Raw genomic sequence first — 65,877 nt, forward strand, 5'->3', positions numbered from 1 at the left:
TGTCCACTGTCAATCCTTTAAGTATCACTCACCAGTCTATTCTAGCTAATTCACGTCTCATACCATCGAAGTTACCTTTCCTTAAGTTCAGGACCCTAGGCTCTGAATTAACTGTCACTTTCCATCTTAATAAAGAAGTCTACCAAATTATGGTCACTCTTTCCCAAGGGGCCTCGCATAACAAGATTGCTAATTAGTCCTTTCTCATTACACATCATCCAGTCGAGGATGGCCAGCTCTCTAGTTGGTTCCTTGACATATTGGCCTTGAAAACCATCCCTAATACACTCCTGTCTCTGTAACCTCCAGTTGGAGGAGGTTACAGAGATAGGGAGGGGTGTATGGGCTGGAGGAGGTTACAGAGATAGGGAGGGGTGTAGGGGCTGAAGGTAATTACAGAGATAGGGAGGGGTATAGGGCTGGAGGAGGTTACAGAGATAGGGAGGGGTGTCGGGGCTGGAGGAGGGTACAGAGATAGGGAGGGCTGTAGGGGCTGGAGGAGGTTACAGAGATAGGGAGGGGTTTCGGGGCTGGAGGATGTTACAGAGATAGGGAGGGGTGTAGGGGCTGGGGAGGTTACAGAGATAGGGAGGGGTGTAGGGGCTGGAGGAGGGTACAGAGAGAGGGAGGCGTGTAGGGGCTGGAGGAGGTCACAGAGATAAAGAGGGGTGTAGGGGCTGGAGGAGGTTACAGAGATAAAGAGGGGTGTAGAGGCAGGAGGAGGTTACAGAGATAGGGAGGGGTGTAGGGACTGGAGGAGGTTCCAGAAATAGGGAGGGGTGTTGGGGCTGGAGGAGTTTAAAGAGATAGGGAGGGGCGAGGGCCATGGAGGGATTTATCGGTGCAGCAGAGCAGGTCTCCAGTGGTCCTGGTTAACCTTTGCCACTGGACCAAGACCTGGCTCTGTCAAGCCCGTGTGGTGGCTGGTGTACAACGGCCACCACACGTTAAAACAATCCACACACAGGCCTCTCCCACCATTCAGGATGTAGTTCGGGATCCGGAATATTAGGTCCTTCACTGAAACACCTGTCATCCTCGATACGGGGATCCGCCTAAGATCATTCCATGATACAAAGAAATTCTGCGACTGATTTCTCCCTTTCCTCTGTTTCTTCGTTTCCCACAATACAACAGTGACCACACTCCAAAAATATTTCATCGGCTGTAAAGCGCTTTGTGACGTCCGGTGGTCGTGAAAGGCGCTATATAAATGCAAGTCTTTCTTTCTTCCTTCCTAACTTCTCCCTTTCCCATCTTCTATCGTCCTGCCCCTGCATTTCTTTCACCCCTTTCCCCTCCTCTCCCTACCACTGACTTTTCCCAATCCGGTTCCCGCTTTAATGGGGCCTGGACTGAATTACAGTTGCACAACCATAATTTGCGCAGATGGACAGCTCCGCTTTAAGGGCGATTCCAGACAGCGACCGCAGCGGTCAGAAGCGCGATGACGCAATGACGCTGGGGCGGGGATGGAATGGGAGCAGGAGCAGCCCAGTGATTGGTTGCCGGGAACTGTCCCATCACCCAACCGAGTGGGCGGATTCCCACACCGCCGGGTGGCGCTGGCCATTGGCTGAGACGGCTGCCCATCATGCAGAGGACCTGCTGCCATTGGCTGAGGCAATGGATACTGTGTAAAGCGCCCCTTGCAGGGCCAGGGAGGGTATTACAGGGTCCCATCAAACGCAACAACAACTTATATTTATATAGCACCTTTACCGTAGGCTCCCAGGGCAGGTCCAGCACGGGTTAGATACAAAAAGTCAGAAAGACGTGCCTTTATATAGCGCCTTTCACGGCCACCGGACGCCTCAATCACTTTACGGCCAATGACGTGCTTTTGGGGTGTGGTCACTGTTGTATTCTGGGTAACACGGCAGCCAATTTGTGCACAGCAAGATCCCACACACAGCAATGTGATAATGACCAATTAATCTGTTTTTGTTATGTTGATTGAGGGATTAATATTGGCCCCAGGACACCGGGGAGAACTCCCCCTGCTCTTCTTCCAAATAGTGTCCTGGGATTTTTTACATCCTCCTGAGAGAGCAGACGGGGCCTCGGTTTAACGTCTCCGACAGCACCTCCAACAGTGCAGCACTCCCTCAGTACCGCCCCTCCAACAGTGCGGCGCTCCCTCAGTACTGCCCCTCCGACAGTGCGGTGCTCCCTCAGTACTGCCCCTCCGACAGTGCGGTGCTCCCTCAGTACCGACCCTCCGACATTGCAGCGCTCCCTCAGTACTGCCCCTCTGACAGTGTGGCGCTCCCTCAATACTGCCCCTCCGACAGTGCAGCACTCCCTCAGTACTGCCCCTCCGACAGTGCGGCACCCCCTAGGTACTGCCCCTCTGACAGTCCGGCGCTGTGAGTTATTGTATTACTCCCAGAACTTGAATAAATGCTGCTTCCTGGTGGTGAGTTACTGAATTACGCCCAGGACATGGAGCATTGCTGCCTCCTGGTGGTGAGTTATTGTATTATACCCAGTACTTGGATGAATGCTGCCTCCTGGTGGTGAGTTATTGCATTACATCGAGGCTCTTTGGCGGAGCTCTCCAATTAGCCCCACTACCCCCACCCCTGCTCTTTCACCATTTCCCTGCAATTATTTCCTGTTCAAGTATTTTCCAATTGTATTCTGAAACTTGCTGCTGAATCTGCTTCCACCAGCCTTTCAGGCAGCCCATTCCCAATCACAACAAATTGCTGCGTATTTTTTCCCCTCATCTCACCTCGGGTAACTTTGTCACCAGGAGGCAGCCTCACTCCATGTCCTGGGTGTAATTCAGTAACTCACCACCAGGAGGCAGCCTCGCTCCATGTCCTGGGTGTAATTCAGTAACTCACCACCAGGAGGCAGCCTCGCTCCATATCCAGGGTGTAAATCAGTAACTCACCACCAGGAGGCAGCCTCGCTCCATATCCAGGGTGTAAATCAGTAACTCACCACCAGGAGGCAGCCTCGCTCCATGTCCTGGGTGTAATTCAGTAACTCACCACCAGGAGGCAGCCTCGGTCCATGTCCTGGGTGTAATTCAGTAACTCACCACCAGGAGGCAGCCTCGCTCCATGTCCCGGTGTAATTCAGTAACTCACCAGCAGGAGGCAGCCTCGCTCCATGTCCTGGGTGTAATTCAATAACTCACCACCAGGAGGCAGCCTCGCTCCATATCCCGGTGTAATTCAGTAACTCACCACCAGGAGGCAGCCTCGCTCCATATCCTGGGTGTAATTCAGTAACTCACCAGCAGGAGGCAGCCTCGCTCCATGTCCTGGGTGTAATTTAATAACTCACCACCAGGAGGCAGCCTCGCTCCAGGTCCTGGGTGTAATTCAGTAACTCACCACCAGGAGGCAGCCTCGCTCCATGTCCTGGGTGTAATTTAGTAACTCACCACCAGGAGGCAGCCTTGCTCCATGTCCTGAATGTAATTAAGTAACTCACCACCAGGAGGCAGCCTCGCTCCATATCCAGGCTGTAAATCAGTAACTCACCACCAGGAGGCAGCCTCGCTCCATGTCCTGAATGTAATTCAGTAACTCACCACCAGGAGGCAGCCTCGCTCCATGTCCTGGGTGTAATTAAATAACTCACCACCAGGAGGCAGCCTCGCTCCATGTCCTGGGTGTAATTCAATAACTCACCACCAGGAGGCAGCCTCGCTCCATATCCTGGGTGTAATTCAATAACTCACCACCAGGAGGCAGCCTCGCTCCATGTCCTGGGTGTAATTCAATAACTCACCACCAGGAGGCAGCCTCGCTTCATATCCTGGGTGTAATTAATCAATGCCTCGATTTCAAAATTCTCCTCCGTGTTTACAAATCCCACTATGGACCCTCACCCCTCCCTATCTCTGTAATTTCCTCCAGCCCCTACACCCCTCCCTATCTCTGTAATCTCCTCCAGCTCCTACAACCCTCCCTATCTCTGTAATCTCCTCCAGCTCCTACACCCCTCCCTATCTCTGTAATCTCCTCCAGCTCCTACAATCCTCCCTATCTCTGTAATCTCCTCCAGCCCCTACACCCCTCCCTATCTCTGTAATCTCCTCCAGCCCCTACACCCCTCCCTATCTCTGTAATCTCCTCCAGCCCCTACACCCCTCCCTATCTCTGTAATCTCCTCCAGCCCCTACACACCTCCCTATCTCTGTAATCTCCTCCAGCCCCTACACCCCTCCCTATCCCTGTAACCCCCTCCAGCCCCTACACCCCTTCCTATCTCTGTCACCTCCTCCAGACCCTACACTCCTCCCTATCTCTGTAACCTCCTCTAGCCCCTACACCCCTCCCTATCTCTGTAACCTCCTCCAGACCCTACACCCCTCCCTATCTCTGTAACCTCCTCTAGCCCCTACATCCCTCCCTATCTCTGTAACCTCCTCCAGACCCTACACCCCTCCCTATCTCTGTAATCTCCTCCAGCCCCTACACCCCTCCCTATCTCTGTAACCTCCTCCAGCCCCTACACCCCTCCCTATCTCTGTAACCTGCTCCAGCCCCACAACCCCCTCGACAATTCTGACCCATTGAGCATCCCTGATTATAATGTTGTTTGATAATCACCCCGTGTGAAACGGCTTGGGACGTACTATTCGGCTAAAGGCGCGATATAACTGCAAGTGGATGCTGCTGTTGAATGGCCTGCTTCTGTGCGCGATCATTCTAGGAGAAATTAGGGACAGGCGACCAAAAGCTGGGTCAATGAGGTGGGTTTTAAGGAGCGTCTTGAAGGAGGAGAGAGAGGTAGAGAGGTGGAGAGGTTTAGGGAGGGAGTTCCAGAGCTTGGGGCCCAGGCAACAGAAGGCACGGCCACCGATGGTGGAGCGATTATAATCAGGGATGGTCAGGGGGGCAGAATTAGAGGAGTGCAGACATCTCGGGGGGTTGTGGGGCTGGAGGAGGTTACAGAGATAGGGAGGGGTGTAGGGGCTGAAGGAGGTTACAGAGATAGGGAGGGGTGTAGGGCTGGAGGAGGTTACAGAGATAGGGAGGGGTGTAAGGCTGGAGGAGGTTACAGAGATAGGGAGGGGTGTAGGGGCTGGACGAGGTTACAGAGATAGGGAGGGGTGTAAGGGCTGGAGGTGGTTACAGAGATAGGGAGGGGTGTGGGGCTGGAGGAGGTTACAGAGATAGGGAGGGGTGTAGGGCTGGAGGAGGTTACAGGGATAGGGAGGGGTGTAGGGGCTGGAGGAGGTTAGAGATAGGGAGGGGTGTAGAGGCTGGAGGGGATTACAGAGATAGGGAGGGGTGTAGGGGCTGGAGGAGGTTAGAGATAGGGAGAGGTTGTGGGACTGGAGGAGGTTACAGAGATAGGGAGGGGTGAGGGCCATGGAGGGATTTGTAAACAAGGATGAGAATTTTGAAATCGAGGCGTTGATTAACCAGGAGCCAATGTAGGTCAGCGAGCACAGGGGGTGATGGGTGAACGGGACTCGGTGTGAGTTAGGACACGGGGCAGTGAGCACAGGGGGTGATGGGTGAACGGGACTCGGTGTGAGTTAGGACACGGGGCAGTGAGCACAGGGGGTGATGGGTGAGCGGGACTGGGTGCGAGTTAGGACACGGGGCAGTGAGCACAGGGGGTGATGGGTGAGCGGGACTCGGTGTGAGTTAGGACACGGGGCAGCGAGCACAGGGGCTGATGGGTGAGTGGGACTGGGTGTGAGTTAGGACATGGGGGCAGCGAGCACAGGGGGTGATGGGTGAGTGGGACTGGGTGTGAGTTAGGACACGGGGCAGTGAGCACAGGGGGTGATGGGTGAGCGGGACTGGGTGCGAGTTAGGGCACGGGGCAGTGAGCACAGGGGGTGATGGGTGAGCGGGACTCGGTGTGAGTTAGGACACGGGGCAGCGAGCACAGGGGGTGATGGGTGAGTGGGACTGGGTGTGAGTTAGGACATGGGGGCAGCGAGCACAGGGGGTGATGGGTGAGTGGGACTGGGTGTGAGTTAGGACACGGGGCATTGAGCACAGGGGGTGATGGGTGAGCGGGACTGGGTGTGAGTTAGGACACGGGGCATTGAGCACAGGGGGTGATGGGTGAACGGGACTCGGTGTGAGTTAGGACACGGGGCAGCGAGCACAGGGGGTGATGGGTGAGCGGGACTCAGTGCGAGTTAGAAACATAGAAACATAGAAAATAGGTGCAGGAGTAGGCCATTCGGCCCTTCGAGCCTGCACCACTATTTAATAAGATCATGGCTGAACATTCCCTCAGTACCCCTTCCCTGCTTTCTCTCCATACCCCTTGATCCCTTTAGCCGTAAGGGCCACATCTAACTCCCTCTTGAATATATCCAATGAACTGGCCTCAACAACTCTCTACGGTAGGGAATTCCACAGGTTAACAACTCTCTGAGTGAAGAAGTTTCTCCTCATCTCAGTCCTAAATGGCTTACCCCTTATCCTTAGACTGTGTCCTCTGGTTCTGGACTTCCCCAATGTTATATATGTGGACTTGTATTTACTCTGTATAGCCACCAGAGGGATCATCCCCCAGAGTCCCAAGGGATCCCATAATCCCTTGGGAGCACAGGTATTTAAGAAGGCTTCACAGGTTGGAGAGGCACTCTGGTGACCTGCAATAGAAGACTAAGGTCACACTTTACTTTGAGCTCACAGTATTCAGTCTGATTCTTTTTCCATACACAACAACTGGAGATGAGACACAGATAGCGAACCCAAAGATGCAGAGAACAGTGGGCATCCTGGAGAAATTTTCGGAGATGATTGGGAAACTTTTGCGGAGCGACTTGACCAATACTTCCCGGCCAACGAGCGAGATGGGGAAGAGAACGCTGTAAAACGTAGAGCGATCCTCCTCACTGTCTGTGGGGCACCAACATATGGCCTCAGGAAGAATCTGCTCACTCCAGCGAAACCCACGGAGAAATCATACGACGATTTGTGCACACTGGTCCAAGAGCACTTGAACCCGAAGGAAAGTGTTCTACACCTACAAAAGATCTGAAGGCCAGGAAGTGGCGAGTTATGTCGCAGAGCTAAGACACCTTGCAGGACATTGCGAATTTGAAGGACATTTGGAGCACGTGCTCAGAGATTTTTTCGTACTTGGCATTGGCCACGAAACCATACTTCGCAAACTTTAGACTGTAGAGACCCCAACCTTGAGTAAGGCCATAGCGATAGCCCAGGCGCTCATTGCCACCAGTGACAATACGAAGCAAATCTCTCAGCACACAAGTGTTGCTACAAGTACTGTGAACAAAGTGATGCTGTTTTCGAATCATAACGTACAGGGCAGGTCACACGTACCTGCAGCTACACGTCCGCAGATGTCTCAGAGTCCACCATCAAGGGCGATGAATGCAAGGCCATTAACACCTTGTTGGCGCTGCAGGGGCGATCATTTCCATTCACGCCGATTCAAAGGATACGTTTGCAAGGGCTGTGGAACAATGGGACATCTCCAATGAGTGTGCAGGCGAGCTGCTAAGCCTGTTAAACCTGAAAACCACCATGTTGCAGAGGAGGATCACGACGAACCAGAGCCTCAGACCGAGGAGGCAGAGGTACATGGGGTGCACACGTTCACCACGAATTATCCCCCGATAATGCTGAATGTTGAACTAAATGGACTCCCGGTGTCAGTGAAGCTGGACACGGGCGTGAGCCAGTCCATCATGGGCAAACAGACTTGCGAAAGGTTGTGGTGCAACAAGGCCTCAAGGCCAGTCTTAACTCCAGTTCGCACGAAACTAAGAACATACACAAAAGAACTGATTCCTGTAATCGGCAGTACTACCGTAAAGGTCTCCTACGATGGAGCGGTGCACAAGCTACCACTCTGGGTGGTACCGGGCGATGGTCCCACGCTGCTCGGCAGGAGCTGGCTGGGAAAGATACGCTGGAACTGCGACGACGTCCGAGCGCTATTGCCCGCTGACAACACTTTGTGTGCCCAGGTCTCAAACAAATTTCCTTCGCTGTTCGAACCAGGCATCGGAAAATTCCAAGGAGCAAAAGTGCAGATCCACCTAATTCCGGGGACGCAATCCATCCATCACAAGGCGAGAGCAGTACTGTACATGATGAGAGAAAGGGTAGAGATCGAGCTAGACTGGCTGCAAAGAGAGGGCATCATTTCACCGATCGAGTTCAGCAAGTGGGCCAGTTCTATCCTCCCAGTCCTCAAGGGAGACGGCACCGTCAGAATCTGTGGCGATTACAAAGTAATTATCAATCGTTTCTCCCTGCAGGACCAATACCCACTACCAAAGGCTGATGACCTCTTTGCAACGCTGGCGGGAGGAAAGACGTTCACGAAGCTGGATCTGACTTCAGCCTACATGACGCAGGAACTGGAGGAATCATCGAAGGCCCTCACCTGCATCAACACGCACAAAGGTCTTTTTGTTTATAACAGGTGCCCGTTTGGAATCCGATCAGCGGTGGCGATATTCCAGAGAAACATGGAAAGTTTACTGAAGTCGGTCCCGCACACCGTGGTCTTCCAGGACGACATCTTGGTCACAGGTCGGAACACAGTCGAGCATCTGCAGAACCTGGAGGAGGTTCTTAGTCGACTCAACCGCTTGGGGCTCAGGTTAAAACGCTCGAAGTGCGTTTTCCTGGTGCCTGAAGTGGAGTTCCTGGGAAGGAGGATTGCGGCGGACGGTATCAGACCCACCAACGGGAAGACGGAGGCAATCGAGAACGCACCGAGGCCACAGAACGTGACGGAGCTGCGGTCGTTCCTGGGACTCCTGAACTACTTTGGTAACTTCTTACCGGGTCTCAGCACACTGCTAGAACTACTACATGTCTTACTACGAAAAGGGGATGAATGGGTTTGGGGCAAAAGCCTTTGTAAAAGCGAGAAAATTGTTATGCTCAAACAAATTGCTTGTGTTGTATGATCCATGTAAGCGTTTGGTACTAGCATGTGATGCGTCGTCATATGGCGTCGGGTGTGTATTGCAACAAGCTAATGATTTCGGGAAACTGCAACCGGTTGCTTATGCATCGAGGAGTCTGTCTAAGGCTGAGAGAACCTACAGCATGATTGAGAAAGAAGAGTTAGCGTGTGTCTATGGGGTAAAGAAAATGCATCAATACCTGTTTGGGTTAGAATTCGAATTGGAAACTGACCATAAGCCACTTATATCCCTGTTTTCTAAGAGTAAAGGGATAAATACCAACGCATCGGCCCGCATCCAGAGATGGGAGCTCACGTTGTCCACATACAACTACGCCATCCGTCACAGGCCAGGCAAGGAAACTATGCTGATGCTCTCAGTAGGCTGCCATTGCCCACCATGGGGGTGGAAATGGCGCAGCCCGCAGATCTAACCATGGTTATGGAATCATTTGAGAATGAGCAATCATCCGTCACTGCCCGGCAGATCAAAACCTGGACAAGCCAGGACCCCTTATTATCTCTAGTCAAAAGCTGTGTGCTTCACGGGAGCTGGCCCAGTGTCCTGGTGGAAATGCAGGAAGAGATAAAGCCGTTCCAGCGGCGCAAAGATGAAATGTCTGTACAGACAGACTGCCTTCTGTGGGGCAATCGAGTAGTGGTCCCCAAGAAGGGCAGAGACACCTTCATCAATGACCTCCATAGTACCCACCCAGACATCGTAATGATGAAAGCGATAGCCAGATCCCACATGTGGTGGCCCGATATCGATGCGGACTTAGAGTCCTGCGTTCACAGATGTAATACATGCTCGCAGCTAAGCAATGTACCTAGGGAGGCGCCGCTAAGTTTATGGTCTTGGCCCTCCAAACAACGTGTACCCTAAACCGTGGTCTAGGGTACACGTCGACTATGCAGGCCTGTTCTTGGGTAAAATGTTCCTTGTGGTTGTAGACGCGTACTCCAAGTGGATTGAATGTGGGCTAGCACGTCCGCTGCCACTACTGAAAGCCTGCGGACCATGTTTGCCACGCACGGCTTACCCGATGTTTTGGTGAGCGACAACGGGCCATGTTTTACCAGTGTTGAGTTCAAAGAATTCATGACCCGTAACGGGATCAAACATGTCACATCTGCCCCGTTTAAAGCAGCGTCCAATGGTCAGGCAGAGAGAGCAGTGCAAACCATCAAGCAAGGCTTGAAGAGGGTAACTGAAGGCTCACTGCAGACTCGCCTATCCTGAGTCCTGCTTAGCTACCGCACGAGATCCCACTCACTCACTGGGATCCCACCTGCTGAACTGCTCATGTAAAGGGCACAAAAGACAAGGCTCTCGTTAGTTCACCCTGATCTACATGAACAGGTAGAGAGCAGGCGGCTTCAACAAAGTGCATACCATGATAGCGCAAATGTGTCACGCGAGATTGAAATCAATGATCCTGTATTTGTATTAAATTATGGACAAGGTCCCAAGTGGCTTCCCAGCACTGTCGTGGCCAAAGAGGGGAGCAGGGTGTTTCGGGTCAAACTTTCAAATGGACTCATTCACCGGAAACACTTGGACCAAATCAAACTCAGATTCACGGACTACCCTGAGCAACCCACCTAGGACCTGACCTTTTTTGATCCCCCAACATACACACCAGTGGCAACCGACACCACGGTTGACCACGCAGCAGAACCCATCACCCACAGCAGCCCAGCAGGGCCCAACACACCAGGCAGCCCAGCAAGGCCAGCTGCACAGCAGCCCAGCGAGGGCCCAACAAATGATTCAACAATACCAGCTTTCACACCGAGACGATCAACCAGGGCAAGGAGGGCCCCAGATCAACACACATTGTAAATAGTTACACTATTGACTTTGGGGGGGGAGTGTCGTTATATATGTAAACTTGCATTTACTCAGTACAGCCACCAGAGGGCTCATCCCCTGGAGTCCCAAGGGATCCCATAATCCCTTGGGAGCACAGGTATTTAAGGAGGCCTCACAGGGTGGAGAGGCTCTCTGGTGACCTGCAATAAAAGAGAACGGTCACACTTTACTTTGAGCTCACAGTGTTCAGTCTGACTCTTTCTCCACACACAACACTCATCATCGGGAGCATTCTTCCTGCATCTAACCTGTCTAGTCCCGTCAGAATCTTATATGTTTCTATGAGATCCCCTCTCATCCTTCTAAACTCCAGTGTATAAAGGCCCAGTTGATCCAGTCTCTCCTCATATGTCAGTCCTGCCATCCCGGGAATCAGTCTGGTGAACCTTCGCTGCACTCCCTCAATAGCAAGAACGTTCTTCCTCAGATTAGGAGGCCAAAACTGAACACAATATTCCAGGTGAGGCCTCACCAAGGCCCTGTACAACTGCAGTAAGACCTCCCTGCTCCTATACTCAAATCCCCTCGCTATGAAGGCCAACATACCATTTGCCTTCTTCACCGCCTGTTGTACCTGCATGCCAACTTTCAATGACTGATGTACCATGACACCCAGGTCTCGTTGCACCTCCCCTTTTCCTAATCTGCCGCCATTCAGATAATATTCTGCCTTCGTGTTTTTGCCCCCAAAGTGGATAACCTCACATTTATCCACATTATACTGCATCTGCCATGCATTTGCCCACTCACCTAACCTGTCCAAGTCACCCTGCAGCCTCTTAGCATCCCCCTCACAGCTCACACCGCCACCCAGTTTGGTGCCATCTGCAAACTTGGAGATATTACATTCAATTCCTTCATTTAAATCATTAATGTATATTGTAAATAGCTGTGGTCCCAGCACTGAGCCCTGCGACACCCCACTAGTCACTGCCTGCCATTCTGAAAAGGACCCGTTTATCCTGACTCTCTGCTTCCTGTCTGCCAACCAGTTCTCTATCCACGTCAATACATTACCCCCAATGCCATGTGCTTTAACTTTGCACACCAATCTCTTGTGTGGGACCTTGTCAAAAGCCTTTTGAAAGTCTAAATATTCCACATCCACTGGTTCTCCCTTGTCCACTCTACTAGTTACATCCTCAAAAAATTCCAGAAGATTTGTCAAGCATGATTTCCCTTTCATAAATCCATGCTGACTTGGACCAATCCTGTCACTGCTTTCCAAATACGCTGCTATTTCATCCTTAATAATTGATTCCAACATTTTCCCCACCACCGATGTCAGATTAACCAGTCTATAATTACCCACTTTCTCTCTCCCTCCCTGTTTAAATAGTGCTGTTACATTAGCTACCCTCCAATCCATAGGAACTGATCCAGAGTCGATAGACTGTTGGAAAATGATCACCAAGGCATCCACTATTTCTAGGGCCACTTCCTGAAGTACTCTGGGATGCAGACTATCAGGCCCCGGGGATTTATCGGCCTTCAATCCCATCAATTTCCCGAACACAATTTCCTGCCTAATAAGGATTTAGAAACATAGAAACATAGAAAATAGGTGCAGGAGTAGGCCATTCGGCCCTTCTAGCCTGCACCGCCATTCAATGAGTTCATGGCTGAACATTCAACTTCAGTACCCCATTCCTGCTTTCTCGCCATACCCCTTGATTCCCCTAGTAGTAAGGACCTCATCTAACTCCTTTTTGAATATATTTAGTGAATTGGCCTCAACAACTTTCTGTGGTAGAGAATTCCACAGGTTCACCACTCTCTGGGTGAAGAAGTTCCTCCGCATCTCGGTCCTAAATGGCTTACCCCTTATCCTTAGACTGTCACCTCTGGTTCTGGACTTCCCCAACATTGGGAACATTCTTCCTGCATCTAACCTGTCTAACCCCGTCAGAATTTTAAATGATTCTATGAGGTCCCCTCTCATTCTTCTGAACTCCAGTAAATACAAGCCCAGTTGATCCAGTCTTTCTTGATAGGTCAGTCCCGCCAATCCCGGGAATCAGTCTGGTGAACCTTCGCTGCACTCCCTCAATAGCAAGAATGTCCTTCCTCAAGTTAGGAGACCAAAACTGAACGCAATACTCCAGGTGTGGCCTCACCAATGCCCTGTACAACTGTAGCAACACCTCCCTGCCCCTGTACTCAAATCCCCTTGCTATGAAGGCCAACATGCCATTTGCTTGCTTAACCGCCTGCTGTACCTGCATGCCAACCTTCAATGACTGATGTACCATGACATCCAGGTCTCTTTGCACCTCCCCTTTTCCTAATCTGTCACCATTCAGATAATAGTCTGTCTCTCTGTTTTTACCACCAAAGTGGATAACCTCACATTTATCCACATTATACTTCATCTGCCATGCATTTGCCCACTCACCTAACCTATCCAAGTCGCTCTGCAGCCTCACAGCATCCACCTCACAGCTCACACTGCCACCCAACTTAGTGTCATCCGCAAATTTGGAGATACTACATTTAATCCCCTCATCTAAATCATTAATGTACAGTGTAAACAGCTGGGGCCCCAGCACAGAACCCTGCGGTACCCCACTAGTCACTGCCTGCCATTCTGAAAAGTACCCATTTACTCCTACTCTTTGCTTCCTGTCTGACAACCAGTTCTCAATCCATGTCAGCACACTACCCCCAATCCCATGTGCGCTAACTTTGCACATCAATCTCTTGTGTGGGACCTTGTCGAACGCCTTCTGAAAGTCCAAATATACCACATCAACTGGTTCTCCCTTGTCCACTCTACTGGAAACATCCTCAAAAAATTCCAGAAGATTTGTCAAGCATGATTTCCCTTTCACAAATCCATGCTGACTTGGACCTATCATGTCACCGCTTTCCAAATGTACTGCTATGACATCCTTAATAATTGATTCCATCATTTTACCCACTACCGATGTCAGGCTGACCGGTCTATAATTCCCTGTTTTCTCTCTCCCTCCTTTTTTAAAAAGTGGGGTTACATTGGCTACCCTCCACTCTATAGGAACTGATCCAGAGTCAATGGAATGTTGGAAAATGACTGTCAATGCATCCACTATTTCCAAGGCCTCTAGTTCCTTCTCTCTAGACCCTCGTATTTCCGGAAGGTTATTTGTGTCTTCCTCCGTGAAGACAGAACCAAAGTATTTGTTCTGCTGGTCTGCCATTTCTTTGTTCCCCATTATAAATTCACCTGAATCTGACTGCAAGGGACCTACGTTTGTCTTCACTAATCTTTTTCTCTTCACATATCTATAGAAGCTTTTGCAGTCAGTTTTTATGTTCCCGGCAAGATTCCTCTCATACTCTATTTTCCCCCTTCTAATTAAACCCTTTGTCCTCCTCTGCTGAATTCTAAATTGTTCCCAGTCCTCAGGTTTGCTGCTTTTTCTGGCCAATTTATATGCCTCTTCCTTGGATTTAACACTATCCTTAATTTCCCTTGTTAGCCACGGTTGAGCCACCTTCCCTGTTTTATTTTTACTCCAGACAGGGATGTTCAATTGTTGAAGTTCATCCATGTGACCTTTAAATGTTTGCCATTGCCTATCCACTGTCAACCCTTTAAATATCATTAGGACGCGGGCAGTGAGCACAGGGGGTGATGGGTGAGTGGGACTGGGTGCGTGTTAGGACACGGGGTCAGTGAGCACAGGGGGTGATGGGTGAGCGGGACTCGGTGCAAGTTAGGACACGGGGGCAGTGAGCACAGGGGGTGATATGTGAGCGGGACTCGGTGCGAGTTAGGACACGGGGTCAGTGAGCACAGGGGGTGATATGTGAGTGGGACTCGGTGCGAGTTAGGACACGGGGTCAGTGAGCACAGGGGGTGATGGGTGAGCGGGACTGGGTGTGAGTTAGGACACGGGGTCAGTGAGCACAGTGGGTGATGGGTGAGCGGGACTCGGTGCAAGTTAGGACACGGGGGCAGTGAGCACAGGGGGTGATATGTGAGTGGGACTCGGTGCGAGTTAGGACACGGGGTCAGCGAGCACAGGGGGTGATGGGTGAGTGGGACTCGGTGTGAGTTAGGACACGGGTCAGGGAGCACGGGGGTGATGGGTGAGCGGGACTCAGTGCAAGTTAGGAAAAGGGGCAGTGAGCACAGTGGGGTGATGGGTGAGCGGGACTCAGTGCAAGTTAGGAAAAGGGGCAGTGAGCACAGGGGGGTGATGAGTGAGCGAGACTGGGTGCGAGTTAGGACACGGGGGCAGCAGAGTTTTGGATCACCTCTAGTTTACGCAAGGGTAGAACTCCCTCCCTAACAGCACTGTGGGAGCACCTTCACCACAAGGACTGCAGTGGTTCAAGAAGGCGGCTCACCACCACCTTCTCAAGGGGCAATTAGGGATGGGCAATAAATGCCGGTCTTGCCAGCGATGCCCACATCCCAGGAACGAATGAAAAAGAAAATTAATGGGACACAGCACCTTCTGCACAAGATAAAAGTTCACGGGGTTGGGGGTAATATATTAGCATGGATAGAGGATTGGCTAACTAACAGAAAACAGAGAGTCGGGATAAATGGTTCATTCTCTGGTTGACAATCAGGAGCCAGTGGGGTGCCGCAGGGATCAGTGCTGGGACCCCAACTATTTACAATCTATATTAACGACTTGGAAGAAGGGACTGAGTGTAACGTAGCCAAGTTTGCTGACAATACAAAGATGGGAGGAAAAGCAATATGTGAGGATGACACAAAAAATCTGCAAAAGGACATAGACAGGCTCAGTGAGTGGGCAAACATTTGGCAGATGGAGTACAATGTTGGAAAGTGTGAGGTTGTGCACTTTGGCAGAAAAAACATCAAAGAGCAAGATATTATTTAAATGGAGAAAGATTGCAAAGTGCTGCAGTACAGCGGGACCTGGGGGTTACTTGTGCATGAAATACAAAAGGTTAGTCTGCAGGTACAGCAAGTGATCAGGAAGGCCAATGGTATCTTGGCCTTAATTGCAAAGAGGATGGAGTATAAAAGCAGGGAAGTCCTGCTCCAGTTATACAGGGTATTGGTGAGGCCACACCTGGAGTACTGCGTGCAGTTTTGGTTTACATATTTACGAAAGGCTATACTTTGCTTTGGAGGCAGTTCAGAGAAGATTCACTCAGTTGATTCCGGAGATGAGGGGGTTGACTTATGAGGAAAGGTTGAGAAGGTTGGGCCTCTACTCATTGGAATTCAGAAGAATGAGAGGTGATCTTTGTTATATATTTAACCCCTTGTAACCTGTATTACACCACCACCAGAGGGCCTACCTGTTGGAGTCCCAAGGGATCCCAGCATCCCTTGGGAGCACGGTATATAAGCAGGTCACCCACGAGGTACCTACACTCTGGAGTCACAATAAACGAGCTAAGGTCACACTTGCTCATTGTACACAGTACTCAGTTTCATCCTTTATTATGAGTGTAACAATTCGCGACGAGGTAATGAACTACCGTGCGAAATTGCAAAGAACAGTCGGCATCCTGGAGAAGTTCTCAGAAGGGGACGATTGGGAGGCCTTCGTGGAGAGACTCGACCAATACTTGGTGGCCAACGAGCTGGAAGGGGACGAGAACGCTACCAAACGAAGGGCGATCCTCCTAACTGTCTGTGGGGCAACAACCTATGGCCTCATGAAGGATCTCCTGGCCCCGGCAAAACCAACAGAGAAATCCTGCGAAGAATTGTGTACGCTGGTCCGGGAGCACCTAAATCCTAAGGAAAGCGTTTTGATGGCGAGATATCGGTTCTACACGTGTCAACGGTCGGAGGGCCAGGAAGTGGCGAGCTACGTCGCCGAACTAAGGCGCCTCGCAGGACATTGTGAGTTTGAGGGATTCCTAGAACAAATGCTCAGAGACTTTTTTGTACTGGGCATCGGACATGAGACAATCCTTCGCAAACTGTTGACTGTACAAACTCCGAATCTGAGTAAAGCCATAACGATAGGCCAGGCATTTATGTCCACCAGCAACAACACCAAGCAGATTTCGCAGAGTAAAGTTCGGCCAGTACTGTGCACAAAGTAATGTCGGTTTCGAGCAGGAATGTACATGGCAGGACGTACACGCCGGCTGCTGTGGCCCGACCTCAGTTGACCCAGAGTCCTCCATCATCTGTTAATGTGAGGCAGTTAACACCCTGTTGGTGTTGTGGAGGTGATCATCGAGCCCCATCAATGCCGCTTTAAGCACTATGCGTGCAATGGTTGCAGAGCAATGGGACACCTCCAACGTATGTGCAGGCGAGCTGCAAACCCTGCAAACCACCACGTCGCAGAGGAAGATCGATCCACTGTGGATCAGACTGAATTGGAGTCTCGTACCGAGGAGGCAGAGGTGTACGGGGTACACACCTTCACCACGAAATACCCACCAATAATGTTGAAAGTTGAACTGAACGGAATTCCAGTATCTATGGAGCTGGACACGGGGGCGAGTCAGTCCATAATGAGTAAAACGGCCTTCGACAGGCTGTGGGGCAACAAGGCACACAGGCCCAAGCTCAGCCCCATTCACACCAAACTAAGGACTTACACCAAAGAACTAATCCCTGTAATTGACAGTGCTGAAGTCAAAGTCTCCTATGACGGAGCAGTACACGAACTCCCGCTGTGGATTGTGCCAGGGGATGGCCCCACATTGTTTGGCAGAAGCTGGCTGGGGAAAATCCGCTGGAACTCGGACGACATCCGAGCGCTCTCGTCCGTCGACGACACCTCATGTACCCAGGTTCTGAGCAAGTTCCCATCGTTGTTCGAGCCAGGCATCGGAAGCTTCTCGGGGGCGAAAGTGCAGATCCATTTGGTTCCTGGTACACGACCCATCCACCACAAGGCTCGGGCGGTACTGTACATGATGTGTGAGAAAGTGGAAATTGAGCTGGACAGGCTGCAGCGAGAAGGCATCATCACCCCGGTGGAATTCAACGAGTGGGCCAGTCCGATTGTCCCGGTACTTAAAGAGGACGGCAAGGTTAGAATTTGTGGGGACGATAAAGCAACGATTAACCGTTTTTCGCTGCAGGACCAATACCCGCTACCCAAGGCCGACGACCTATTTGCGACTCTGGCTGGAGTGAAGACGTTCACCAAGCTGGACCTGACCTCGGCCTACATGACGCAGGAGCTGCAGGAGTCTTCGAAAGGCCGCACCTGCATCAACATGCCATGCACATAGGTCTGTTCATCTACAACCGGTGCCCGTTCGGGATTCTGTCGGCCTCGGCAATCTTCCAGCAGAACATGGAGAGCCTGCTAAAGTCAGTTCCTCGCACAGTGGTTTTCCAGGACGACATATTGGTTACAGGTCGGGACACCATGGAGCACTTGAAGTATCTGGAAGAGATTCTTAGTCGGTTGGATCGCGTGGGGCTCAGGTTGAAACGCTCGAAGTGTGTTTTCCTGACGCAGGAGGTCGAGTACTTGGGAAGAAGAATCGCGGCAGATGACATCAGACCCACCGACACCAAGACGGGGGCCATCAGGAACGTGCCGAGACCACGGAACGTGACGGAGCTGCGGTCGTTCCTGGGACTCCTTAACTATTTCAGTAATTTCCTACCTGGGTTAAGCCCCCTGCTAGAACTCCGACATGTGCTACTGTGCAAGGGAGACGACTGGGTGTGGGGGAATTCACAAGGGGCTGCCTTTGAGAAAGCCAGAAATCTGTTGTGTTCTAACAAACTGCTTGTCCTGTACAACCCCTGTAAACGATTAGTGTTAGCTTGCGATGTGTTGTCATACGGGGTCGGGTGTGTGTTACAACAGGCTAACGAATCGGGGATCTTGCAACCGGTCACTTATGCATCCAGGAGTTTGTCCAAGGCCGAAAGGGCCTACAGCACGGTTGAAAAAGAGGCTCTGCCATGCGTCTACGGGGTAAAGAAAATGCACCAGTCCTTGTTTGGCCTCAAGTTTGAGCTTGAAACTGACCACAAGTCGCTCATATCGCTGTTCTCGGAGAGCAAAGGGATTATAACCAATGCCTCTGCCCGCAGCCAAAGATGGGCGCTCACGCTGTCGGCATACAACTATGTAATCCGCCACAGACCGGGCACAGAGAGCTGCGCTGATGCTCTCAGTCGGCTGCCATTGCCCACCACCGGGGTGGAAATGGCACAGCCAGCGGACTTGCTCATGGTCATGGAGGTATTCGAGAACGAAAAGTCCCCCGTTGCGGCCCGCCAGATCAGGACCTGGGACCAGCCAGGATCCTTTACTGTCCCTGGTTAAAAAAAACTGTGCCCTCCACGGGAGCTGGTCCAGTGTCCCAGCGGAGATGCAGGAGGCGATTAAGCCGTTCCACAGGCGCAAAGACGAGTTGTCCCTGCAGGCGGACTGTCTGTTGTGGGGCAATCGCGTGGTCTTGCCCCAAGAAAGGCAGAGATACGTTCATATGTGAACTGCACAACACCCAACCAGGCATCGTAATGATGAAAGCCAGAGCCAGATCCCACGTGTGGTGGCCTGACATCGACTCAGATCTAGAGTCATGTGTACTCCAGTGCATCTTATTAAAGAAGCTAAGGTCACACTTGCTCATTGTACACAGTACTCAGTTTCATCCTTTATTATGAAAGTACCACACTGTATCACATTGCCCCAACCCTAGTCCACACACACTGCATCACATGAGAAAGAGTTAATTAGCAATCTTGTTGTGCGAGACCCTTTGGGGAAGAGTGACCATAACATGGTAGAATTCTTTATTAGGATGGAGAGTTAATTCAGAAACTAGGGTCCTGAACTTAAGGAAAGGTAACTTCGATGGTTTGAGGCATGAATTGGCTAGAGTAGACTGGCAAATGATACTTAAAGGGTTGACGGTGGATAGGCAAAGGCAAACATTTAAAGATCACATGGATGAACTTCAGCAATTGTACATCCCGGTCTGGAATAAAAATAAAACTGGGAAGGTGGCTCAACTGTGGCTAACAAGGGAAATTAAGGATAGTGTTAAATCCAAGGAAGAGGCATATAAATTGGCCAGAAAAAGCAGCAAACCTGAGGACTGGGAGACATTTAGAATTCAGCAGAGGAGGATAAAGGGTTTAATTAGGAAGGGGAAAATAGTGTATGAGAGGAATCTTGCCTGGAACATAAAAACTGATTGCAAAAGCTTCTATAGATATGTGAAGAGAAAAAGATTAGTGAAGACAAATGTAGGTCCCTTGCAGTCAGATTCAGGTGAATTTATAAAGGGGGACAAAGAAATGGCAGACCAATTGAACAAATACTTTGGTTCTATCTTCACGAAGGAAGGCACAAATAACCTTCCTGATGTACTAGGGTTAAGGTTAGGGTCTAGTGAGAAGGAGGAACTGAAGGATATCCTTATTAGACGGGAAATTGTGTTAGGGAAATTGATGGGATTGAAGGCCGATAAATCCCCGGGGCCTGATAGTCTGCATCCCAGAGTACTTAAGGAAGTGGCCCTAGAAATAGTGGATGCATTGGTGATCATTTTCCAACAGTCTATCGACTTTGGATCAGTTCCTATGGACTGGAGGGTAGCTAATGTAACACCACTTTTTAAAAAGGAGGGAGAGAGAAAACGGGTATACACCAGTTAGCCTGACATCAGTAGTGGGGAAAATGTTGGAATCAATTATTAAGGATGAAATAGCAAAGCATTTGGAAAGCAGTGACAGGATCGGTCCAAGTCAGCATGGATTTATGAAAGGGAAATCATGCTTGACAAATCTTCTGGAATTTTTTGAGGATGTAACTGGTAGAGTGGACAAGGGAGAACCAGTGGATGTGGTGTATTTGGACTTTCAAAAGGCTTTTGACAAGGTCCCACACAAGAGATTGGTGTGCAAAATTGGGGGTAATGTACTGATGTGGATAGAGAACTGGTTGGCAGACAGGAAGCAGAGAGTCGGGATAAACGGGTCCTTTTCAGAATGGCAGGCAGTGACTAGTGGGGTGCCGCAGGGCTCAGTGCTGGGACCCCAGCTCTTTACAATATACATCAATGATTTGGATGAAGGAATTGAGGGTAATATCTCCAAGTTTGCAGATGACACTAAGCTGGGTGGCGGTGTGAGCTGTGAGGAGGATGCTAAGAGGCTGCAGGGTGACTTGGACAGGTTAGGTGAGTGGGCAAATGCATGGCAGATGCAGTATAATGTGGATAAATGTGAGGTTATCCACTTTGGGGGCAAAAACGCGAAGACAGAATATTATCTGAATGGTGGCAGATTAGGAAAAGGGGAGGTGCAACGAGACCTGGGTGTCATGGTACATCAGTCATTGAAAGTTGGCATGCAGGTACAGCAGGCGGTGAAGAAGGCAAATGGTATGTTGGCCTTCATAGCGAGAGGAATTGAGTATAGGAGCAGGGAGTTTGGGCCGTAGGTGGCCTTGACTGCGGTGAAGAATCCTCGCAATGCGAGGCTGTCGACCAGTTGCTGTATCTCCTGTGCTTTCCCCATCCACCACCTGTTCTTTAGCTCCTGGGTTTTTTGTTAGACCTCAGCCTTGAGCCGTCTGTAATGCTGCTTTGCCGCTCCAGAGTTGAGTTGTTGCTTGAGGCTCAGAAATGCCCCGCACTTGCGATCTATTAGTTCTTCGATCTCCTGATCAAGATATAGTCGATGTATTCACTGAGGTATATGAAAGCACGGGCCTTACGCTGAACATCCGTAAGACAAAGATCCTCCACCAGCCTGTCACCGTCGCACAGCACTGCCCCCCAGTCATCAAGATCCACAGTACGACCCTGGACAGCGTGGACCATTTCCCATATCTCGGGAGCCTCTTACCAACAAAGGTAGACATTGATGCGGAGATTCAAGACCGCCTCCAGTGCGCCAGTGCAGCCTTCGGCCGTCTGAGGAAAAGAGTGTTTGAAGACCAGGCCCTCAAATCTACCACCAAGCTCATGGTCTACAGGGCTGTAGTAATACCCACCCTCCTGTATGGCTCAGAGACATGAACGATGTATAGAAGGCACCTCAAGTCGCTGAAGATATATCACCAACGCTGTCTCCGCAAGATCCTGCAAATCCCCTGGGAGGACAGACGCACCAACGTTAGCGTCCTCGACCAGGCCAACATCCCCAGCATCGAAGCACTGACCACACACTCGACCAGCTCCGCTGGGCAGGGCCACATAGTTCGCATGCCAGATACGAGACTCCCGAAGCAAATGCTTTATGCGGAGCTCCTTCATGGTAAACGAGCCAAAGGTGGGCAGCGGAAACGTTACAAGGGACCACCCTCAAAGCCTCCGTGGTAAAGTGCGACATCACCACTGACACCTGGGAGATCCCGGCCGCAGACCGCCCGAGGTGGAGAAAGTGCATCCGGGAGGGCGATGAGCACCTCGAGTCTCAACGCAAAGAGCGTGAAGAGGCCAAGCGCAGACAGCGGAAGGAGTGCGCGGCAAACCAGCCCCACCCACCCCCTTCCCTCGACCAATGTCTGTCCCACCTGTGACAGGGTCTGTGGCTCGCGTATCGGACTGTTCAGCCACCAGAGAACTCACTTTGGGAGTGGAAGCAAGTCTTCCTCGATTCCGAGGGACTGACTACGATGATGATGAATTGAGGAACCCGACCAAGCTGCAAGCACCAGGTGACCACCAGATGACCACCAGATGACCACCAGATGACCACCAGATTCGACCACCAGGTGACCACCAGATGACCACCTGATGACCACCTGATGACCACCAGATGACCACCAGATGACCACCAGATGACCACCTGATTCGACCACCAGATGACCACCTGATGACCACCTGATGACCACCTGATGACCACCAGATGACCACCAGGTGCAGGATTACTTTTTTTAAAGACATACTAATTTTAATCCTTAAATTGAACATACCGCCATTGACAAGGTACATTTTACACATTTATCCCCAGGAACCTTGCTTGTGGCCTCCAAGTTTATTCTTGGGGAATTATTCAGGTGTAATTTTTAAAACAGATATCACCACTGTTTGTATTAACAGAATTTGAAACAAAAACGACATAATGTGATGTATTGGTCAACCATCAATATATATACTTTAAAAATAATTGAATAGATGCAGAATAGAAGGATAATTGAAATACAATGAGAGCTACACAGAAAATCCCCATTAAAAACAAAAGTGGGTTTAAAAATCATGTTTGAGGGTTTTACACAAATCTAGATTGGATTTGTTGAACTGGTTTTGAGTCAATGCACCTCTGATCAAAAGACATTCAGGGGCACGGTGGAACACTAAAGATAATTCATAACCATTAACTAGATTAATATTTGAAGCAGGGAAGGGGTAAAATTCGATTTGACCTGCAAGAGGGATTAACGGCACTCAGATCGTAGCAGGTGGGGAAAAAACGTCACATTAAAAACACAGCCAGGATCGAATGGTTCAGACAAGGCTCCCTCCGTACTGCAGGCAGTGCAGCATTGTGTACTGTACATAGGCTTTCACGCATATGGTGGTACATCAGTCATTGAAAGTTGGCATGCAGGTACAGCAGGCGGTGAAGAAGGCAAATGGCATGTTGGCCTTCATAGCGAGAGGATTTGAGTATAGGAGCAGGGAGGTCTTACTGCAGTTGTACAGGGCCTTGGTGAGGCCTCACCTGGAATATTGTGTTCAGTTTTGGTCTCCTAATCTGAGGAAGGACATTCTTGCTATTGAGGGAGTGCAGCGAAGGTTCACCAGACTGATTCCTGGAATGGCAGGACTGACATATGAGGAGAGCCTGGATCGACTGGGCCTTTATACACTAGAGTTTAGAAGGATGAGAGGGGATCTCATAGACACATATAAAATTCTGACGGGACTGGACAGGTTAGATGCAGGAAGAATGTTCCCGATGTTGGGGAAGTCCAGAACCAAGGGTCACAGTCTAAGGATAACGGGTAAGTCATTTAGGACTGAGATGAGGAGAAACTTCTTCACTCAGAGAGTTGTTAACCTGTGGAATTCTCTACCGCAGAGAGTTGTTGATGCCAGTTCATTGGATATATTCAAGAGGGAGTTAGATGTGGCCCTTATGGCTAAAGGGATCAAGGGGTATGGAGAGAAAGCAGGAAAGGGGTACTGAGGTGAATGATCCGCCATGATCTTATTGAATGGTGGTGCAGGCTCGAAGGGCCGAATGGCCTACTCCTGCACCTATTTTCTATGTTTCTATATTAGGCAAAATTTCAGGAAATCCTGAAGTTTGTAGTAAACAGACAGGAAACCCGACTCAATATTTAAAACATGCAATGACATCCCCATCAAAAAAAGTTAAACCCAATTTATTTTTTCGACAGCACAGAGTACTCTCCTGCCTGCACTTCTGGTCCAAGGTTATCCACAAATGTGCAGGATTACTAATTGAGGAATCCATACAAACCTGCAAGCACCCGATCGAAGCTCCGGATGGCGGTGCAGGATTACTTATTGAGACACACCTGGTTATATCCAGGTAAAACACGACACACACATCCAGACACATTGCTGGCACCAAACCGACACTGACTGTCAGAGAACAGCTCCGCAGGTCGGGCTATAAACCAGCTGGAGTGGCGGACCGTTTCAACCTCCCGCGCGAGCAGCTCCGGGCGTGCCACGATTTTCAGATGGGCGACTGGGTGACGTCATCAAAACCCTGCTCGCTGTTTTGGAGCGTGGGCAGGAACATCGGCAGGGCCCAGGTACAGAGGTGTGGAAAGGTCGGGGCTGAGGAGCGGCCAGAGATCGGGGGCGCAGGAGCGGCCAGAGATCGGGGCGGAGGAGCGGCCAGAGATCGGGGCGGAGGAGCGGCCAGAGATCGGGGCGGAGGAGCGGCGAGAGATCGGGGCGGAGGAGCGGCCAGAGATCGGGGGCGGAGGAGCGGCCAGAGATCGGGGCGGAGGAGCGGCGAGAGATCGGGGCGGAGGAGCGGCCAGAGATCGGGGGCGGAGGAGCGGCCAGAGATCGGGGGCGGAGGAGCGGCCAGAGATCGGGGCGGAGGAGCGGCCAGAGATCGGGGCGGAGGAGCGGCCAGAGATCGGGGGCGGAGGAGCGGCCAGAGATCGGGGGCGGAGGAGCGGCCAGAGATCGGGGGCGGAGGAGCGGCCAGAGATCGGGGCGGAGGAGCGGCCAGAGATCGGGGCGGAGGAGCGGCCAGAGATCGGGGCGGAGGAGCGGCCAGAGATCGGGGGGGCGGAGCGGCGAGAGATCGGGGCGGAGGAGCGGCGAGAGATCGGGGGCGGAGGAGCGGCCAGAGATCGGGGCGGAGGAGCGGCGAGAGATCGGGGGCGGAGGAGCGGCCAGAGATCGGGGCGGAGGAGCGGCCAGAGATCGGGGCGGATGAGCGGCGAGAGATCGGGGCGGAGGAGCGACGAATCAGGGTCCGGGGCCCAGAAGAGCCGAGGGCCCAGGGTCAGCACGGGCCCAGCCCACACTGTGCGATATGTGTACACACTGGGTCCGTGCAGCAGAGCTGGTCTCCAGTCGTCCTGGTTGACCCTTGCCCCTGGACCAAGGCCTCGCTCTGTCAAGCCCGTGTGGTGGCTGGTGTACTACGGCCACCCCACGTTAAACAAACCCACCCACAGGCATCGCCCACCCCTGGAGTCCAGGACTGGAACATCGGGTCCTTCATTGAAACATCTGTGAACTTGTGGAAGCAAGTCTTCCTCGTTCGAGCGAGCGCCGATGACGGTGGTGACGATGGTGGATTGTGGGAGGAGACAAAATTCTCCGACCCACATTAACATAATACGGGAGGGGCCGGCCGTGACCAGCATTTTATACATTTATTTCAGATTTCCAGCATCCAGTGGCCGACGGACGAGGAAGACACAGAAGGGGAGGAAGGGAAAGGAGACAACCCAGACAGTCCCATTGTGGACGGGTTCTCCGTGATGGAACCACCCACAGCGGGACCAGTGACCACGACCCCAATTCCCTTTTCAAAGTGTGTCCCACACCGTACCTTCCCTCTGTGACTGACCATCGCAGCGTCCTCTTGACCGTGTTGCTGCAATAAACGCCCCCGCCAAGCAAACGTTCCCATCCGACTTTAAACATCTCTCCATCCAACGTGACAGCGAGATATCAATGAGTCTCACCTTGTGCATTCCCTTAGTGACTGCCTTGTGTGCGAGTGTTGTCACGCAGTGCTAGCCCAGTTGTTGCCTCATGGCTGGGGGAGAGGCTGCTGGCTTTCAGTGAGTGCTGGCCTTCATAGCGAGGAGATTTGAGTATAGGAGCAGGGAGGTCTTACTGCAGTTGTACGGGGCCTTGGTGAGGCCTCACCTGGAATATTGTGTTCAGTTTTGGTCTCCTAATCTGAGGAAGGACGTTCTTGCTATTGAGGGAGTGCAGCGAAGGTTCACCAGACTGATTCCCGGGATGGCAGGACTGACATATGAGGAGAGACTGGATCGACTGGGTCTGTATTCACTGGAGTTTGGAAGAATGAGAGGGGATCTCATAGAAACATATAAAATTCTGACGGGACTGGACAGGTTAGATGCAGGAAGAATGTTCCCGATGTTGGGGAAGTCCAGAACCAGGGGTCACAGTCTAAGGAGAAGGGGTAAGCCATTTAGGACTGAGATGAGGAGAAACTTCTTCACTCAGAGAGTTGTGAACTTGTGGAATTCCCGACCGCAGAAAGTTGTTGGGGCCAGTTCATTGGATATATTCAAGAGGGAGTTAGATATGGCCCTTACGGCTAAAGGGATCAAGGGGTATGGAGAGAAAGCAGGAAAGGGGTACTGAGGTGAATGATCAGCCATGATCTTATTGAATGGTGGTGCAGGTTCGAAGGGCCGAATAACCTACTCCTGCACCTATTGTCTATATGAGGCTTCAGGTGGTCTTGCAGGATGGTCTGAAGGAGCTGATGGCTGGGAGTGTGAAATCAAGTGAAGGTGCCTTGTCCTGTCCTGTGCCTTGATATCTCCCCCTCCTCCTTCTCCCTCACACTCGGGCGGATGGAATGAGGAAGGCATGAAGCTCGAGCCCTGGTGAGCGGAGGGCAGGGAAAGCCAGGCTTACCCCCTGCGCACTCGGCAAATTGGCCGATAATCGCGAGGTGAGCTGGAAGTGGGATGTGAGGAAGAGGATAACATACGAGGATACCAGCATCTTGTTGTAATTACAGGCCTGCCGCTGGCCAAGGGCTTCGCCACGCCCCTGCCAAGAATGACCAACGTTGGCTCCTCCAAGGGGATGAGAGGAATGTGAGGTGGGCCTCCTGTTTGTCACAGATTGTTGGTCGGTGAGTGATGGAGGGGGGGTCATGCAATGAACTGTGGTGCTCCCGAAATTCCCTTTTCCCGTCCCTTGTGCTCCCTTGGTCCTTGCCTTTCCTCTTGTGCCCCGAGCGAGACTCGGCGGGGCAGGAGAAGGCCAGCTCAAGGAACAAGGCAGTGGCTGCACCTTCTTCTCCAAAGGGAAACCAGCAGATGAACGACGCCTCCAGGGGGCTGGGCCACGCCATAAAGAACGAGCTGGTGGGCCGTCTCAGAGGCTCCCCCCCCTGCGGGATAAAAGAACGCCACGTGACCCGTGGGCTCAGCCTCGCCCGGAACCAGTGCCCTATGGTCATCAGCACGTAGGCCCCAATACTGGTCGCTACAGACAGGACCAAAGGGGAATTCTGCTCCAGCCTCGAACAATCCCTGTCCCGGGCCCCAACAGGCGACAAGCTGATCCTCCGCAGCAACATTAACACCATAGTCGGCAAGGGCACAGACCTCTGGTGGTGGGGGTTGTGACCGGCGGAGAGAGGGGAGTGAAAGCCAACTCCAGCGGTACCCTGCACCTGACCAACTGTTCACAACATGGCCACGTGGTAACCAATACCTTGTTCCGTCAGAAAGACAAATATAAGGCTTCATTGCAGCACCATGTTACGGTCACTCTTCCAAAGAGGATCCTTCACTACCAGATCATTAATTAATCCAGACTCATTACATACTCTGGTGCAGTACTGAGGGAGTGCCGCACTGTGGGAGGGGCAGTACTGAGGGAGCGCCGCACTGTGGGAGGGGCAGTGCTGAGGGAGCGCCGCACTGTCGGAGGGGCAGTACTGAGGGAGCGCCGCACTGTCGGAGGGGCAGTACTGAGGGAGCGCCGCACTGTCGGAGTGGCAGTACTGAGGGAGCGCCGCACTGTCGGAGGGGCAGTACTGAGGGAGCGCCGCACTGTCGGAGGGGCAGTACTGAGGGAGCGCCGCACTGTCGGAGGGGCAGTACTGAGGGAGCGCCGCACTGTCGGAGGGGCCGTCTTTCGGATGAGACGTTAAACCGAGGCCCCGTCTGCTCTCTCAGATCCCATGGCACTATTTGGAAGAAGAGCAGGGGGAGTTATCCCCGGTGTCCTGGGGCCAATATTTATCCCTCAATCAACATAACAAAAACAGATTATTTGGGTCACATGATGTTGCGGTTTGTGGGAGCTTGCTGTGCGCATAGTGAAGTACACGCTAAATGTACTTCATTGGCACTTTAAGGCTTCCGGTGGTCGAGAAAGGTGCTATTTAAATGCAAAAGTTTCTTTCACGGTTCCTAAAGTGTTTGACAGCCAATAAACTCACAGCAAGCCGTGAGTTTAATCGGTTAATCCGGTTGGTGTTAGTTGATGGAGGAATATTGGCTCCAGGACAGCGGGGGGGGAACTTGCACACCAGCCACCACACGGGCTTGACAGAGCGAGGCCTTGGTCCAGTGGCAAGGGTTAACCAGGACGACTGGAGACCAGCTCTGCTGCACGGACCGAGTGCACAAAATATCTCACAGTGTGGGCTGGGCCCGTGCTGCCCCTAGGGCCCGTGCTGCCCCGAGGGCCCTCGCCTCTTCTGACCTCGAACTCACGCCTCTCCTTGACCCCGATCAAGTCCCTCTACGAACTCTCGCCGCTCCTTCGCCCCAATCTCGCCAGTCCTTCTGCACCTGCCCGCACACTTCATCTAAATCCTCCTCAACCCCACTCCCCATGGAAATCACCCTCCCGTCTCCTTAACCCCACTCCCCAGGGACATCACCTTCCCATCTCCTTAATCCACTCCCCAGGGACATCACCCTCCCATCTCCTGAACCCACTCCCAGGGACATCACTCTCCCAACTCCTCAACCCCACTCCCCAGGGACATCACCCTTCCATCTCCTTAACCCACTCCCCAGTGACATCACCCTCCTTTCTCCTTAACCCACTCCCCAGGGACATCACCCTCCCATCTCCTTAACCCCACTCCCCAGGGACATCACTCTCCCATCTCCTGAACCCACTCCCCAGGGACATCACCCTCCCATCTACTTAACCCACTCCCCAGGGACATCACCCTCCTTTCTCCTTAACCCACTCCCCAGGGACATCACCCTCCCATCTCCTCAACCCCACTCCCCAGGGACATCACCCTTCCATCTCCTTAACCCCACACCCCAGTGACATCACACTCCTATCTCCTTAAACCACTCCCCAAGGACATCACCCTCCCATCTCCTCAACCCCACTCCCCAGGGACATCACCCGCCCATCTCCTTAACCCACTCCCAGGGACATCACCCTCCCATCTCCTCAACCCCAATCCCCAGGGACATCACACTCCCATCTCCTCAACCCCACTTCCCAGGAACATCACGCTCCCATCTCCTTAACCTCACTCCCCATGAACATCACCCTCCCATCTCCTCAACCCCACTCCCCAGGGACATCACCTGCCCATCTCCTTAACCCACTCCCAGGGACATCACCCTCCCATCTCCTCAACCCCACTCCCCAGGGACATCACCCTCCCATCTCCTTAACCCACTCCCCAGGGACATCACCCATCTATCTCCTCAACCCCACTCCCCCGGGGACATCACCCTCCCATCTCCTCAACCCCACTCCCCAGTGACATCACCTTCTTATCTCCTTAACCCACTCCCCAGGGACATCACCCTCCCATCTCCTTAACCCCTCTCCCCAGGGACATCACTCTCCCATCTCCTTAACCCACTCCCAGGGACATCACCCTCCCATCTCCTCAACCCCAATCCCCAGGGACATCACCCTCCTTTCTCCTTAACCCACTCCCCAGGGACATCACCCTCCCATCTCCTCAACCCCACTCCCCCGGGGACATCACCCTCCCATCTCCTCAACCCCATTCCCCAGTGACATCACCCTCCTATCTCCTTAACCCACTCCCCAGGGACATCACCCTCCCATCTCCTTAACCTCATTCCCAGGGACATCACCCTCCGATCTCCTCAACCCCACTTCCCAGGGACATCACCCGCCCATCTCCTTAACCCACTCCCAGGGACATCACCCTCCCATCTCCTCAACCCCAATCCCCAGGGACATCACCCTCCCATCTCCTCAACCCCACTTCCCAGGAACATCACACTCCCATCTCCTTAACCTCACTCCCCATGAACATCACCCTCCCATCTCCTCAACCCCACTCCCCAGGGACATCACCTGCCCATCTCCTTAACCCACTCCCAGGGACATCACCCTCCCATCTCCTCAACCCCACTCACCCGGGGACATCACCCTCCCATCTCCTCAACCCCACTCCCCAGTGACTTCACCCTCCTATCTCCTTAACCCACTCCCCAGGGACATCACCCTCCCATCTCCTTAACCCCTCTCCCCAGGGACATCACTCTCCCATCTCCTTAACCTCATTCCCAGGGACATCACCCTCCCATCTCCTCAACCCCACTTCCCAGGGACATCACCCTCCCATCTCCTCAACCCCAATCCCCAGGGACATCACCCTCCCATCTCCTTAACCCACTCCCCAGGACATCACCCTCCCATCTCCTTAACCCACTCCCCAGGGACATCACCCTCCCATCTCCTCAACCCCACTCCCCAGGGACATCACCCTCCCATCTCCTCAACCCCACTCCCCAGTGACATCACCCTCCTATCTCCTTAACCCACTCCCCAGGGACATCACCCTCCCATCTCCTTGACCCACTCGCCAGGGACATCACCCTCCCATCTCCTCAATCCCACTCCCCAGGGACATCACCCTCCCATCTCCTCAACCCACTCCCAAGGACATCACCCTCCCATCTCCTCAACACCACTCCCAAGGACATCACCCTCCCATCTCCTCAACCTCACTCCCCAGGGACATCACCCTCCTATCTCCTTAACCCACTCCCCAGGGACATCACCCTCCCATCTCCTTGACCCACTCGCCAGGGACATCACCCTCCCATCTCCTCAATCCCACTCCCCAGGGACATCACCCTCCCATCTCCTCAATCCCACTCCCCAGGGACATCACCCTCCCATCTCCTCAACACCACTCCCAAGGACATCACCCTCCCATCTCCTCAACCTCACTCCCCAGGGACATCACCCTCCCATCTCCTTAACCCACTCCCCAGGACATCACCCTCCCACGTCCTCAACCCCACTCCCCAGGGACATCACCCTCCCATCTCCTTAACCCACTCCCAGGGACATCACCCTCCCATCTCCTCAACACCACTCCCCAGGGACATCACCCTCCCATCTCCTCAACCCCACTCCCCAGGGACATCACCCTCCCATCTCCTTAACCCACTCCCCAGGGATATCACCCTCCCGTCTCCTTAACCCCACTCCCCAGGGACATCACCCTCCCATCTCCTCAACCCCACTCCCCAGGGACATCACCCTCCCATTTCCTTAACCCCACTCCCCAGGGACATCACCCTCCCATCTCCTCAACCCCACTCCCCAGGGAAATCACCCTCCCATCGCCTCAACCCCACTCCCCAGGGACATCACCCTCCCATCTCCTTAACCCACTCCCAGGGACATCACCCTCCCATCTCCTCAACTCCACTCCCCAGGGACATCACCCTCCCATCTCCTCAACCCCACTCCCCAGGGACATCACCCTCCCATCTCCTTGACCCACTCGCCAGGGAAATCACCCTCCCATCTCCTCAACCCCACTCCCCAGGGACATCACCCTCCCATCTCCTTAACCCACTCCCCAGGGACATCACCCACCCATCTCCTTAACCCACGCCCCAGGGACATCACCCTCCCATCTCCTTAATCCACTCCCAGGGACATCACCCTCCCATCTCCTCAACCCCACTCCCCAGGACATCACCCTCCCATCTCCTTAACCCACTCCCCAGGGACATCACCCTCCCATCTCCTCAACCCCACTCCCCAGGAACATCATCCTCCCATCTCCTTAACCCACTCCCCAGGGACATCACCCTCCCATCTCCTTAACCTCATTCCCAGGGACATCACCCTCCCATCTCCTCAACCCCACTTCCCAGGGACATCACCCGCCCATCTCCTTAACCCACTCCCAGGGACATCACCCTCCCATCTCCTCAACCCCAATCCCCAGGAACATCACCCTCCCATCTCCTCAACCCCACTCCCCAGGGACATCACCCGCCAATCTCCTTAACCCACTCCCCAGGGACATCACCCTCCCATCTCCTTAACCCACTCCCCAGGGATATCACCCGCCCATCTCCTTAACCCACTCACAGGGACATCACCCTCCCATCTCCTCAACCCCAATCCCCAGGGACATCACCCTCCCATCTCCTTAACCCACTCCCCAGGGACATCACCCTCCCATCTCCTTGACCCACTCGCCAGGGACATCACCCTCCCATCTCCTCAATCCCACTCCCCAGGGACATCACCCTCCCATCTCCTTAACCCACTCCCAGGGACATCACCCTCCCATCTCCTCAACACCACTCCCAAGGACATCACCCTCCCATCTCCTCAACCTCACTCCCCAGGACATCACCCTCCCACGTCCTCAACCCCACTCCCCAGGGACATCACCCTCCCATCTCCTTAATCCACTCCCAGGGACATCACCCTCCCATCTCCTCAACACCACTCCCCAGGGACATCACCCTCCCATCTCCTCAACCCCACTCCCCAGGGACATCACCCTCCCATCTCCTTAACCCACTCCCCAGGGATATCACCCTCCCGTCTCCTTAACCCCACTCCCCAGGGACATCACCCTCCCATCTACTCAACCCCACTCCCCAGGGACATCACCCTCCCATTTCCTTAACCCCACTCCCCAGGGACATCACCCATCCATCTCCTCAACCCCACTCCCCAGGGAAATCACCCTCCCATCTCCTCAACCCCACTCCCCAGGGACATCACCCTCCCATCTCCTTAACCCACTCCCAGGGACATCACCCTCCCATCTCCTCAACTCCACTCCCCAGGGACATCACCCTCCCATCTCCTCAACCCCACTCCCCAGGGACATCACCCTCCCAGCTCCTTGACCCACTCGCCAGGGAAATCACCCTCCCATCTCCTCAACCCCACTCCCCAGGGACATCACCCTCCGATCTCCTTAACCCACTCCCCAGGGACATCACCCACCCATCTCCTTAACCCACGCCCCAGGGACATCACCCTCCCATCTCCTTAATCCACTCCCAGGGACATCACCCTCCCATCTCCTCAACCCCACTCCCCAGGACATCACCCTCCCATCTCCTTAACCCACTCCCCAGGGACATCACCCTCCCATCTCCTCAACCCCACTCCCCAGGAACATCACCCTCCCATCTCCTTAACCTCACTCCCCAGGAACATCATCCTCCCATCTCCTTAACCCACTCCCCAGGGACATCACCCTCCCATCTCCTCAACCCCACTCCCCCGGGGACATCACCCTCCCATCTCCTCAACCCCATTCCCCAGTGACATCACCCTCCTATCTCCTTAACCCACTCCCCAGGGACATCACCCTCCCATCTCCTTAACCCCACTCCCCAGGGACATCACCCTCCCATCTCCTTAACCTCATTCCCAGGGACATCACCCTCCGATCTCCTCAACCCCACTTCCCAGGGACATCACCCGCCCATCTCCTTAACCCCTCTCCCCAGGGACATCACTCTCCCATCTCCTTAACCTCATTCCCAGGGACATCACCCTCCCATCTCCTCAACCCCACTTCCCAGGGACATCACCCTCCCATCTCCTCAACCCCAATCCCCAGGGACATCACCCTCCCATCTCCTCAACCCCACTCCCCAGGGACATCACCTGCCCATCTCCTTAACCCACTCCCAGGGACATCACCCTCCCATCTCCTCAACCCCACTCACCCGGGGACATCACCCTCCCATCTCCTCAACCCCACTCCCCAGTGACTTCACCCTCCTATCTCCTTAACCCACTCCCCAGGGACATCACCCTCCCATCTCCTTAACCCCTCTCCCCAGGGACATCACTCTCCCATCTCCTTAACCTCATTCCCAGGGACATCACCCTCCCATCTCCTCAACCCCACTTCCCAGGGACATCACCCTCCCATCTCCTCAACCCCAATCCCCAGGGACATCACCCTCCCATCTCCTTAACCCACTCCCCAGGACATCACCCTCCCATCTCCTTAACCCACTCCCCAGGGACATCACCCTCCCATCTCCTCAACCCCACTCCCCCGGGGACATCACCCTCCCATCTCCTCAACCCCATTCCCCAGTGACATCACCCTCCTATCTCCTTAACCCACTCCCCAGGGACATCACCCTCCCATCTCCTTAACCCCACTCCCCAGGGACATCACCCTCCCATCTCCTTAACCTCATTCCCAGGGACATCACCCTCCGATCTCCTCAACCCCACTTCCCAGGGACATCACCCGCCCATCTCCTTAACCCACTCCCAGGGACATCACCCTCCCATCTCCTCAACCCCAATCCCCAGGGACATCACCCTCCCATCTCCTCAACCCCACTTCCCAGGAACATCACACTCCCATCTCCTTAACCTCACTCCCCATGAACATCACCCTCCCATCTCCTCAACCCCACTCCCCAGGGACATCACCTGCCCATCTCCTTAACCCACTCCCAGGGACATCACCCTCCCATCTCCTCAACCCCACTCACCCGGGGACATCACCCTCCCATCTCCTCAACCCCACTCCCCAGTGACTTCACCCTCCTATCTCCTTAACCCACTCCCCAGGGACATCACCCTCCCATCTCCTTAACCCCTCTCCCCAGGGACATCACTCTCCCATCTCCTTAACCTCATTCCCAGGGACATCACCCTCCCATCTCCTCAACCCCACTTCCCAGGGACATCACCCTCCCATCTCCTCAACCCCAATCCCCAGGGACATCACCCTCCCATCTCCTTAACCCACTCCCCAGGACATCACCCTCCCATCTCCTTAACCCACTCCCCAGGGACATCACCCTCCCATCTCCTCAACCCCACTCCCCAGGGACATCACCCTCCCATCTCCTCAACCCCACTCCCCAGTGACATCACCCTCCTATCTCCTTAACCCACTCCCCAGGGACATCACCCTCCCATCTCCTTGACCCACTCGCCAGGGACATCACCCTCCCATCTCCTCAATCCCACTCCCCAGGGACATCACCCTCCCATCTCCTTAACCCACTCCCAGGGACATCACCCTCCCATCTCCTCAACACCACTCCCAAGGACATCACCCTCCCATCTCCTCAACCTCACTCCCCAGGGACATCACCCTCCCATCTCCTTAACCCACTCCCCAGGACATCACCCTCCCACGTCCTCAACCCCACTCCCCAGGGACATCACCCTCCCATCTCCTTAACCCACTCCCAGGGACATCACCCTCCCATCTCCTCAACACCACTCCCCAGGGACATCACCCTCCCATCTCCTCAACCCCACTCCCTAGGGACATCACCCTCCCATCTCCTTAACCCACTCCCCAGGGATATCACCCTCCCGTCTCCTTAACCCCACTCCCCAGGGACATCACCCTCCCATCTCCTCAACCCCACTCCCCAGGGACATCACCCTCCCATTTCCTTAACCCCACTCCCCAGGGACATCACCCTCCCATCTCCTCAACCCCACTCCCCAGGGAAATCACCCTCCCATCGCCTCAACCCCACTCCCCAGGGACATCACCCTCCCATCTCCTTAACCCACTCCCAGGGACATCACCCTCCCATCTCCTCAACTCCACTCCCCAGGGACATCACCCTCCCATCTCCTCAACCCCACTCCCCAGGGACATCACCCTCCCATCTCCTTGACCCACTCGCCAGGGAAATCACCCTCCCATCTCCTCAACCCCACTCCCCAGGGACATCACCCTCCCATCTCCTTAACCCACTCCCCAGGGACATCACCCACCCATCTCCTTAACCCACGCCCCAGGGACATCACCCTCCCATCTCCTTAATCCACTCCCAGGGACATCACCCTCCCATCTCCTCAACCCCACTCCCCAGGACATCACCCTCCCATCTCCTTAACCCACTCCCCAGGGACATCACCCTCCCATCTCCTCAACCCCACTCCCCAGGAACATCATCCTCCCATCTCCTTAACCCACTCCCCAGGGACATCACCCTCCCATCTCCTTAACCTCATTCCCAGGGACATCACCCTCCCATCTCCTCAACCCCACTTCCCAGGGACATCACCCGCCCATCTCCTTAACCCACTCCCAGGGACATCACCCTCCCATCTCCTCAACCCCAATCCCCAGGAACATCACCCTCCCATCTCCTCAACCCCACTCCCCAGGGACATCACCCGCCAATCTCCTTAACCCACTCCCCAGGGACATCACCCTCCCATCTCCTTAACCCACTCCCCAGGGATATCACCCGCCCATCTCCTTAACCCACTCACAGGGACATCACCCTCCCATCTCCTCAACCCCAATCCCCAGGGACATCACCCTCCCATCTCCTTAACCCACTCCCCAGGACATCACCCTCCCATCTCCTTAACCCACTCCCCAGGGACATCACCCTCCCATCTCCTCAACCCCACTCCCCAGGGACATCACCCTCCCATCTCCTCAACCCCACTCCCCAGTGACATCACCCTCCTATCTCCTTAACCCACTCCCCAGGGACATCACCCTCCCATCTCCTTGACCCACTCGCCAGGGACATCACCCTCCCATCTCCTCAATCCCACTCCCCAGGGACATCACCCTCCCATCTCCTTAACCCACTCCCAGGGACATCACCCTCCCATCTCCTCAACACCACTCCCAAGGACATCACCCTCCCATCTCCCCAACCTCACTCCCCAGGACATCACCCTCCCACGTCCTCAACCCCACTCCCCAGGGACATCACCCTCCCATCTCCTTAATCCACTCCCAGGGACATCACCCTCCCATCTCCTCAACACCACTCCCCAGGGACATCACCCTCCCATCTCCTCAACCCCACTCCCCAGGGACATCACCCTCCCATCTCCTTAACCCACTCCCCAGGGATATCACCCTCCCGTCTCCTTAACCCCACTCCCCAGGGACATCACCCTCCCATCTACTCAACCCCACTCCCCAGGGACATCACCCTCCCATTTCCTTAACCCCACTCCCCAGGGACATCACCCATCCATCTCCTCAACCCCACTCCCCAGGGAAATCACCCTCCCATCTCCTCAACCCCACTCCCCAGGGACATCACCCTCCCATCTCCTTAACCCACTCCCAGGGACATCACCCTCCCATCTCCTCAACTCCACTCCCCAGGGACATCACCCTCCCATCTCCTCAACCCCACTCCCCAGGACATCACCCTCCCATCTCCTTAACCCACTCCCCAGGGACATCACCCTCCCATCTCCTCAACCCCACTCCCCAGGAACATCACCCTCCCATCTCCTTAACCTCACTCCCCAGGAACATCATCCTCCCATCTCCTTAACCCACACCCCAGGGACATCACCCTCCCATCTCCTCAACCCCACTCCCCCGGGGACATCACCCTCCCATCTCCTCAACCCCATTCCCCAGTGACATCACCCTCCTATCTCCTTAACCCACTCCCCAGGGACATCACCCTCCCATCTCCTTAACCCCACTCCCCAGGGACATCACCCTCCCATCTCCTTAACCTCATTCCCAGGGACATCACCCTCCGATCTCCTCAACCCCACTTCCCAGGGACATCACCCGCCCATCTCCTTAATCCACTCCCAGGGACATCACCCTCCCATCTCCTCAACCCCAATCCCCAGGGACATCACCCTCCCATCTCCTCAACCCCACTTCCCAGGAACATCACACTCCCATCTCCTTAACCTCACTCCCCATGAACATCACCCTCCCATCTCCTCAACCCCACTCCCCACGGACATCACCTGCCCATCTCCTTAACCCACTCCCAGGGACATCACCCTCCCATCTCCTCAACCCCACTCACCCGGGGACATCACCCTCCCATCTCCTCAACCCCACTCCCCAGGGACATCACCCTCCTATCTCCTTAACCCACTCCCCAGGGACATCACCCTCCCATCTCCTTAACCCCTCTCCCCAGGGACATCACCCTCCCATCTCCTCAACCCCACTCCCCAGGGACATCACCCTCCCATCTCCTCAACCCCACTCCCCAGTGACATCACCCTCCCATCTCCTCAACCCCAATCCCCAGGGACATCACCCTCCCATCTCCTCAACCCCACTTCCCAGGAACATCACACTCCCATCTCCTTAACCTCACTCCCCATGAACATCACCCTCCCATCTCCTCAACCCCACTCCCCAGTGACTTCACCCTCCTATCTCCTTAACCCACTCCCCAGGGACATCACCCTCCCATCTCCTTAACCCCTCTCCCCAGGGACATCACTCTCCCATCTCCTTAACCTCATTCCCAGGGACATCACCCTCCCATCTCCTCAACCCCACTTCCCAGGGACATCACCCTCCCATCTCCTCAACCCCAATCCCCAGGGACATCACCCTCCCATCTCCTTAACCCACTCCCCAGTGACATCACCCTCCTATCTCCTTAACCCACTCCCCAGGGACATCACCCTCCCATCTCCTTGACCCACTCGCCAGGGACATCACCCTCCCATCTCCTCAATCCCACTCCCCAGGGACATCACCCTCCCATCTCCTTAACCCACTCCCAGGGACATCACCCTCCCATCTCCTCAACACCACTCCCAAGGACATCACCCTCCCATCTCCTCAACCTCACTCCCCAGGGACATCACCCTCCCATCTCCTTAACCCACTCCCCAGGACATCACCCTCCCACGTCCTCAACCCCACTCCCCAGGGATATCACCCTCCCATCTCCTTAACCCACTCCCAGGGACATCACCCTCCCATCTCCTCAACACCACTCCCCAGGGACATCACCCTCCCATCTCCTCAACCCCACTCCCCAGGGACATCACCCTCCCATCTCCTTAACCCACTCCCCAGGGATATCACCCTCCCGTCTCCTTAACCCCACTCCCAAGGACATCACCCTCCCATCTCCTCAACCTCACTCCCCAGGACATCACCCTCCCACGTCCTCAACCCCACTCCCCAGGGACATCACCCTCCCATCTCCTTAATCCACTCCCAGGGACATCACCCTCCCATCTCCTCAACACCACTCCCCAGGGACATCACCCTCCCATCTCCTCAACCCCACTCCCCAGGGACATCACCCTCCTATCTCCTTAACCCACTCCCCAGGGATATCACCCTCCCGTCTCCTTAACCCCACTCCCCAGGGACATCACCCTCCCATCTACTCAACCCCACTCCCCAGGGACATCACCCTCCCATTTCCTTAACCCCACTCCCCAGGGACATCACCCATCCATCTCCTCAACCCCACTCCCCAGGGAAATCACCCTCCCATCTCCTCAACCCCACTCCCCAGGGACATCACCCTCCCATCTCCTTAACCCACTCCCAGGGACATCACCCTCCCATCTCCTCAACTCCACTCCCCAGGGACATCACCCTCCCATCTCCTCAACCCCACTCCCCAGGACATCACCCTCCCATCTCCTTAACACACTCCCCAGGGACATCACCCTCCCATCTCCTCAACCCCACTCCCCAGGAACATCACCCTCCCATCTCCTTAACCTCACTCCCCAGGAACATCATCCTCCCATCTCCTTAACCCACTCCCCAGGGACATCACCCTCCCATCTCCTCAACCCCACTCCCCCGGGGACATCACCCTCCCATCTCCTCAACCCCATTCCCCAGTGACATCACCCTCCTATCTCCTTAACCCACTCCCCAGGGACATCACCCTCCCATCTCCTTAACCCCACTCCCCAGGGACATCACCCTCCCATCTCCTTAACCTCATTCCCAGGGACATCACCCTCCGATCTCCTCAACCCCACTTCCCAGGGACATCACCCGCCCATCTCCTTAACCCACTCCCAGGGACATCACCCTCCCATCTCCTCAACCCCAATCCCCAGGGACATCACCCTCCCATCTCCTCAACCCCACTTCCCAGGAACATCACACTCCCATCTCCTTAACCTCACTCCCCATGAACATCACCCTCCCATCTCCTCAACCCCACTCCCCACGGACATCACCTGCCCATCTCCTTAACCCACTCCCAGGGACATCACCCTCCCATCTCCTCAACCCCACTCACCCGGGGACATCACCCTCCCATCTCCTCAACCCCACTCCCCAGGGACATCACCCTCCTATCTCCTTAACCCACTCCCCAGGGACATCACCCTCCCATCTCCTTAACCCCTCTCCCCAGGGACATCACCCTCCCATCTCCTCAACCCCACTCCCCAGGGACATCACCCTCCCATCTCCTCAACCCCACTCCCCAGTGACATCACCCTCCCATCTCCTCAACCCCAATCCCCAGGGACATCACCCTCCCATCTCCTCAACCCCACTTCCCAGGAACATCACACTCCCATCTCCTTAACCTCACTCCCCATGAACATCACCCTCCCATCTCCTCAACCCCACTCCCCAGTGACTTCACCCTCCTATCTCCTTAACCCACTCCCCAGGGACATCACCCTCCCATCTCCTTAACCCCTCTCCCCAGGGACATCACTCTCCCATCTCCTTAACCTCATTCCCAGGGACATCACCCTCCCATCTCCTCAACCCCACTTCCCAGGGACATCACCCTCCCATCTCCTCAACCCCAATCCCCAGGGACATCACCCTCCCATCTCCTTAACCCACTCCCCAGTGACATCACCCTCCTATCTCCTTAACCCACTCCCCAGGGACATCACCCTCCCATCTCCTTGACCCACTCACCAGGGACATCACCCTCCCATCTCCTCAATCCCACTCCCCAGGGACATCACCCTCCCATCTCCTTAACCCACTCCCAGGGACATCACCCTCCCATCTCCTCAACACCACTCCCAAGGACATCACCCTCCCATCTCCTCAACCTCACTCCCCAGGGACATCACCCTCCCATCTCCTTAACCCACTCCCCAGGACATCACCCTCCCACGTCCTCAACCCCACTCCCCAGGGATATCACCCTCCCATCTCCTTAACCCACTCCCAGGGACATCACCCTCCCATCTCCTCAACACCACTCCCCAGGGACATCACCCTCCCATCTCCTCAACCCCACTCCCCAGGGACATCACCCTCCCATCTCCTTAACCCACTCCCCAGGGATATCACCCTCCCGTCTCCTTAACCCCACTCCCCAGGGACATCACCCTCCCATCTCCTCAACCCCACTCCCCAGGGACATCACCCTCCCATTTCCTTAACCCCACTCCCCAGGGAAATCACCCTCCCATCGCCTCAACCCCACTCCCCAGGGACATCACCCTCCCATCTCCTTAACCCACTCCCAGGGACATCACCCTCCCATCTCCTCAACCCCACTCCCCAGGGACATCACCCTCCCATCTCCTTAACCCACTCCCCAGGGACATCACCCACCCATCTCCTTAACCCACGCCCCAGGGACATCACCCTCCCATCTCCTTAATCCACTCCCAGGGACATCACCCTCCCATCTCCTCAACCCCACTCCCCAGGACATCACCCTCCCATCTCCTTAACCCACTCCCCAGGGACATCACCCTCCTATCTCCTCAACCCCACTCCCCAGGAACATCACCCTCCCATCTCCTTAACCTCACTCCCCAGGAACATCATCCTCCCATCTCCTTAACCCACTCCCCAGGGACATCACCCTCCCATCTCCTTAACCTCATTCCCAGGGACATCACCCTCCCATCTCCTCAACCCCACTTCCCAGGGACATCACCCGCCCATCTCCTTAACCCACTCCCAGGGACATCACCCTCCCATCTCCTCAACCCCAATCCCCAGGAACATCACCCTCCCATCTCCTCAACCCCACTCCCCAGGGACATCACCCGCCAATCTCCTTAACCCACTCCCCAGGGACATCACCCTCCCATCTCCTTAACCCACTCCCCAGGGATATCACCCTCCCGTCTCCTTAACTCCACTCCCCAGGGACATCACCCGCCAATCTCCTTAACCCACTCCCAGGGACATCACCCTCCCGTCTCCTTAACCCACTCCCCAGGGACATCACCCTCCCATCTCCTCAACCCCACTTCCCAGGGACATCACCCTCCCATCTCCTTAACCCACTCCCCAGGGACATCACCCTCCCATCTCCTCAACCCCACTCCCCAGGGACATCACCCACCCGTCTCCTTAACCCCACTCCCCAGGGACATCACCCTCCCATCTCCTTAACCCACTCCCACCTTTCACCATAAATTCGGCAGAAACCCTGAACAAAAGTGTAGAGGAACAAAGAGACCTGGGAGTGCAGTTCCACAGATCCCTGAAGGTAGCAGGCCAGGTGGATAAGGAGGTTCAGGCGGCATACGGAATACTTGCCTTTATTGGCCGAGGCATGGAATACAAGAGCAGGGAGGGATATGCTTGAACTGTATAAAACACTGGTTAGGCCACAGCTGGAGTACTGCGTGCACAGTTCTGGTCACCACATTACAGGAAGGATGTGATTGCACTGGAGAGGGTACAGAGGAGATTTACCAGGATGTTGCCGGGACTGAAGAATTTTAGCGATGAGGAAAGATTGGATAGGCTGGGGTTGTTTTCTTTGGAACAGAGGAGGTTGAGGGGAGACCTGATTGAGGTGTATAAAATGATGAGGGGCCTGGATAGAGTGGATAGGAAGGACCTGTTTCCCTGGGCAGAGGGGTCAACAACCAGGGGGCAGAGATTGAAAGTAATTGGGGGGGGAGGTTTAGAGGGGATTTGAGGGGAAATGTCTTCACCCAGAGGGCGGTGGGGGTCTGGGGCGGAACTCACTGCCTGAAAGGGGGGTAGAGGCAGAAACCCTCACCACATTTGGATGTGCCCCTGAAGTGCCGTAACCCACAGGGCTACGGACCCAGAGCGGGAAAGTGGGATTAGGCTGGGTAGCTCTTGGTCGGCCGGCACGGACACGATGGGCCGAATGGCCTCCTTCCCTGCTGTTAATTTGTCTGATTCTCTCACTGCCCAATCCCCATTCTCGAGTCCGCCCCCATCCCTGTCGACGTTGGTTGATTACTTCAGAATGAAAGGAAAGGCCAGCTATCGTCACAAGGAGGATCCAAAACTGGGAGCTAAAATTGTTTACATTTTTATTATGTTAAATCAATGTAGAATTTTTTTTTTAGTCAACATTTTAAATAGAACACATGATACAATGAGCATTGCAGTTAACATGATTCACCAGGCTGAGGCGCTGCGGACACGATACAATACCGGCTCTCACCCACAGGGGGCGCTGCGTCGTGGTCACGATACTATACCGGGTCTCACCTACAGGGGGCGCCATGGGCACGGTACAATACCGGTCTCGCCCACAGGGGGGTGCTGTAGACACGATACAATACCGGGTCTCACCCACAGGGGGCGCTGTAGACACGATACAATACCGGGTCTCACCCACAGGGGACGCTGTAGACACGATACAATACCGGGTCTCACCCACAGGGGGCGCTGTAGATATGATACAATACCGGGTCTCACCCACAGGGGGCGCTGTAGACACGATACAATACCGGGTCTCACCCACAGGGGGGGGCGCTGTAGACACGATACAATACCGGGTCTCACCCACAGGGGGCGCTGTAGACACGATACAATACCGGGTCTCACCCACAGGGGGGGGGCGCTGTAGACACGATACAATACCGGGTCTCACCCACAGGGGGCGCTGTAGACACGATACAATTCCGGGTCTCACCCACAGGGGGCGCTGTAGGCACAATACAATACCGGGTCTCACCCACAGGGGGGCGCCGTAGACGCGATACAATACCGGGTCTCATGCCTAGGGGGCGCCATGGACACAATACAATACCGGGTCTCACCCACAGGGGGGGGGGCGCTGTGGGCACGATACAATACTGGGTCTCGCCCACAGGGGGGCGCTGTGGACACGATACAATGCTGGGTCTCGCCCACAGGGGGTGCTGCGCTGTGGACACGATACAATGCCGGGTCTCACCCACAGGGGGGGGACGCTGTAGGCACGATACAATACCGGGTCTCACCCACAGGGGGCGCTGTAGACACGATACAATACCGGGTCTCACCCACAGGGGGCGCTGCAGACACGATACAATACCGGGTCTCGCCCACAGGGGGGCGCTGTGGACACGATACAATATCGGGTCTCACCCACAGGGGGCGCTGTAGACACGATACAATACCGGGTCTCACCCACAGGGGGCGCTGTAGACACGATACAATACCGGGTCTCGCCCACAGGGGGGCGCTGTGGACACGATACAATACCGGGTCTCGCCCACAGGGGGGGGCGCTGTGGACACGATACAATACCGGGTCTCGCCCACAGGGGGCGCTGTAGACACGATACAATACCGGGTCTCACCCACAGGGGGCGCTGTAGACACGATACAATACCGGGTCTCGCCCACAGGGGGGCGCTGTGGACACGATACAATACCGGGTCTCGCCCACAGTGGGCGCTGTAGACACGATACAATACCGGGTCTCGCCCACAGGGGGGCGCTGTGGACGCGATACAATACCGGGTCTCGCCCACAGGGGGGCGCTGTGGACGCGATACAATACCGGGTCTCGCCCACAGGGGGCGCTGTAGACACGATACAATACCGGGTCTCGCCCACAGGGGGGCGCTGTGGACACGATACAATACCGGGTCTCGCCCACAGGGGGCGCTGTAGACACGATACAATACCGGGTCTCGCCCACAGGGGGGGGGCGCTGTAGACACGATACAATACCGGGTCTCACCCACAGGGGGGCGCTGTGGACACGATACAATACCGGGTCTCGCCCCCGTCCTGCGCAGCCACTGAGAGACCCGCCCCGCGGCACAGCCCCCCCCCCAGAGGGAGAGCGGATCCGAGGACTTGGGTTCCTGGGCGGGGCGGGGGGGGTGGGTTTCAGCCCCCTGGTTGTGCCCTTGGAGCCAGTTTGCCGTGAGCCAGGGTGAATCTGGGAGCGAGTACAAGTGGGCGATGAGCGCAGTTAAGGGGTTGGTGCGGCCGCTCGGAGCTGGAGGGGGCCGAGCGGAGTGGGAGCAGGAGCTGGAGTCACGGATCCTTGTCTAACAAGGTCAGTTCACCCATTAGAGCAAAGCGTGGAGACCCCTCATGGCCCAGGCCCCCAGTGAGAGGGACACAGGGCGTGACTGACCAGAGACACACAGGCCCCCAGTGAGAGGGACACAGGGCGTGACTGACCAGAGACACACAGGCCCCCAGTGAGAGGGACACAGGGCGTGACTGACCAGAGAAACACAGGCCCCCAGTGAGAGGGACACAGGGCGTGACTGACCAGAGAAACACAGGCCCCCAGTGAGAGGGACACAGGGCGTGACTGACCAGAGACACACAGGCCCCCAGTGAGAGGGACACAGGGAGTGACTGACCAGAGACACACAGGCCCCCAGTGAGAGGGACACAGGGCGTGACTGACCAGAGACACACAGGCCCCCAGTGAGAGGGACACAGGGCGTGACTGACCAGAGACACACAGGCCCCCAGTGAGAGGGACACAGGGAGTGACTGACCAGAGACACACAGGCCCCCAGTGAGAGGGACACAGGGCGTGACTGACCAGAGACACACAGGCCCCCAGTGAGAGGGACACAGGGCGTGACTGACCAAAGAAACACAGGCCCCCAGTGAGAGGGACACAGGGCGTGACTGACCAGAGACACACAGGCCCCCAGTGAGAGGGACACAGGGCGTGACTGACCAGAGACACACAGGCCCCCAGTGAGAGGGACACAGGGAGTGACTGACCAGAGAAACACAGGCCCCCAGTGAGAGGGACACAGGGAGTGACTGACCAGAGAAACACAGGCCCCCAGTGAGAGGGACACAGGGAGTGACTGACCAGAGACACACAGGCCCCCAGTGAGAGGGACACAGGGAGTGACTGACCAGAGACACACAGGCCCCCAGTGAGAGGGACACAGGGCGTGACTGACCAGAGACACACAGGCCCCCAGTGAGAGGGACACAGGGCGTGACTGACCAGAGAAACACAGGCCCCCAGTGCGTCACTGGACAGAGAGACGGGCCTGTTGAAATCGAGTTCTATCTTTAGTGTGCAGTAGATTCCAGGGGTAGCGAACGGAGCTGACCCACACCCCCCCCCTTCCCCCCTCCAGAGACCCCCCCACCCCGGCCAGGATCATCAGGAGAAGTTCTGGATGGGATGACTGACTCTCAGACAGGCCCAGTAACAGGCTCGGGCCATACAGCAGACGGACAGAATGATGGCCACGGCCCAAGCAGCGTAGATCCCGTGGTACTTCTGAGCCTGCTTCCAGGTGGCGACCTGCCGGGGGGGGCGAGAGTGGGGGGGGGGGGAAGGGTCAGAGGTCAATGTCACAGCAGCCAAGGTGGGGAATGTCCCCGTCACACAATCCCCTTCCCCCACCCCATGCACCCCCGCCAAGTCCCTCCCTCCCTCAAACAACGTTCCCACGCCCCCTCCGAGTCCCTCCCCTATCGGGGGGATTAACCCCCTCACAGTTCCTCCCCTATCGGGGGGGATTAACCCCCTCACAGTCCCTCCCCTATCGGGGGGAATAACCCCCTCACAGTCCCTCCCCTATCGGGGGGATTAACCCCCTCACAGTTCCTCCCCTATCGGGGGGATTAACCCCCTCACAGTCCCTCCCCTATCGGGGGGAATAACCCCCTCACAGTCCCTCCCCTATCGGGGGGATTAACCCCCTCACAGTCCGTCCCCTATCGGGGGGGATTAACCCCCTCACAGTCCCTCCCCTATCGGGGTGGATTAACCCCCTCACAGTCCCTCCCCTATCGGGGGGAATAACCCCTCACAGTCCCTCCCCTATCGGGGGGATTAACCCCCTCACAGTTCCTCCCCTATCGGGGGGGATTAACCCCCTCACAGTTCCTCCCCTATCGGGGGGGATTAACCCCCTCACAGTCCCTCCCCTATCGGGGGGATTAACCCCCTCACAGTCCCTCCCCTATCGGGGGGAATAACCCCCTCACAGTCCCTCCCCTATTGGGGGGGATTAACCCCCTCACAGTCTCTCCCCTATTGGGGGGGATTAACCCCCTCACAGTCCCTCCCCTATCGGGGGGAATAACCCCCTCACAGTCCCTCCCCTATCGGGGGGGATTAACCCCCTCACAGTCCCTCCCCTATCGGGGGGATTAACCCCCTCACAGTCCCTCCCCTATCGGGGGGAATAACCCCCTCACAGTCCCTCCCCTATCGGGGGGGATTAACCCCCTCACAGTCCCTCCCCTATCGGGAGGATTAACCCCCTCACAGTCCCTCCCCTATCGGGGGGATTAACCCCTCACAGTCCGTCCCCTATCGGGAGGATTAACTCCCTCACAGTCCCTCCCCTATCAGGGGGGATTAACCCCCTCACAGTCCTTCGCCTATCGGGAGGATTAACTCCCTCACAGTCCCTCCCCTATTGGTGGGATTAACCCCCTCACAGTCCCTCCCCTATCGGGGGGATTAACCCCCTCACAGTCCCTCCCCTATCGGGAGGATTAACCCCTCACAGTTCCTCCCCTATCGGGAGGATTAACCCCCTCACAGTCCCTCCCCTATCGGGGGGATTAACCCCCTCACAGTCCCTCCCCTATCGGGAGGATTAACCCCTCACAGTCCCTCCCCTATCGGGAGGATTAACCCCCTCACAGTCCCTCCCCTATCGGGGGGATTAACCCCCTCACAGTTCCTCTCCTATCGGGGGGGATTAACCCCCTCACAGTCCCTCCCCTATTGGGGGGATTAACCCCCTCACAGTCCCTCCCCTATTTGGGGGGATTAACCCCCTCACAGTCCCTCCCCTATCGGGGGGGATTAAGCCCCCATTAAACCCCCTCCCCCCCCCTCGGATACTCACAGCAACCACGGCGGCAGTGGCCGCGAACACCAGGCCAAGGATGAAGATGCACAGGCAGCGTTTGCGAGGATATCGGCGACCGATCGAGGACCTGGCAAAGGACCGACAGAAAGCAGAGTTAGAGAAAGCTGTAAGCGAGGGCCGTGAGCAACAGTGGCTCATACGTGGCCGGGCAGTGGGGGGTGGGGGGGGGGCATGGTGCTGCACTGTCTTCTGCTGCTTTATCATCATCATAGGCAGTCCCTCGGAGTCGAGGAAGACTTGCTCCCACTCTAAAAGTGAGTTCTTAGGTGGCTGAACAGCCCAATACGGGAGCCACAGTCCCTGTCACAGGTGGGACAGACAGTGGTTGAGGGAAGGGGAGGGTGGGACTGGTTTGCCGCACGCTCCTTCCGCTGCCTGCGCTTGCTTTCTGCACGCTCTCGGCGACGAGACTCGAGGTGCTCAGCACCCCTCCCGGATGCACTTCCTCCACTGAGGGCGGGACTGATCTTTGGGCCCAGGGACTCCCAGGTGTCGGGGGGGGGGATGTTGCACTTTATCAGGGAGGCTTTGAGGGTGGGCCCTTGTAACGTTTCCTCTGGCCCACCTTGGGGCTCGCTTGCCGTGAAGGAGTTCCGAGTAGAGCGCTCGCTTTGGGGAGTCTCGTGTCTGGGGGACATGCGGACAATGTGGGCCCTGCCCAGCGGAGCTGGTCGAGTGTGTGGTCAGTGCTTCGATGCTGGGGATGTTGGGCCTGGTCGAGGACGCTAACGTTGGTGCGTCTGTCCTCCCGGGGGGATTTGCAGGATCTTGCGCGTTGGAGGTGTTTCTCCAGCGGCTTGAGGTGTCTACTGTACATGGTCCATGTCTCTGAGCCATAACATATCATGCATAAAGACCCCAGCAGAATACCCTCGGGCTGGATAGCTTCCGAGCAGGAGTATGAACCCCGATGGATATCCTACGCGCAAGTATATGGAGGCTATGACTCGCTTTTAATCTCAGTATAAAAATATAAACAGAGAAAGACATGTGGCCAAAATCATCAGACATCTTTAGGGCGGGCTTTGACACAAGAATCGAGACAAAAAACTCGATATGCCGTTGGGTATTAAGGTTTATGGGGAACCTCGGTGGTCAAAAGGTCAACATCCGAGGTCAGGCCCACCCCTCAAATGAGAATAAAAAGTAATTTCCTCATGGCTGCCCTGACAGACAGCGTGAGGGGAGAGAGAAACAGAAGCCTTCAGCTGGTGGAAGACCCTTTGAGCCATCCCATGGTTTACCGAAGGTGGCTCCAGACGCAGAGAAAGAGACTGAATGGTGAGGAAAATGATACTCACACTCTCCGGCAGTGTGGACAGCGTGCCAAGGTCCGGTCTGTAAACTCCCTCCACTGTGAAAACACACGGAAACAAGGTGAGACCGAGCCGCTCAAGGCCTCAGCATTGCCCCACAGCTGATGTCGCTGAGCCGCCCCGTTACACGCCCAGACGCTCCGTTACACGTCAAGCCCATGACCCACTCCGTTACACGCCGACCCCGTGACCCACTCCGTTACACGCCGACCCCGTGACCCACTCCGTTACACGCCGACCCCGTGACCCACTCCGTTACACGCCGACCCCGTGACCCACTCCGTTACACGCCGACCCTGTGACCCGCTCCTTTATACGCCGACCCCGTGACCCGCTCCTTTATACGCCGACCCCGTGACCCGCTCCTTTATACGCCGACCCCATGACCCACTCCGTTACACGCCGACCCCGTGACCCACTCCGTTACACGCCGACCCCGTGACCCGCTCCTTTATACGCCGACCCCGTGACCCGCTCCTTTATACGCCGACCCCATGACCCACTCCGTTACACGCCGACCCCGTGACCCACTCCGTTACACGCCGACCCCGTGACCCGCTCCGTTACACGCTGACCCCGTGACCCACTCCGTTACATGCCCAGATGCTCCATTACACGCCGACCCCGTGACCCACTCTGTTACACGCTGACCCCGTGACCCGCTCCGTTACATGCCCAGACGCTCCGTTACACGCCGACCCCGTGACCCGCTCCATTACACGCCAACCCTGTGACCCGCTCCGTTACACGCTGACCCCGTGACCCACTCCGTTACATGCCCAGACGCTCCGTTACACGCCGACCCCGTGACCCGCTCCATTACACGCCAACCCTGTGACCCGCTCCGTTACACGCTGACCCCGTGACCCACTCCGTTACATGCCCAGATGCTCCGTTACACGCCGACCCCATGACCCACTGTTACACGCTGACCCCGTGACCCGCTCCATTACACGCCAACCCTGTGACCCGCTCCGTTACACGCTGACCCCGTGACCCACTCCGTTACATGCCCAGATGCTCCGTTACACGCCGACCCCGTGACCCACTGTTACACGCTGACCCCGTGACCCGCTCCGTTACATGCCCAGACGCTCCGTTACACGCCGACCCCGTGACCCGCTCCATTACACGCCAACCCTGTGACCCGCTCCGTTACACGCCGACCCCGTGACCCGCTCCGTTACACGCAGACACCGCTCCGTTACACGCCAACCCCGTGACCCGCTCCGTTACACGCCAACCCCGTGACCCGCTCTGTTACACGCTGACCCCGTGACCCGCTCCGTTACACGCCGACCCCGTGACCCGCTCTGTTACACGCAGACACCGCTCCGTTACACGCCGACCCCGTGACCCGCTCCTTTACACGCCCAGCCGCTCCGTTACACGCCGACCCCATGACCAACACTGCCCCCACCCCGCCCCCGGAACATCGTGTGACAGAGACACCCACCCCCGCAGGACTCTGACATCCCCCGCACTCACCAGGAATGTGTTTTTGCAGTGCCCGCAGATGACACGAGCTCCGACTGGCTGGGGGTCTGGGCTGGTCGGACCGGGGTGAACCGGACCAAGATTTATTATCCTTTTACTGTAAGAAATCACAGAGAAGTCAAAAAATTCACAACCTCACACCAAACAAGCCTTTAGAAACATAGAAAATAGGTGCAGGAGTAGGCCATTCGGCCCTTCGAGCCTGCACCACCATTCAATAAGATCATGGCTGATCATTCACCTCAGTACCCCATTCCTGCTTTCTCTCCATACCCCTTGATCCCTTTAGCCGTAAGGGCCACATCTAACTCCCTCTTGAATGTATCCAATGAACTGGCCTCAACAACTCTCTGCGGTAGAGAATTCCACAGGTTCACAATTCTCTGAGTGAAGAAGTTTCTCCTCATCTCAGTCCTAAATGGCTTACCCCTTATCCTTAGACTGTGACCCCTGGTTCTGGGCTTCCCCAACATCGGGAACATTCTTCCTGCATCTCACCTGTCCAATCCCGTCAGAATTTTATATGTTTCTATGAGATCCCCTCTCATTCTTCTAAACTCCAGTGAATATAAGCCAAGTCGACAGTCCAGCCATCCCAGGAATCAGTCTGGTGAACCTTCGCTGCACTCCCTCAATAGCAAGAATGTCCTTCCTCAGATTAGGAGACCAAAACTGAACACAATATTCCAGGTGAGGCCTCACCAAGGCCCTGTACAATTGCAGTAAGACCTCCCTGCTCCTATACTCAAATCCCCTAGCTATTAAGTTCAGGACCCTTGTCTCTGATTTAACTGTGTCACTCTCCATCTTAATAAAGAATTCTACCATATTATGGTCACTCTTCCCCAAGGGGCCTCGCACAACAAGATTGCTAATTAGTTCTTTCTCATTACACATTACCCAGTCTAGGATGGCCAGCCTTCTAGCAAGGTTCCTCGACATATTGGTCCAGAAAACCATCCCTAATACACTCCAGGAAATCCTCCTCCACCGTATTGCTACCAGTTTGCTTAGCCCAATCTATATGTAGATTAAAGTCGCCCATGATAACTGCTGTACCTTTATTGCACGCATCCCTAATTTCTTGTTTGATGCCATCCCCAACCTCACTACTACTGTTTGGTGGTCTGTACACAACTCCCACTAGTGTTTTCTGCCCTTTGGTATTCCGCAGCTCCACCCATACCGATTCCACATCATCCAGGCTAATGTCCTTCCTTACTATTGCATTAATTTCCTCTTTAACCAGCAACTCCACCCCACCTCCTTTTCCTTTCTGTCTATCCTTCCTGAATGTTGAATGCCCCTGGATGTTGAGTTCCCAGCCTTGGTCACCCTGGAGCCATGTCTCCGTAATCCCAATTATATCATAATTCCGCCCCTCGAGCCTGTTGCACAGGAACTGGAGGAGGCCCATTCAGCCCCTCGAGCCTGTTACACAGGAACAGGAGGAGGCCCATTCAGCCCCTCGAGCCTGTTACACAGGAACAGGAGGAGGCCCATTCAGCCCCTCGAGCCTGTTACACAGGAACAGGAGGAGGCCCATTTAGCCCCTCGAGCCTGTTACACAGGAACAGGAGGAAGCCATTCAGCCCTTCGAGCCTGTTACACAGGAACAGGAGGGGACCCATTCAGCCCCTCGAGCCTGTTACACAGGAACAGGAGGAGGCCCATTCAGCTCCTCGAGCCTGTTACACAGGAACAGGAGGAGGCCCATTCAGCTCCTCGAGCCTGTTACACAGGAACAGGAGGAGGCCCATTCAGCCCCTCGAGCCTGTTACACAGGAACAGGAGGAGGCCCATTCAGCCCCTCGAGCCTGTTACACAGGAACAGGAGGAGGCCCATTCAGCCCCTCGAGCCTGTTACACAGGAACAGGAGGAGGTCCATTCAGCCCCTCGAGCCTGTTACACAGGAACAGGAGGCGGCTCATTCAGCCCCTCGAGCCTGTTACACAGGAACAGGAGGCCCATTCAGCCCCTCGAGCTTGTTACACAGGAACAGGAGGCGGCTCATTCAGCCCCTCGAGCCTGTTACACAGGAACAGGAGGAGGCCCATTCAGCCCCTCAAGCCTGTTACACAGGAACAGGAGGAGGCCCATTTAGCCCCTCAAGCCTGTTACACAGGAACAGGAGTAGGCCATTCAGCCCCTCAAGCCTGTTACACAGGAACAGGAGGAGGCCCATTTAGCCCCTCAAGCCTGTTACACAGGAACAGGAGTAGGCCATTCAGCCAACCTGAAAATGACCCGTTTACCCGACACGGTTTTCTGTTAGTTAGCCAATCCTCTACGTTTGCTAATATATTACCCCAAACCCGTGAGCTCTTATCTTGTACAATAACCTTTTATGTGGCACTTTATCAAATAAGAACATAAGAAATAGGAGCAGGAGGAGGCCATTTGGCCCCTCGAGCCTGCTCCGCCATTTAATAAGATCATGGCTGATCCGATCATGGACTCAGCTCCACTTCCCTGCCCGCTCCCCATAACCCTTCACTCCCCAATCGCTCAAAAATCTGTCTATCTCCACCTTAAATATATTCAATGACCCAGCCTCCACAGCTCTCTGGGGCACTGACTGGTGTCTCTCAATCCCCTCTCTCTCAGGATATCTACACACATAGAAACATAGAAAATAGGTGCAGAAGTAGGCCATTCGGCCCTTTGAGCCTGCACCACCATTCAATATGATCATGGCTGATCATTCACCTCAGTACCCCTTTCCTGCTTTCTCTCCATACCCCTTGATCCCTTTAGCCGTAAGGGCCATATCTAACTCCCTCTTGAATATCTCCAATGAACTGGCATCAACAACTCTCTGCGGTAGAGAATTCCACAGGTTCACAACTCTGAGTGAAGAAGTTTCTCCTCATCTCAGTCCTAAATGGCTTACCCCTTATCCTTAGACTGTGACCCCTGGTTCTGGACTTCCCCAACATCAGGAACATTCTTCCTGCATCCAACCTGTCCTGTCCCGTCAGAATTTTATATGTTTCGAGGAGATCTCCTCTCATTCTTCTAAATTCCAGTGAATATAAGCCTAGTTGATCCAGTCTTTCTTCATATGACAGTCCAGCCATTCCGGGAATCAGTCTGGTGAAACTTCGCTGCACTCCCTCAATAGCAAGAATGTCCTTCCTCAGATTAGGAGACCAAAACTGAACACAATATTCAAGGTGTGGCCTCACCAAGGCCCTGTACAACTGCAGTACGACCTCCCTGCTCCGAAACTCAAATCCTCTCGCAATGAAGGCCAACATACCATTTGCCTTCTTCACCGCCTGCTGTATCTGCATGCCAACTTTCAATGACTGTTGTACCATGACACCCAGGTCTCGTTGCACCTCCCCTTTTACTAATCTGTCACCATTCAGATAATATTCTGCCTTCCTGTTTTTGCCACCAAAGTGGATAACCTCACATTTATCCACATTATCCTGCATCTGCCATGCATTTGCACACTCACCAAACCTGTCCAAGTCACCCTGCAGTCTCTTAGCATCCTCCTCACAGCTCACACTGCCACCCAGCTTAGTGTCATCTGCAAACTTGGAGATATTACATTCAATTCCTTTGTCTAAATCATTAATGTATATTGTAAATAGCTGGGGTCCCAGCACTGAACCCTGCGGCACCCCACTAGTCACTGCCTGCCATTCTGAAAAGGACCCGTTTATTCCTACTCTTTGCTTCCTGTCTGCCTACAGTTCTCTATCCACGTCAGTACATTACCCCCAATACCATGTGCTTTAATCATGTGGGACCTTGTCAAAAGCCTTTTGAAAGTCCAAATACACCACATCCACTGACTCCCCCTTGCCCACTCTACTAGTTACATACTCAAAAAATTCTAGAAGATTTATCAAGCATGATTTCCCTTTCATAAATCCATGCTGACTTGGACCGATCCTGTCACTGCTTTCCAAATGCGCTGCTATTACATCTTTAATAATTGATTCCACTACTGATGTCAGGCTAACCGGTCTATAATTTCCTGTTTTCTCTCTCCCTCCCTTTTTAAAAAGTGGGGTTACATTAGCTACCCTCCAATCCATAGGAACTGATCCAGAGTCCATGGAATGTTGGAAAATGATCACCACTGCATCCACTATTTCTAGGGCCACTTCCTTATGTACCCTGGGATGCAGACTATCAGGCCCTGGGGATTTATCGACCTTCAATCCCATCAATTTCCCTAACACAATTTCCTGACTAATAAGGATTTCCTTCAGTTCCTCCTTCTCGCTCGACCCTCGGTCCCCGAGTATTTCCAGAAGGTTATGTGCGTCTTCCTTCATCAAGACAGAAACAAAGCATTTGTTCAATTGGTCTGCCATTTCTTTATTCCCCATTATAAATTCCCCTGATTCTGACTGCAAGGGACCTACATTTATCTTCACTAATATTTTTCTCTTCACATATCTATAGAAGCTTTTGCAGTCAGTTTCACTAACTGGTGTCTCTCAGTCCCCTCTCCCCATCATGGGGATATCTGTACACTGACTGGTGTCTCTCAGTCCCCTCTCCCCATCATGGGGATATCTGTACACTGACTGTTGTCTCTCAGTCCCCTCTTCCTCAGAGAGATATCTGTACACTGACTGGTGTCTCTCAGTCCCTCTCCCTCAGGGAGATATCTGTACACTGACTGGTGTCTCTCAGTCCCCTCCCCCTCGGAGATATCTGTACACTGACTGGTGTCTCTCAGTCCCTCTCCCTCAGGGAGATACCTGTACACTGACTGGTGTCTCTCAGTCCCCTCTCCCTCAGGGAGATATCTGTACACTGACTGGTGTCTCTCAGTCCCTCTCCCTCAGGGAGATATCTGTACACTGACTGGTGTCTCTCAGTCCCTCTCCCTCAGGGAGATATCTGTACACTGACTGGTGTCTCTCAGTCCCCTCCCCCTCGGAGATATCTGTACACTGACTGGTGTCTCTCAGTCCCTCTCCCTCAGGGAGATATCTGTACACTGACTGGTGTCTCTCAGTCCCTCTCCCTCAGGGAGATATCTGTACACTGACTGGTGTCTCTCAGTCCCCTCCCCCTCGGAGATATCTGTACACTGACTGGTGTCTCTCAGTCCCCTCTTCCTCAGAGAGATATCTGTACACTGACTGGTGTCTCTCAGTCCCTCTCCCTCAGGGAGATATCTGTACACTGACTGGTGTCTCTCAGTCCCTCTCCCTCAGGGAGATATCTGTACACTGACTGGTGTCTCTCAGTCCCCTCCCCCTCGGAGATATCTGTACACTTGCTTGTGTCTCTCACCAGTAGGGTCTGGGACAGGCGATCCTCTGTGACGTCACTTTACAGATCAGGAGACAATTACACGGACATCGGACGTATTTCTTACCCATAGGAGCATTTTTAATGGGCTGTGGAGAGAATGAGGGGGAGAGCAGAGTGAGCACAGATTCAGAAAGCCCCAATCGGCACTGTGTACATGATGCGACAATGCAATCTACCCCCAATTTGAACCGACTAAAAGCTGGCAGAGTATGTTCCGGGACAGTGTCCGTGCAGAGTAACCCTACATCCGAGAGGATTGAAGAAGATGGGTTTCCCTGGACTCCATCAGGATCTTAAAGCTAAGTTTCTTCAAGAAAGAAGGTCTTGTATTTATTTAGCGCCTTTCACGACCACTGGACGTCCCAAAGCACTTTACAGCCAATGAAGTACTTTTGGAGTGCAGTCATTGTTGTAATGTGGGAAACGCCAATTTGCGCACAGCAAGCTCCCACACACAGCAACGTGATAATGACCAGATAATCTGCTTTTGTTATGTTGAGGGATAGATATTGGCCCCAGGGGATAACTCCCCTGCTCTTCGAAATAGTGCCATGGGATCATTTACTTCCACCTGAGAGAGCAGACGGGGCCTCGGTTTAACGTCTCATCCTAAAAACGGTCCCTCCGACAGTGCGGCGCTCCCTCAGTACTGCCCCTCCGACAGTGGGGCGCTCCCTCAGTACTGCCCCTCCGACAGTGCGGCGCTCCCTCAGTACTGCCCCTCCGACAGTGCGGCGCTCCCTCAGTACTGCCCCTCCGTCAGTGCGGCGCTCCCTCAGCACTGCCCCTCCGACAGTGCGGTGCTCCCTCAGCACTGCCCCTCTGACATAGAAACATAGAAAATAGGTGCAGGAGTAGGCCATTCGGCCCTTCGAACCTGCACCACCATTCAGTAAGATCATGGCTGATCATTCACCTCTGTACCCCTTTCCTGCTTTTTCTCCATACCCCTTGATCCCTTTAGCCGTAAGGGCCATATCTAACTCCCTCTTGAATATATCCAATGAACTGGCATCAACGACTCTCTGCTGTAGGGAATTCCACAGGTTAACAACTCTCTGAGTGAAGAAGTTTCTCCTCATCTCAGTCCTAAATGGCCTACCCCTTATCCTTAGACTGTGACCCCTGGTTCTGGACTTCCCCAACATCGGGAACATTCTTCCCGCATCTAACTTGCCCAGTCCCGTCAGAATTTTATATGTTTCTATGAGAACGCCTCTCATTCTTCTAAACGCCAGTGAATACAGGCCCAGTCGATCCAATCTCTCCTCATATGTCAGTCCTGCCATCCCGGGAATCAGTCTGGTGAACCTTCGCTGCATTCCCTCAATAGCAAGAACGTCCTTCCTCAGATTAGGAGATTAAAACTGAATACAATATTCCAGGTGAGGCCTCACCAAGGCCCTGTACAGCTGCAGTAAGACCTCCCTGCTCCTATACTCAAATCCCCTAGCTATGAAGGCCAACATACCATTTGCCTTCTTCACCGCCTGCTGTACCTGCATGCCAACTTTCAATGACTGATGAACCATGACACTCAGGTCTCGTTGCACCTCCCCTTTTCCTAATCTGCCGCCATTCAGATAATATTCTGCCTTCGTGTTTTTGCCACCAAAGTGGATAAGCTCACATTTATCCACATTATACTGCATTTGCCATGCATTTGCCCACTCACCTAACCTGTCCAAGTCAACCTGCAGCCTCTTAGCATCCTCCTCACAGCTCACACCGCCACCCAGCTTAGTGCCATCTGCAAACTTGGAGATATTACACTCAATTCCTTCATCCAAATCATTAATGTATATTGTAAATAACTGGGGTCCCAGCACTGAGCCCTGCAGCACTCCACTAGTCACTGCCTGCCATTCTGAAAAGGACCCGTTTATCCCGACTCTCTGCTTCCTGTCTGCCAACCAGTTCTCTATCCACGTCAGTACATTACCCCCAATACCATGTGCTTTAATTTTGCACACCAATCTCTTGTGTGGGACCTTGTCAAAAGCCTTTTGAAAGTCCAAATACACCACATCCACTGGTTCTCCCTTGTCCACTCTACTAGTTACATCCTCAAAAAACTCTCGAAGATTTGTCAAGCATGATTTCCGTTTCATAAATCCATGCTGACTTGGAACGATCCTGTCACTGCTTTACAAATGCGTTGCTATTACATCTTTAATAATTGATTCCAGCATTTTCCCCACTACTGATGTCAGTCTAACCGGTCTATAATAAGCCGCTTTCTCTCTCCCTCCCTTTTGAAAAAGTGGTGTTACATTAGCTACCCTCCAGTCCATAGGAACTGATCCAGAGTCTATGGAATGTTGGAAAATGATCACCAATGCATTCACTATTTCGAGGGCCACTTCCTTAAGTACTCTGGGATGCAGACTATCAGGCCCCGGGGATTTATCAGCCTTCAATCCCATCAATTTCCCGAACACAATTTCCTGACTAATAAGGATTTCCTTCAGTTCCTCCTTCTCGCTAGACCCTCGGTCCCCTAGTATTTCCGGAAGGTTATTTGTGTCTTCCTTCGTGAAGACAGAACCAAAGTATTTGTTTAACTGGTCTGCCATTTCTTTGTTCCCCATTATAAATTCACCTGAATCTGACTGCAAGGGACCTACATTTGTCTTCACTAATCTTTTTCTCTTCACATATCAATAGAAGCTTTTGCAGTCAGTTTTTATGTTCCCAGCAAGCTTCCTCTCATACTCTATTTTCCCCCTCCTAATTAAACCCTTTGTCCTCCTTTGCTGAATTCTAAATTTCTCCCAGTCCTCAGGTTTGCTGCTTTTTCTGGCCAATTTATATGCCTCTTCCTTGGATTTAACACTTTCCCTTGTTAGCCACGGTTGAGCCACCTTCCCTTTTTTATTCTTACGCCACACAGGGATGTACAATTATTGAAGTTCATCCATGTGATATTTAAATGTTTGCCATTGCCTATCCACCATCAACCCTTTAAGTATCATTCGCCAGTCTATCCTAGCCAATTCACGTCTCATACCGTCAAAGTTTCCTTTCTTTAAGTTCAGGACCCTAGTCTCTGAATTAACTGTCACTCTCCAGCTTAATGAAGAATTCTACCATATTATGGTCACTCTTCCCCAAGGGGCCTCGCACAACAAGATTGCTAATTAGACCTTTCTCATTACACAACACCCAGTCTAGGATGGCCAGCTCTCTAGTTGGGTCCTCGACCTATTGGTCTAGAAAACCATCCCTAATACACTTCAGAAATCCTCCTCCACCGCATTGCTACCAGTTTGGTTAGTCCAATATATATGTAGATTAAAGTCGCCCATGATAACTGCTGTACCTTTATTGCACGCGTCCCTAATTTCTTATTTTATGCTGTCCCCAACCTCACTACTACTGTTTGGTGGTCTGTACACAATTGCCACTAGCGTTTTCTGCCCTTTGGTATTCCACAGCTCCACCCATACCGATTCCACATCATCCAAACTCATGTCCTTTCTTACAATTGCGTTAATTTCGTCTTTAACCGACAGTGCGGCGTTCCCTCAGTACTGCCCCTCCGACAGTGCGGCGTTCCCTCAGTATTGCCCCTCCAACAGTGCGGGGCTCCCTCAGTACTGCCCCTTCGACAGTGCGGGGCTCCCTCAGTACTGCCCCTCCGACAGTGCGGCACTCCCTCAATACTGCCCCTCCAACAGTGCACCGCTCCCTCAGTACTGCCCCTCCGACAGTGCGGCACTCCCTCAATACTGCCCCTCCGACAGTGCGGCGCTCCCTCAGTACTGCCCCTCCGACAGTGCGGCACTCCCTCAATACTGCCCCTCCGACAGTGCGGCGCTCTCTCAGTACTGCCTCTCCGACAGTGCGGCGCTCCCTCAGTACTGCCCCTCCGACAGTGCGGCGCTCTCTCAGTACTGCCTCTCCGACAGTGCGCCGCTCCCTCAGTACTGTCCCTCCGACAGTGCGGCACTCCCTCAGTACTGCCCCTCCGACAGTGCGGCACTCCCTCAGTACTGCCCCTCCGACAGTGCGGCACTCCCTCAATACTGCCCCTCCGACAGTGCGGCGTTCCCTCAGTACTGCCCCTCCGACAGTGCGGCGCTCCCTCAGTACTGCCCCTCCGACAGTACGGCAATACACTGGGAGTGTCAGCCTATATTTTTGTGCTCAAGTCCCTGGAGTAGGATTTGAACCCACAACCTTTTGACACAGAGGCGAATGTGCTGCCCACTGAGTGATGGCTGATCCCATGTTCGAACAATCGACACACTCCAGCTGACCCCAGCCCTCGAACCAAACTGATCCCCACCCCACCACTCCCCAACACCCACATTCCCACCGCCCCCCCCAGCCCCCTCCCTCCCCCCCCACACCATAACCCAGCCCCTCCCCTCCCTCCCTCACCATAACCCAGCCCCTCCCCTCCCTCCCTCACCGTAACCCAGCCCCTCCCCTCCCTCCCTCACCGTAACCCAGCCCCCTCCCCGCTCACTGCAACCCTCCCCCACCTCACCGTAGCCTCATTGCAGATCCCACATTTCACCACGTGTTGCTGCATTTTGCCTTCAACGTTGATGGGGGACTGACAGACCCGGCAGTTGATCATCGGGCTGCTCCCGCTCTCAGGGCTGGTCAGAGGGGAGTAGGGGGGAGGGTCCTCACCCGGGAGCACTGCTGGAGCCCCCTCGGTGAACTCGGGAAATCCTGGAGAGACAGCAGGGAGCGGAGCGTCAGTATCATTCACCACTCCATACCCCACACACACACACACAGGTAGAGGAGCTTTACTCTGTGTCTAACCCCCTGTACCTGCCCTGGGAGTGTTTGATGGGACAGTGTAGAGGGAGCTTTACTCTGTATCTAACCCCGTGCTGTACCTGCCCTGGGAGTGTTTGATGGGACAGTGTAGAGGGAGCTTTACTCTGTATCTAACCCCCTGTCCCTGCCCTGGGAGTGTTTGATGGGACAGTGTAGAGGGAGTTTTACTCTGTATCTAACCCCCTGTACCTGCCCTGGGAGTGTTTGATGGGACAGTGTAGAGGGAGCTTTACTCTGTATCTAACCCCGTGCTGTACCTGCCCTGGGAGTGTTTGATGGGACAGTGTAGAGGGAGCTTTACTCTGTATCTAACCCCGTGCTGTACCTGTCCTGGGAGTGTTTGTTGGGACAGTGTAGAGGGAGCTTTACTCTGTATCTAACCCCCTGTACCTGCCCTGGGAGTGTTTGATGGGACAGTGTAGAGGGAGCTTTACTCTGTATCTAACCCCCTGTACCTGCCCTGGGAGTGTTTGATGGGACAGTGTAGAGGGAGCTTTACTCTGTATCTAACCCCCTGTACCTGCCCTGGGAGTGTTTGATGGGACAGTGTAGAGGGAGCTTTACTCTGTATCTAACCCCCTGTACCTGCCCTGGGAGCTGGTAAGAATGCATGGTGTGCACCCGACACAGATTTGAAGAGCTTGTTTTGCAGAAAGAGGAAGAGCTGTTTGCTTTATTGGTGCCGAGGTTCGAAGCGGAGCTGAATTCCTGTGGAATTTCCGGCCAGTAACCTCAGCATGAGGAAGTGGGATTGAATCACTGCGATGGGGAGCAAGCGGTTATTTGGGAGGTGTGCTAATCTCCTAGCCAGTGCTGACTTAGCTCCTTACAGGAGGGAAGATGTAAGTTTATCACTTTAGTATGATGAATAGAAAAGCAAATTATTATTTAAATGGAGAGAGATTACATAATGCCGCAGTACAGCGGGACCTGGGGGTCCTTGTGCATGAAACACAAAAGGTTAGTCTGCAGGTACAGCAAGTGATCAGGAAGGCCAATGGAATGTTGGCCTTTATTGCCCCGGGCGATAGAGTATAAAAGCAGGGAAGTCCTGCTGCACTGTACAGGGTATTGGTGAGGCCACACGTGGAGTACTGCGTGCAGTTTTGGTCTCCGTATTTAAGGAGGGATACACTTCCCCCTCCCCCCCGTTCAGAGAAGGTTCACTCGGTTGATTCCGGAGATGAGGGGTTGACTTATGAGGAAAGGTTGAGTAGGTTGAACCTCTACTCATTGGAATTCAGAAGAATGAGAGGTGATCTTATCGAAACGTATAAGATAATGAGGGGGCTTGACAAGGTGGATGCAGAGAGGATGTTTGCTCTGATGGGGGAGACTAGAACTAGGGGGCATGGTCTTAGAATAAGGGGCCGCCCATTTAAAACTGAGATGAGGAGGAATTTCTTCTCTCAGAGGGTTGTAAATCTGTGGAATTCTCTGCCCCAGAGAGCTGTGGAGGCTGGGTCATTGAATATATTTAAGGCGGAGATAGACAGATTTTTGAGCGATAAAGGAGTAAAGGGTTCTGTGGAGCGGGCGGGGAAGTGGAGCTGAGTCCATGATCGGATCAGCCATGATCTTATTAAATGGCAGAGCAGGCTCGAGGGGCCGAATGGCCGACTCCTGCTCCTATTTCTTATGTTCTTATGGCAGCACTGATGATATCTGGGCCGGGTTATCCGACACAAACTGATAGAAAAGGAAAACTGGGAAAGAATATTAGAACCATCCAGTTGGGATAACTGAGGAAATGTCAGGATTATTTAAGACGGGAAAAGAGAGAATCAGGAAATTATAGGCCTATTGGTCCACCGTCAGTTGTGGGGAAGTTACTGGATTCTGTGCTTTGGGACAGAGTGGCTGAATCGGTGAGAGAGAGGCAGCATGGAGCGGTGAGGGGCAAGTCAGGTCCGAAGGATCCAGTGGAATTACTTGAGGAGGTCACTGGCGAAGATATGGGAATGGCGATGGATGCAGTTTATATGGACTTCCAGATGGCATCCGAGTGCATGGGGGGGGGGAGCTATACTGAGGGGACGGGAGCCAGATGGGTAGGTGGGGGACCGTGGGGGAGGGCGCGGGGTCCGTGGGGGTCACTCGGGGAGGGAGCGAGGGCCATCTCTCTCGGGGGGAGGGGGCGGGTCCCACCCTCTCGGGGGGAGGGGTCGGGGTCTCTCCCTCTCGGGGGGAGGGGGCGGGGTCCCTCTCTCTCGGGGGGAGGGGGAGGGGGCGGGGTCCCTCTCTCTCGGGGGAGGGGGCGGGGGTCCCTCTCTCTCGGGGGGAGGGGGCGGGGTCTCTCTCTCGGGGGGAGGGGGCGGGGTCTCTCTCGGGGGGAGGGGGCGGGGTCTCTCTCTCGGGGGGAGGGGGCGGCGTCTCTCTCTCGGGGGGAGGGGACGGCGTCTCTCTCTCGGGGGGAGGGGGCGGGGTCTCTCTCTCGGGGGGGAGGGGGGGGGTCTCTCTCCTGGGGCGGGGTCTCTCTCTCGGGGGAGGAGGCGGGGTCTCTCTCTCTCGGGGGAGGGGCGGGGTCTCTCTCTCTCGGGGGGAGGGGGCGGGGTCTCTCTCTCTCGGGGGGAGGGGCGGGGTCTCTCTCTCTCGGGGGGAGGGGCGGGGTCTCTCTCTCTCTGCGGGGAGGGGCGGGGTCTCTCTCTCGGGGGGAGGGGGCGGGGTCTCTCTCGGGGGAGGGAGGGCGGGGTCTCTCTCTCTCGGGGGAAGGGGGCGGGGTCTCTCTCTCTCGGGGGAGGGGGCGGGGTCTCTCTCTCTCGGGGGGAGGGGCGGGGTCTCTCTCTCGGGGGGAGGGGGCGGGGTCTCTCTCTCTGCGGGGGGAGGGGGCGGGGTCTCTCTCTCTCGGGGGAGGGGCGGGGTCTCTCTCTCTCGGGGGAGGGGCGGGGTCTCTCTCTCTCGGGGGGAGGGGCGGGGTCTCTCTCTCTCTCGGGGGAGGGGGCGGGGTCTCTCTCTCTCGGGGGAAGGGGGCGGGATGTCTCTCTCTCTCGGGGGGAGGGGGCGGGATCTCTCTCTCTCTCGGGGGGAGGGGGCGGGATCTCTCTCTCTCTCGGGGGGAGGGGCGGGATCTCTCTCTCTCTCGGGGGGAGGGGGCGGGATCTCTCTCTCTCTCGGGGGGAGGGGCGGGATCTCTCTCTCTCTCGGGGGGAGGGGGCGGGTCTCTCTCTCTCGGGGGGGAGGGGGCGTGGTCTCTCTCTCGGGGGAAGGGGGCGGGTCTCTCTCTCTCTCGGGGGGAGGGGGCGGTCTCTCTCTCTCTCGGGGGGGAGGGGGCGGGGTCTCTCTCTCTCGGGGGGAGGGGGCGGGGTCTCTCTCTCTCGGGGGGAGGGGCGGGGTCTCTCTCTCGGGGGAGGGGGCGGGGTCTCTCTCTCGGGGGAGGGGCGGTCTCTCTCTCTCTCGGGGGGGGAGGGGGCGGGGTCTCTCTCTCCGGGGGGAGGGGCGAGGTATCTCTCTCGGGGGAGGGGGCGGGGTCTCTCTCTCTCGGGGGGAGGGGGCGGGGTCTCTCTCTCTCGGGGGAGGGGGCGGGGGCTCTCTCTCTCTCGGGGGGAGGGGGCGGGGTCTCTCTCTCTCGGGGGGAGGGGGCGGGGTCTCTCTCGCTCGGGGGAGGGGGCGGGGTCTCTCTCTCCGGGGGGAGGGGGCGGGGGTCTCTCTCTCTCGGGGGGAGGGGGCGGGGTCTCTCTCTCGGGGGAGGGGCGGGGTCTCTCTCTCTCGGGGGAGGGGGCGGGGTCTCTCTCTCTCCGGGGGGGGGAGGGGGCGGGGTCTCTCTCTCTCCCGGGGGAGGGGGCGGGGTCTCTCTCGCGGGGAGGGGGCGGGGTCTCTCTCTCGGGGGGAGGGGCGGGGTCTCTCTCTCGGGGGGAGGGGCGGGGTCTCTCTCTCGGGGGGAGGGGCGGGGTCTCTCTCTCGGGGGGAGGGGCGGGGGTCTCTCTCTCGGGGGGAGGGGGGGTCTCTCTCTCGGGGGGAGGGGCGGGGTCTCTCTCTCGGGGGGAGGGGCGGGGTCTCTCTCTCGGGGGGAGGGGCGGGGTCTCTCTCTCGGGGGGAGGGGCGGGGTCTCTCTCTCGGGGGAGGGGCGGGGTCTCTCTCTCGGGGGGAGGGGCGGGGTCTCTCTCTCGGGGGGAGGGGCGGGGTCTCTCTCTCGGGGGGAGGGGCGGGGTCTCTCTCTCGGGGGGAGGGGCGGGGTCTCTCTCTCGGGGGGAGGGGCGGGGTCTCTCTCTCGGGGGGAGGGGCGGGGTCTCTCTCTCGGGGGGAGGGGCGGGGTCTCTCCCGGGGGGAGGGGCGGGGTCTCTCTCTCGGGGGAGGGGCGGGGTCTCTCTCTCGGGGGGAGGGGGCGGGGTCTCTCTCTCGGGGGGAGGGGCGGGGTCTCTCTCTCGGGGGGAGGGGCGGGGTCTCTCTCTCGGGGGAGGGGCGGGGTCTCTCTCTCGGGGGGAGGGGCGGGGTCTCTCTCTCGGGGGGAGGGGCGGGGTCTCTCTCTCGGGGGGAGGGGCGGGGTCTCTCTCCGGGGGGAGGGGCGGGCTCTCTCTCGGGGGAGGGGCGGGGTCTCTCTCTCGGGGGGAGGGGCGGGTCTCTCTCTCTCGGGGGGAGGGGGCGGGGTCTCTCTCTCTCGGGGGGAGGGGGCGGGGTCTCTCTCTCTCGGGGGGAGGGGGCGGGGTCTCTCTCTCTCGGGGGAGGGGCGGGGTCTCTCTCTCGGGGGGAGGGGGCGGGGTCTCTCTCTCTCGGGGGGAGGGGGCGGGGTCTCTCTCTCTCGGGGGAGGAGGGGGCGGGGTCTCACTCTCGGGGGGGAGGGGGCGGGGTCTCACTCTCGGGGGGGAGGGGGCGGGGTCTCACTCCTGGGGGGGGGGGCGGGGGGGTCTCTCTCTCTCGGGGGGAGGGGCGGGGTCTCTCTCTCTCTCGGGGGAGGGGCGGGGTCTCTCTCTCGGGGGGAGGGGGCGGGGTCTCTCTCTCTCGGGGGAGGGGGCGGGGCCTCTCTCTCTCGGGGGGAGGGGGCGGGGCCTCTCTCTCTCCGGGGGGAGGGGGGCGGGGTCTCTCTCTCTCGGGGGGAGGGGGCGGGGTCTCTCACTCTCGGGGGGAGGGGGCGGGGTCTCTCTC

At 55.2% G+C, this 65,877-nt stretch overlaps 1 protein-coding gene across 1 annotated transcript; it reads right to left on the reverse strand.

Annotated features, from left to right (window-relative positions):
- Positions 1-43,078: 43,078 nt before the first annotated feature.
- On the reverse strand, positions 43,079-60,670 carry LOC139235612 (type 1 phosphatidylinositol 4,5-bisphosphate 4-phosphatase-like). Its single transcript, XM_070866653.1, has 6 exons — positions 60,494-60,670; positions 55,978-56,084; positions 50,697-50,802; positions 49,194-49,246; positions 47,869-47,959; positions 43,079-46,304 (listed from the first exon to the last, which is right to left on the reverse strand). The coding sequence occupies exons 1-6, from the start codon at positions 60,584-60,586 to the stop codon at positions 46,161-46,163; spliced, it is 594 nt and encodes a 197-aa protein (XP_070722754.1). The 5' UTR covers positions 60,587-60,670; the 3' UTR covers positions 43,079-46,160.
- Positions 60,671-65,877: the final 5,207 nt, after the last annotated feature.

This window comes from Pristiophorus japonicus, chromosome 23 (genome assembly GCF_044704955.1).
Source record: "Pristiophorus japonicus isolate sPriJap1 chromosome 23, sPriJap1.hap1, whole genome shotgun sequence".
NCBI lineage: Eukaryota > Metazoa > Chordata > Chondrichthyes > Pristiophoridae > Pristiophorus > Pristiophorus japonicus.

Coding starts and splice junctions, on each gene's coding strand:
- LOC139235612 (XM_070866653.1), bottom strand. CDS start 60,586: ATGATCAACTGCCGGGTCTGTCAGTCCCCCATCAACGTTGAAGGCAAA. Junction 56,085..60,493: donor GGATCTGCAATGAGGCTACG/GTGAGGTGGGGG, acceptor TTCTCTCCACAG/CCCATTAAAAATGCTCCTAT. Junction 49,247..50,696: donor ACTGCAAAAACACATTCCTG/GTGAGTGCGGGG, acceptor GTGTTTTCACAG/TGGAGGGAGTTTACAGACCG.